We start from the raw sequence: 72,089 nt of genomic DNA, 5'->3' as shown, positions 1-72,089 counted from the left end.
CTTTTTCCAATACATTCCCATCACATATTGGTCTGCATCTGTGGGACTTGGATGCTCAATATTAAGAATTAATTTCATTGGTGTACCTCCCCCAGGCTTTCTCAAAGTCATTCTTTGGAGAAGGGATCTACCCAGATCATCTACTTTAGATAAGGCACTTTTTGGCTTGTAACCCCAGGCAGGCCCGGCATTCCATCCCGCCGCCCCCCAATGAAACATAGAAACATAGAAACATAGAAACATAGAATGTGACGGCAGATAAGAACCATTTGGCCCATCTAGTCTGCCCAGTTTTCTAAATACTTTCATTAGTCCCTGGCCTTATCTTATAGTTAGGATAGCCTTATGCCTATCCCACGCATGCTTAAACTCCTTTACTGTGTTAACCTCTACCACTTCAGCTGGAAGGCTATTCCATGCATCCACTACCCTCTCAGTAAAGTAATACTTCCTGGTATTATTTTTAAACCTTTGTCCCTCTAATTTAAGACTATGTCCTCTTGTTGTGGTAGTTTTTCTTCTTTTAAATATAGTCTCCTCCTTTACTGTGTTGATTCCCTTTATGTATTTAAATGTTTCTATCATATCCCCCCTGTCTCGTCTTTCCTCCAAGCTATACATGTTAAGATCCTTCAACCTTTCCTGGTAAGTTTTATCCTGCAATCCATGAACCAGTTTAGTAGCCCTTCTTTGAACTCTCTCTAAGGTATCAATATCCTTCTGAAGATAGGGTCTCCAGTACTGTGTACAGTACTCCAAGTGAGGTCTCACCAGTGTTCTGTACAATGGCATGAGCAGTTCCCTCTTTCTACTGCTAATACCTCTCCCTATACAACCAAGCATTCTGCTAGCATTTCCTGCTGCTCTATTACATTGTCTGCAATTGGTCACAATTGTGCCCCCATTGTTTGTCCACTACACAAACATATGGGTCTTTTGAATGGGGAATATCTCTATAGATGTTCTGAATTTGTGATGTAGGGAACGGGCATTCTACAATATCACAATAATCAAAGGTATAGGTAGCCACATGGGTACATGATGAATTATACCAAAAGGTGTACCCACTAATATCCTTAGTAATGGCTACCTGCTGGGCCTTAATTGAACTAATTAAGGAGATTATGTACCAGAGGTACATGCTTGTGCGGTATCTGCTTCCTCTGGGGCAGGAGACTTCTTGCAATGGGAAGCGTGGATCCAATTTGGCCTGCCGGCCACTTTGACGGAGGTTGCGGTGATCAGGAGAACTTGGAATGGACCGTCAAATCTTGGTTCCAGGGTATTTTTCCGCACAAATTTCTTGACCAGAACCCAATCTCCGGGAAGCAGGCTGTGGGTACCTGTATCCAAATCGGGATCTGGAATTGAAGAGAAAACTTGGGCATGGATTTTGTTTAAGGCACTTGCAAGTTCAGTTACATAGTCTACTAAAACATCTGATTGGAGCTGTAACTGTTGCGGATAATAACAACCTAGTCTGGGTGCTGTTCCAAATAGAATCTCATATGGGGATAATGAGTGCTTCCCTCTAGGTGTGTGCCTAACGCTGAATAAAGCTATTGACAGGCTTTCTGGCCAGGGCATCTTTGTTTCTTGTGACATTTTTAACATTCTGGCTTTTAGAGTGCCGTTCATGCGCTCTACTTTACCACTACTTTGCGGGTGGTAAGGGGTGTGAAAGGCTAGGGTCACCCCCAGAGCAGTCCAAATTTCTTTAGTCACTGTTGCTGTAAAAGCTGGGCCCTGATCACTTTCAATGACTTCTGGAAGTCCAAATCTACATACAATGTCTGTAAGTAGACGTTTTGCTGTTGTTTTTGCAGTGATATTGGCCACGGGGTAGGCTTCTGGCCAGCCTGAAAACATATCCACTATTACTAGTGCATATTCATGAGGCCCACTCTTGGGCATTTGTATATGGTCAATTTGAATTCTCTGGAATGGGTACATGGGTTTTGCCAGGTGTTTTGGGGGCACCTTGATGGGTTTCCCTGGATTGCATTTTGCACAAATGACACAGGCCCTACAGAAGCTGTTGATCAATGTTGTGATTCCAGGTGCTTCATAATACTTCTGTATGAGGGCGGCCATTAAGTCTTTTGACAAATGTGCAGGTCCATGTGCCCATTGGACAACTGCTGGATATAAATTCTTTGGAAGGCAAAATTTGAAGTTGTTGTAATATACCCCATCCTTTAGGACAGCTCCTTTCTTCTTCCATTTCTGGATTTCTTCAGGGGTAATTGCAGCTTGCTGTTCTCGCAGAATTCTTAAATCAGTAGGAAGAGTTTGCAGAGCAAAAATAGGAACTTCTTCTTCTTGTCCGGACACTTCTTCATCCACTTCCTGCAAATCTCTGGCTGCTTGCTTAGCAGCCTGATCAGCCAAATGGTTGCCCTTTGCTTCATCTGTATCCAACTTCCCATGTGCCTTTACTTTCAGAACGGCCACCTCTTCGGGGAGTAGGAGGGCATCCATTATATCCTTGATTGCAGAGCTGTGTTTGACTGGTGTACCGGCAGTGGTAAGAAATCCTCTTGTCTTCCAGATGAGGCCGAAGTCATGTGCCACACCCAGAGCATATCTTGAATCTGTATAGATGTTGGCACGTTTTCCTTCGGCAATTTTGCATGCTGAAGTTAGGGCTTGTAATTCAGCTTCTTGCGCAGACATCGCTGGTGGCAAAGGTGATGATTTGATAACTTCATCTGTTGTGGTTACGGCATATCCTGTATGGTATCTTCCTTCTTCATCAGCATACCTTGATCCGTCCACAAACAGAGTAAAATCTGGATCTGGCAATGGATTCTCGTGCACAGTTGGTAAGTGCACTGTCTCCATCTTCATTTGTTCAAAACAGTCATGGGGTGTTTCTGGATCATAATCATTCACTATGACCAGGTCTTGAAATTCTTCTTCCAGGAAATGGCGTGGCCATGCTTCCAGAAGGTCAGTTGTTGGGTATTTGACAATACCATTTTCCTGTAGCTGTGATTCATCCATGGTGGCCCATAACTTTGCCATGGGCCCAAGATCATTCCATGACCTTGTCTTCAACTTGGTAACAGGAATATGTGGGATAGCAGTATCCCAATGGCGGTAGAGGTAGTTAAGTTCTTGAGGTAGTTGGATCAGAACCATGCTATTGCCTTCAGAGTCACAATAGAAATCTTGAGCGGTGAGCTCCACCTTTGTCCAGTGGTATAGCTCATCTTCATAGCAAGGTTCAGGAGTAATATTTGGTTTGTACCACGTGGTACAGAAGGCGTACTCCGGGCCTTCACACAAAGGTGTATTTTCTTCATGAAATGTTAGGTTTGGATGCATTCTCTTGATGCACCCACAGAGACGGTAGATGTAGGTTTCATCCATGATAAACCCATAGTAGATACCCCCCTCAGGGAGTGGAAGAAGAGTGGATGGATTAAGAATTTGACATCTTTGAATGGAAATGTTGTCAGGCAGAAGAAGATGACATTGGAGGCGTAGGTGTCTGGCAGGAGACACGTGCTTGAGCTGGACTTGGTTGATAATGGCAGAGATGTCATGAGAGGCCAAAACAATCAGAGGGTGGCCAAGGACCAGGTCTGAGGTTCTTTCAATGAGTTCTCTTGCAGCAAAAACAGCCCTAAGGCATGAAGGGGTCCCCCTGGCCACAATGTCCAGTTGACATGAGAAATATCCAATAGGCCTCTGGCGGCCTCTTAAATCATTAGTTTGGGTGAGCACTCCTGTAGCATGGCCTTGTCTTTCCGAGACAAATAATTTGAAAGGTTTGGAATAGTCTGGTAGGCCCAGTGCAGGAGCAGATGCAATAGCACGTTTTAGGGTGCGGAAATTGTCCAGAGCTTCATTGGTCAGGCCAAATGGATCTGATTTGAGTGCATCATAGAGGGGTTGCATAAGCAGAGAGGCTTCTGGAATCCATGCTCTGCAATAGGAGATGAGGCCTAAGAAGGCATGAAGAGATTTAGCAGTCCTTGGAGGTGGAATATCCAGTACTGCTCTCACCCGGTCCCGAGTGAGATGTCTGGTACCTTGAGATAGGCAATGACCAAGGAAAATTACTGAAGGTTGACAGAACTGCAGCTTGAGGAGTGAAGCTTTGCATCCTTGTTCTGCCAAATAGCAAAGGAGACTAAGTGAACACTTTTCAGTAGTGGGAATATCATCTCCACAGAGCAGTAAATCATCCACATACTGGAGTAAAACAACTTCTGGGTGTTCTGCTTGCCATGGGTCAAGGATGGTACACATAGCTTTTGCAAATTGGCTTGGAGAATTTTGGGCCCCTTGGGGCATGACAGTCCAGGTATACTGTTGCATTTCATGGGTGAAAGCAAACAGGTAGTGACAGGATGGGTCCAGTGGAACACTGAAAAAGGCATTGGCCAGATCAATGACTGTGAAATGCTTTGCAGATGGTGGGACTCCAGAGAGCAGAGTATGCGGGTTTGGTACAAGAGGGGTGTCCAGGACAGTTGCTTCATTGACTGCACGGAGATCCTGGACCATCCTGTACTTCTCTGGCTCACCTTTTGGAGTTTTCTTCTTTACAGGAAATAATGGAGTATTACACTCTGATTTACATTTCACTAAAGCACCCTTCTCCAAGAGTGCCTTGATGTGGATGGAAATGGCTTCAGACTGAGCTGGTTTTAAAGGATATTGTGGTTTTCTTGGTAATTAGGTCCTGGAATAAGCCTTACCACCACAGGTGGGACATTTAGGTGACCTATGTCCTCTGGGCCTGAGGACCATAAGTAAGCAGGCACTTGGGTCATTAATATTTCTGGGAAATTGGACCTCTGTTCTGCTGCTTGCCCAGGTTCTGCTAACTGCAGCATCAGAGGTATGGAGCATAAAGCTGAGGTATCTGAATCAGATAGAGGTGTAGACATTTCTACTTGTCCATCTGGAGTGAAGGTGATAGATGCCTGCAGGCGTGAGAGAACATCAGCGCCTAACAGGTTAATTGGGCAAGTGGAGGATACCACAAAACGAGCAAGCAGGCTAGAGCCAACTCGTAGTGGAGTTGTTAAAGGGCTGTGTCTTGGCTGGCCATCCACTCCAACACAAGAGACATCAATATTGGACAGAAAAGATGGGTCTGGCAGGTCTTGTTCTCGCAGAACACTACGGGCTGCACCTGTGTCAACTAGAAATGTGGTTGGTTGGCCCTCAATGGGTAAAGTCACTGTAGCAAGTGGCCCCCCTCTGTCCCCTGTAGTTACTGCCATGACAGGGGTTAATGACACAGGCTTGCCAATTTCCTAATCATCAGGTTCCTCAAGCAGAGGAACCGTGGTCTCGGCCTTAGGGGCCGGTGCTGGCCTGGAAGGCTTTCTTGGCTCTCTTTTTTTTTTTTTTTTTTTTTTTTAAATTCTTTATTTTATTTGTGCATCAGATAACAGTAGTCATGCAGAGCCACGACAGCATCTGCAGGCATTTGCATAGTTTGACATATACGTGGCAGCGTAAACGGCACATTTTTTTTTTGAATGACATACAAGAAACAAATTCGTGTAACTAGAGTGTATAAGCTTACAGTGCTCGATAGGTACATAGACTTAAAACAGTGTCAAAAGTAAAGATCGCGCTCAGACGCTTTATATGCTTAAAGTTGCTTAAAGAATATGCTTAAGATACGCTTTGAAATTTGCCTGGCATATAGTAATATAGTGAAGATCGCGCTTCAGCGCTTGTTATGCTTAAAGTCGCTTAAAATATGCTTAGAATACGCCTTGAAGTTTGCCTGGCATATAGTGATTTAGTAAAGATCGCGTTTGACATAAAAGTGTAGGATTAACTCCAAACCAAGAAAAACAGTAAACGCTTCATACGTTAAGAGGCTTCAATGCGAGAAAATAGACTGCACTTCTATGTTGTTGGTTTACGCCTTTCTGCGTCTAGGTGAAGTGTATGCGAAATATAACTGCTTATTTATAAGTAGAAGCTTATGGAAAAACAACATATAAAATGATTTCGCTTTAAATGACAGGCACAGGGTTAACTACGTGGCTAAACAGGAGAAACTGTGGTATTAGTCAAAGGCTAGTAGAACAAGTATGCCAGATTGTGTAACCACCTCAATCTACCCCAGTGTTGGCGTTGCATAGCCTTAATTATAAAAGTAGAGGTGCATAGTAAAATTAACATCAAAGTGAACAGTAGCGGTAGCACTATACGTTACAGGACTGTTACAGGTGCCCCAGGAGTTGCATGCCAGGGTCGTTAGAGTCCTCAGCATAGCTGTGTGTTCAGCCGATTCCCCGTTGGGGCAGAGTCACGTTTTGCCGCAGGAGTCCCGCAACATTTATCTTGCTTGTGGGCATCGCTTGGATATCACTGCTTTGACTCAAAATCCGGGCCATGCTGGTGCTCATATGGGTACGCGCTGGGTTCCTCTCAGAGTGTTCTCCGCGCTGTAGCAGTATTCCTTCTCTCGGCTGGTTAGGACCAGGGTGCTGTAGTGTGCGCCGGGGTTTCTGTCTTGGACTCCGCGTTGCTGCACGGGGATTCCCCCTGTGTTGCTGCCTGTTACCGATTTGCCTGCGCCTTGTGCGAGGGTGACCCGGCGGCAGTCGAGGCTTCTGCTCCTTCCGTGGTGTCGATCGGGTGTCCTGGTATTTGGCTGCTGGCCGGCTATTTGGTCGTGGGTCCTGCCTGGTAAGGATTTCACCGTGAGGTGGGGCAGGCTGAAGTAGTCTGCACTCTAGCCGCTGCCAAAACTCTTCAAAGTGTCTGGCAATCCTCGCCAAGACATCATGTGAAGCGTCGGAGGGGCTCTCAGCAGCCATGATTTCCGCCATCTTAAGTGAAGCTCTGTGCTCGCGTTTTGCCCACGGGCTGGCCTGTGTTGCTTCTGCCGGCCTCGGGTCGTCTCCGCTTGGTGGACCGGGATCACCCCCACCGGTCCAGGGGGGGGGGCAGGCTGAAGTCAAGTCTCTGGAGGGCCTCAGTGCCGAGGAGAGCGGCCGCCTCTCCCCTGCCTCAGTAGGCCGCGCCCGGATCTCTGTGCTCCCTGCCCTGACGGGCCTCGGGGTAGTGTCTTTCGCTTCAGCGGGGCACCCCCGACATAGGTGGTGCACCCTTGATGAACTTTGGGCCATATTGCCCCTGCTTTATGCCCCGTTTTTGCCCGCTCGGTTGGAGCCCGTGTTAGACACGTCTGCTCGGTATGGTGTCCAGGCTCCGCCCCTTCTTGGCTCTCTTTTAGGTTCTGAGCAATCACTTTTAAAATGTCCTTTAGCTCTGCAATTGAAACAATAACCATCTTCTGGTTTGGTGCCTTTGGGAATAGGGGTGGTGCGGGACACCATGAGGGGAGCAGAACTAGGTCTTCTGGGGGTTTGGGCAGATTCTAACCCTCTAGCAACCAGGAGTAAAGTGTCCAGAGGAACAACCTTATATTCAGGGCGTGCAGCAATGATTCCTTTACGTATGAAATCTTTAACACCTTGGACAAAAGCACCGGACAGCATTTGTGAATGGATCTTATCAGTAAGATCAAAACCTAAATCGGTAAACATTTGATACAGTCTTGCATGAAACCTTTCCACTGATTCTCCTTTATCTTGTATGACATCAGTAAGGCCAGCAGCTTGATCAGCAAGTTTGTCCTTAGCCCATTCTCTTAATTGGTTGCAAAAAGTTACTCCGGAGGGGTAATCAACATCACTGGAGAGCAGATCTGTACTGAGGTGACGGGCCATGCTGGGCCAATATGCATCCCCTGCTTTAATAGCACAAATACTCAGTAAATCACGCCATGCGGCGGAATAAGTCTTTTGAATCTGAACTATCCCTCGGTAAAAAGGCATAGGCTGTTTTTCTGGGTCAGGGAGTGATTTCATTAAAGCACTAGCTTGGGTAGGATTAAAGGCAACATATTTAGGAGGGGCCCATTCTCCCCGACCCTTGTGGCCAAAGTGATCATCGATAGAACGATGAGCTGAGGCTCCCACAGCCTCTAATGAATCCTGGGATACCCTGTCATCCTCTTCCTCTATTTCTACGATCTGGGCCCTTCTACGTGAGGGGCCCGCTTGAGGTGTCAGAACCGGGGCATGGGAGGGAGTCCCAGATGCAGGGGTGGCTTGTGGGTCGTAGTCGTGGGATAAATAGTCACCGGGAAGTACTGGCATCAGGGCTGAATGACTGGGGGCCGCCATATTGGGGGCGTGAAAGGAAGCTGCGTTGGGGTTAAGGGAAGAAGCGGCGGCCATGTTGGATGTGGGCACATCCGGGGCAGACTGTGCCGTACTGGGCATGACCGGAACCTGGGGAGTGGCTTGGGGAGTGGCTTGGGGAAGGGGGTATGGATAGTTTGGATAGGGCAGGGCCATGGGATACGGGAAGGGGTATGGCCAGGCTGGGGAGGGCAGGAGAGTTGGGTGGGGATTTGGGAAGGAGGTGGGATATTGGACCGGGGCGGAAGCGGGCACGGGAGAGGACGAGGAGGGATTGGTAGGGGTGGGTGTAGAAGGAGGAGCCGGAGCAAGGGAGGAGGAGGTAGTTAGTTGGGCGGATGCAGAAGGGAGGGTAGAGTTGTTAACGGAAAGGGAGTGTAGAGAAGAAATGGCAGATGAAATGTTAGGATTAGGTGCAGAAGGTAGTGCAGGGATGGATGAGGATGATGGGAGTGTTAGAGGTGGGAAAGGGGAAAAGAAAGATCCATCAGAATTCAGGACCGGGCAGACAGGGGAGGTGATGGGATGGGCATCGGGAGGATTGGGAGTGGGGAACATAGTCAGCTGGCTATCACCTATAGCTGACTGAACCTTGGGGATAGACATCCCCTGGGCGCCATTTTGGGGCGCTGGCTGAGGGAATACCCCAGCAACACAATTATTATGATACACAAACAATTTCACACCTTTGTGATTTATTTCTTCCTCAACCCAACCTTCTTGCTGAATAGCCTTCGCTACTCTGTACCACGCTTCAGCAGTCTTTAATAAATCGTTATCTGTAAGCTTGCCTTTCTTCTCTGTCAGTAATCTACGCCAGCTTTCTGGTTGTAATCTACCACATGAAGGCACAGCAATTTTACACACTTTAGCAATTCTTTCAACACCTTTAACCATTTCTTCTCCCTCTCTGTCTTCAACTAAATCACATGCGAGCCAGCCCCTACCGGGCTTGCCCAATTCCTGCCCCATATTCCCCCTCCCCCCTATACCAGCGTCCTAGATATAGGGATAGACAAGGGAAAAGGAACAAGAGCGTCTACAATGCTCGACTGCCACTCGGGGAAAGGGGTGGGTCCCCCCTCAAGTGCGTCTTCCCAAAACGTAGACTAGTCACTGAATCCGCCTACCCGAGATGGTAGACACGGATTGGAGCGAGGTGAGAAGTGTGTGACCAATCACTTCTCTGTCAAGAGGAATAGGAGTGGATAGAATAATAATAATAAAGTGAAGTGTAGGAAAGGGAAAAGGCAAGGAAAAATCCTTAGAGACAGACACAGGAGTTTAAATGACTCCTAATTAAACAAACAAAACAATAATACAATTGAAATACAGTGCATGCATCACAGTTCAAATAAAATCAACAGTAAACCTTTCCTTTACTCGTGTGCTTACTCCAAAGTCACCTCCCTCAACCCCGTAGTGTCTCCACACGGAGAACGACTTCCTTAAGTCTCACTACCAAAGGCCACGGAAAACAACTGACACCGGTCCGAGATCCGTTAGCCTCCCTCGTTACAGCAGCCCACTGAAAGTGGCCACTTCTATCCTCACTCTCGTAGTGCCCCTATGAAACCCACTCATAAGTACCACTACCCCGTGGTGATGAAGACAGCAATGCCTGCCCGAATCCACACACCACAAATAAAAAATTGGAATGGCTCCAGCCTAGCGCTCAAAGCTGGAGGGTACCACCTCTCTGCAAGCAGAGTTACGTGCACAATGAAGCTAGCTAGGCTATCAAGGTGACACAAAGAAGGATCCCCAGGAAACTATGAATCTACACAATCTCCACAGACCCAACTAGCCTCTTTTTCCATACAGCCACAGCCACGAGGCTCCTAAAAGAGGTAAACAGGCAAAGAAGACCCCCAGGCAAATCTCCACAGGTCAACCCCCCTTTTTCCTTACAGCCACAGACCCGTGGCCCCTAAAAGGAGTAAAACAGGCAAACAGGACTCCAGGCAAATCCCCCGGGTCCACCCCCCTTTAACCCAAAAGGGGTAAGCAAGCAAACAGTCAAAACAGAGAACCCCAGGCAAGACCCCCGCAGGCTCACCCCCTTTTATCCCAAAAAGAGGAAAACAGGCAAAACAGAGAACCCCAGGCAAGACCCCCGCAGGCTCACCCCCCTTTATCTCAAAAAGAGGAAAACAGGCAAAACAGAGAACCCCAGGCAAGACCCCCGCAGGCTCACCCCCCTTTATCTCAAAAAGAGGAAAACAGGCAAATAGTTCAAACACACCCAGGCAACAGATAGACTAAATGCAGGTAAATAAGTGAGTAACGAGACACCGGGCAAGATTTTACCTGTCTTTGATGTCCTCCCGGGAAGCAGTCACAGACACGTGGACGGGTCAATCAAAGGGGCCGGAACATACCGGTGGCTCTGCAGAAGTCTCTACCGTGTACCTGGAGGTGATCAGTCTCCTTTCCTTCCCCCTGGATTCCTCCGTCCAACAGCGTCTTCCTTAGGACGGCTCACCGGCCAGACATAGCCCGGTGCCCCACGTTGGGCGCCAAGTTTGTTATGGTACTTTTTGCAGTAAACCAAAATGTTTAAATGTCTATCTGTTCCTGTCCAAATTAAGAAAATTGAATTGCGTATATACGCTGAAGTAATTAAGTCTGACACACAGAGTTCAGGTTAAAATAACTTCGAGAAAATTTATTGGCAAGTGAAGCAAAGCGGGCGCGCAGGCCCTTTTAAGAGACATTTTACGTCATCATTGATTATCAATATATTAGTGAATAAACATCATTAATTGGGTTAATTGTTAAGTGTCTGAATTAGTGTCCACCTATCTGTATAATTAATTGGCTCAAAAACTAAGTGGTTAGTCCCGTGCCCACCCACCAAGAGGTGGTATTATTTTGGACACGGGTGGGGACAAGGGGGTCTGGAGCGTCATTTTACACGGTCAATGATCTCAGATCTCGTGGCCAGGTGCAAGGTCTCTTATGAATAGAACATTTCATTACTACTGTGTTCTCATGGCCTTCAAATTATACTATGTTGCAAGTTAGGGGAAAGTCAGCAGTTCCTGAGTTAGTCATGTCTTAATAGAAAATACAGTCTTTGTCCATTGTTAGATGTGCTGGGAAATTCTGTCATGTAATGTAGTTTTAAAATGAAGAAGTTAGGTTATGAGGACAAAATGGAGGAATGAAGAAGTCAGGTTAGGAGGACAAAATGGAGGATTTGTCACGGTATGAGGTTAAAATGGAGTTAGTACAATAATTCAATACAAGTGCAATAAAGATTTTTAATAATTCTACATCACCACTGTCACAGCGAAAGGTTTTTATTATTTATTTATAAAATATTTTACCAGGAAGGATACATTGAGATTAATCTTGTTTTATGACTTCTGCAATCTGCTTCTCAGTGGCCTTACGCGTTTCCAACTTGCCCTGTTAGAGTCTATAATGGATTCTGCGGAAAAGCTCATCTTCATGTCCACCCGCACCTACTACCTCTCTCATACCTCTGGCAGTCACCAAAAAAAAGTCTTCCTGTAAGATATAGAGCTGAGTTTAAAATTCTGGTACTTGCTTATAAATCTTTGCATATCTCTGCTCCTACCTATCCTCTCTAATATACAAGTATATCCCATCAAAGTCCCTGCGCTCTGTCGAAGACCTTCGTCTGTTCTCTACCTCTGATGCTCTCCTTAAAGACTTCACCAGGGTTTCACCATTCATGTGGAATACCCTTCCCTGTTCCGTTGTACTCTCACCCAGTCTCTAATATCATTGAAAATTCCCTTCTTCAGGAAAGAACATCAATTAAACTGTTAAGAGCATTCCATCCCCATTCCTTGGTAACCCATCTTCCTTCCTTTCTTGCAGCTGTCATCCTGGGAGGGTAGCGCAGTGCAGTATATCATGGCGCCTCGGTTTTTCATGACCCTGCATTCCTGACTTGATACAATTCTTCTTGGGGCCCGCGCGCCCCTTTTGCTTTTGTTTAATGCAGACCTGCGCATCTCAATCTACTGTTTCCATGTCTTACGTTTTTGGAGACCTTCGTGTCCCATCTCCTTTATGCTTATTTATTTTATCTTTAGGAAAACTAGTCAATAAAATAAATACACACAAAAAAAAAACCCTGACCCTTACCTCTTGCAGGTATAGTGTGGCTTGTTCTGCATTAAAACCTACATTTTTTTTTATTTTTTTTTACTAGGCTAGCAGAGAGTACAGTATTGCTATGTATGTGTTAGTCAGGGGCAGCTTCAGAAGGCTTGTTATCCCAAACATCTGTTAATCCAATAAAAAGTATTTAAGATTCTGCAACATTCCATCATCTTGTCTGTGTCTGCCTATTACAACTATACAAAAACACACAGAGGCCTGCTGTGGAATCTTGTCGATCACTGTAGGTTCACTGGCTTTATATATAGTTCTGCTATCAGTATACCGATAGATGACTAAGAGCTGTAACAATGCATTCAACAGGAGGTTGTCACATTCCACATTCGATTGCCAACATTCTATGCCTGACGGGAGGTGTAGTTTACTTGTCTTCGCAGAACATGTCGGGAGTTGTAGTTTCTCTTGGTTACTAGTTGCTTTGGATGCCAACGATCTGAAAGAACCTTGTAAAATACAACTCCCAGAATGACTTGCGCTTGCCCCACCTGTATGAGGCCAGGGATACCTGCCTGTGTCTTGGAATTTGGGGCGTGGAGAGAGGGGTGAGGGAAAGTGAGGGGAACATTGCTGGGAGAGAAGAGAAAGTGCCAGGGCAAGTGAGGGAGAGGAAAATAAAGAAAGAAGAGCTGGGTAAGAGGGAGAGATGGGGGTAGTTTGAGGAAAGAGGAGAATCACTTGCAGAAATAGACTTATTTTAGGGGAGTTAAGAGGGAAAGTTGGTAAAAGAAAGAAGACAGTTATAAAAAAAGAAAAACAACCCACCCAAAAGTCAGGAGGAGTGAACAAAGAGAGGGGAATAGGAGAAGAGGTTGGGATTAACTTTCTGTGTTTATAGAATAATAGCGTGAAAATAAAGTAAGAAGAAAGAAAGAAAGAAAGAAAGAGTGTGAAAGAATCCAGGAAGGAGAGAGAGAGGAGGAACGCCCAGTGAATGGAGGCACACTGCCATACTCTGCACTGATTCAACAAGGTAAGGCTGGATTCTCAGACACCTGGCATGAGAAGGGTTAAATTATCATACACTGCTTAGCATGTTAATTGGCAAGACATGGGTTAAGGGAATGATGCTCTGCAGGGTGAGAGGGGTTATAGGGAATGATGCTCTGCAGGGTGAGAGGGGTTATAGGGAATGATGCTCTGCAGGGTGAGAGGGGTTATAGGGAATGATGCTCTGCAGGGTGAGAGGGGTTATAGGGAATGATGCTCTGCAGGGTGAGAGGGGCTACAGGGAATTATGCTATGCAGGGTGAGAGGGGCTACAGGGAATTATGCTATGCAGGGTGAGAGGGGCTTCAGGGAATGATGCTCAGCAGGGTGAGAGGGGTTATAGGGAATGATGCTCAGCAGGGTGAGAGGGGCTAGAGGGAATGATGCTCTGCAGGGTGAGAGGGGCTAGAGGGAATGATGCTCTGCAGGGTGAGAGGGGCTAGAGGGAATGATGCTCTGCAGGGTGAGAGGGGTTATAGGGAATGATGCTCTGCAGGGTGAGAGGGGCTAGAGGGAATGATGCTCTGCAGGGTGAGAGGGGCTAGAGGGAATGATGCTCTGCAGGGTGAGAGGGGCTAGAGGGAATGATGCTCTGCAGGGTGAGAGGGGCTAGAGGGAATGATGCTCTGCAGGGTGAGAGGGGCTAGAGGGAATGATGCTCTGCAGGGTGAGAGGGGTTAGAGGGAAGGATGCTCTGCAGGGTGAGAGGGGCTAGAGGGAATGATGCTCTGCAGGGTGAGAGGGGTTAGAGGGAAGGATGCTCTGCAGGGTGAGAGGGGTTAGAGGGAAGGATGCTCTGCAGGGTGAGAGGGGCTACAGGGAAGGATGCTCTGCAGGGTGAGAGGGGCTACAGGGAAGGATGCTCTGCAGGGTGAGAGGGGCTACAGGGAAGGATGCTCTGCAGGGTGAGAGGGGCTAGAGGGAAGGATGCTCTGCAGGGTGAGAGGGGCTAGAGGGAAGGATGCTCTGCAGGGTGAGAGGGGCTAGAGGGAAGGATGCTCTGCAGGGTGAGAGGGGCTAGAGGGAAGGATGCTCTGCAGGGTGAGAGGGGCTAGAGGGAAGGATGCTCTGCAGGGTGAGAGGGGCTAGAGGGAAGGATGCTCTGCAGGGTGAGAGGGGCTAGAGGGAAGGATGCTCTGCAGGGTGAGAGGGGCTAGAGGGAAGGATGCTCTTCATGGTGAGAGGGGCTAGAGGGAATGATGCTCTGCAGGGTGAGAGGGGCTACAGGGAATGATGTTCTGCAGGGTGAGAGGGGCTACATGGAATGATGTTCTGCAGGGTGAGAGGGGCTACAGGGAATGATGTTCTGCAGGGTGAGAGGGGCTACAGGGAATGATGTTCTGCAGGGTGAGAGGGGCTACAGGGAATGATGTTCTGCAGGGTGAGAGGGGCTACAGGGAATGATGTTCTGCAGGGTGAGAGGGGCTACAGGGAATGATGTTCTGCAGGGTGAGAGGGGCTACAGGGAATGATGTTCTGCAGGGTGAGAGGGGCTACAGGGAATGATGCTCTGCAGGGTGAGAGGGGCTACAGGGAATGATGCTCTGCAGGGTGAGAGGGGCTACAGGGAATGATGCTCTGCAGGGTGAGAGGGGCTACAGGGAATGATGCTCTGCAGGGTGAGAGGGGCTACAGGGAATGATGCTCTGCAGGTTGAGAGGGGTTAGAGGGAATGATGCTCTGCAGGGTGAGAGGGGTTAGAGGGAATGATGCTCTGCAGGGTGAGAGGGGTTAGAGGGAATGATGCTCTGCAGGGTGAGAGGGGTTAGAGGGAATGATGCTCTGCAGGGTGAGAGGGGTTAGAGGGAATGATGCTCTGCAGGGTGAGAGGGGTTAGAGGGAATGATGCTCTGCAGGGTGAGAGGGGTTAGAGGGAATGATGCTCTGCAGGGTGAGAGGGGTTAGAGGGAATGATGCTCTGCAGGGTGAGAGGGGTTAGAGGGAATGATGCTCTGCAGGGTGAGAGGGGTTAGAGGGAATGATGCTCTGCAGGGTGAGAGGGGTTAGAGGGAATGATGCTAGGCAGGGTGAGAGGGGTTAAAAGGAATGATGCTAGGCAGGGTGAGAGGGGTTAAAAGGAATGATGCTAGGCAGCGTGAGAGGGGTTAGAGGGAATGATGCTCTGCAGGGTGAGAGGGGCTACAGGTAATGATGCTGCTGTGCCGGGTGAGAGGGGTTATAGGGAATGATGCCTTCTATGGAGAATGCTGCTCCGTAATACAGGGGTCTGCACAGAATAAAGACCGACTCTCTCTGTGACAGAGGGTTTATGGTGAATATTTTAGAGTCCAGCAGCAAAGGGGTTAAGGTGTAATAAAGAGATTAACTACAGGAAATCATGTTCTCAAGAAAGCCTTATCAACCCTATAAATGCCAGTTTAGTATATTTTTCTTTGCAGTGGGTGGCACACCTTGCTGGGATACAGTTAATATTTTACTAAACAGAGCTTTTCACAACTTTTGTAAAGAAGCCGTAATGCTCTCCATGTGAATAGACAGTCAATAAATATGATGTATGAAATTGTCTAGACAGGAAATATATAATTATATTGGCCATGTTACTAAATGGATGAAGATACTCTGCTCTAAGTAAACTATTGTTTCCTGGCAGGAGACAAGACTGGCATGTGTGTCACAGCACTGGTTACATTGGCCAATCATGACACATTGGGAATAAAAGGGATTAAAAGCGGAATACTTTCTTCAGATCTATGGATCAGGAAATGATGCTTTGTTTATAGTTGGCAAAAAAGTTAAGGCTGACGGATATTATGATCCAAAAGAAGAATACCTACATTTTGTGCCTGGAGACTTTGATTGTAGATTTGCAGCTGGGGATCTGCATTATGGATGATAGTGATACTAGCAGATGTGGTGACATTCTGTCATCAAACTAATATGGTGACCAGGGGTCATGTGACCAAGCTCATGTATGCCTTTCTCACAGTGGGATAAGCTTTACCTTTGATATGGTAATTTAGTAATTCAATACCTTTACAGGTCAGGAAAGAGATAACCACTTCCCCGTATCCCCGTTCCTTCTTGGCTGTGCTACTAAGCAGACCCTTAAGCAGACATGGGCTAATTTTTATCATGGTGAACTGTGAGTGGGATCTGGTGATTTTATAAGATTTAGTTGTTATTGTTAGTTAGTTTGTTGTTGTTGTTGTTGTTTTAGTTAGTTAGATTGTATGTAATTCTTTGTATGTTGTTGTTGTTTTGTCTCTGAATAAATATTTGTTAAAGTAGACGGACCAGAGTTTATATGTGTATGTGTACATAATAATTTATAGAGTTTGGTAATACACCACAGCGGAGATTTAAAAATAATATAATATAATTTCTAAATGATCTACTTGGCTCTTAATGTTGAGTAAAGATGATTTAATGTGAAATTACTGGATTTCCAATCCAAGTTGTCTTTAACTGTTTGTATGCCACAATTGTTGAATTTCGTGACGTTTGAAATATGGTATTATCAAATCAAAGTTACTTTTCTCTCCCCAACCCAACCAGTGCTTCTTGGTAAACATGTTCGGAATCCTTTGTTCTCTCCGATTCCATGTGACCTGTACCTATCTGTACTAAGGCACTGTGCTAAGGCACTTCATAGCTGTCAAGGTTATTCACTAACCTGAATTGTTGAGAATGGCATGTCATAGACCAAGATAGCTGGCTTGGAAAAATTCTCAAGGGCAGCGCTTGAGGCCTGAAATTTGAAATTTTGCATTATGGCTTTCAATACAACAGAATTCACTGTTTAGTGGACGAACCCCTCAATTTTGCAATATTTCTTGGCAGATGTCATTGAACTTTAATTTCAGAGTTTGGACATACTCCTCACTGCAGCCTGAAACCCCTCTTGTCCGTGTCCAATAAGATGCTTTTTATATTAAAAAAAATATATTGCTAACACACAGTACATGCGTGACTGTCACAGCAATCGGCCAAGCCAATGTTTTTCATTTAGAAGCACTGAATACATACAGCACTCAACAGCCACATAAACTTTCAGAAGCTGTACAATTTTTATATGCAAGGCTGCGGGAGCTGTGCCTCTACCCCAAAATCATTTAATTAAGATTAAAGGAACAATTGTGTATTCCTTTCACTATTGTGTTAAAAATGCAGTTTAGGCCACCAGCCCCTCTTGTAATAAAGGTAATTAAATTACCTTTATTCCAGCACCATGCATGTTTGCAGTGGTGTTCTCTGCCTCCTTGGTTGAGATCATCACAATTGACATTCTCAGCCAATCTAATGCTTTCCCATAGGAAATCCTTGGGGGGCTATTTCGCAAGCGCAGCAAAACGCAGCACTGCATCAATCAGCATCTCCTCATAGAGATGCATTTGCATTGAATCAATGCATCTCTATGAGAAATGTTCAGTGCCTCCATGAAAAGCATGGAGACGCTGAATATCAGTGCTGCTCATTGTGCAGCACTGATACAGGAAGCGTCTCTAGTTGCCGTCTGACTGACTGCCCCTAGAGGTATTCCTAGGCAGTAATGTAAACGCTGCTTTTTCTCTGAAAATGCAGTGTTTTCATTAAAAAGCCCGCAATGACATGCTTATACATTCGAACAACTACATTAAGCTGTAGTTGTTCTGGTGACTATAGAGTCCCTTTAAGTGATCTTGGTGCTTAGACTGTCTCTTTAAATGTCACTGCCCATTAGATTTGTGCAAAAATATGTTCATACATCTTTCTTTGTCTTAAGTAAATATCCCTCGGTCCATACCTGGATGAATCGTTTTATCCAGGATTTACCTGTGGGGTCTTCTTCACCGAATAAGAATTCACAGGCAGGTCTCAAAAGGTGGACCTACAAGTTTTCTCATTTACTCTAGCTGTTACGGGTGACAGCTGTGAGGAAAAAGGCATTGTCTATTTAATCTCTTGCGGGATCCCCCCCATAGACATTCTTGTTCTATCCCGAGGCATGTGCATGGGTACAGCATTGATGGTAGATAGCTCCTGGCAGATGCAGTGCTAGGAGCTAAGGAGGACCTACCGGATGGTGGCATGGTGTTGGCCGTGACAGACTGTTTCAGGTAAGTAAAACTTACCTCCCACCAGCTGTCCACTGCAAGCCGCTAAGTCGCCATCAAAGGTCTTTGTAAAATATGCTAAGACACCAGATGGTGACAGACAGTCTGTTTTATGGTTTAATACATAAACCATATAGCGTACTTTAATTTTGTTTTATACAAGTTTAGAATTTGAGTTATCCATTAAAGTGAATTGCCTGGAATTCAAAGCGCGTTATAAGTTTTAGTCTAAAATAGGCCAAGCTGAATAAATAAAAAAAATGTGAGTAGTTATCCAGTTTGACGGTTAAGGTCTCAAAATTGAATTTAAATAAGTTTCAAGTGTAAACATTTTTTTTTAAATGGATATAGCCTTTATGTTATAATATAATATGCACATGACATTTTCTTCCACAGCCATCTTTGTGCATCTGTGATCGGATTGTCATTAATATGACCCACTATACCTGTATATCATAATGCCCTTAAAAACGAAAAATAATATAAAAAAATATATGCAAATAAGTACAGGCAGAAACAACTGTCTCTCATTTCCAGGCCATGATTCTGTTTGCAGTTTGCAGTTATATGTTGTCTTTTTAGCACATTTATGTTTATGCTGATGAATGGGTTTTGTTTGAATTACCTCCCCTCGGCTTGGCGCCAGCTTTTAGTTCAGTGTCTGAAATCTCAACAAAACATTAAAAACTGTCAAAAAACCTGATTTAAGTAAATTCTCAAATCTACGGCTTTACAGCAACCGCATACCATACGACAAATTCAAGATGAGCTTTAATAATTTATCTAACCTGTTGGACAGGTTTATAATTGCTAAAAATATGTAGCTTGTGAAATATTAGGTAACATTTGATATTTGTGTGATAGATATGTTATGCAGATACTCTGAGCACTCCAAGGGTTAAACAAAGCTGTTGGATCGATGTCCTACGCAGACGAGAAGTACAGATGTACGCTTACACACACAGTCGGGTGAAAGGGTCACACTTGGCACCATCACACCTTTCAATAATTCCATGCCTCTCAAGTGTCCCAAGTTAGAAGGGAGAGTCCCTATATCGTGCTCAAATCACTCTTTCCCACTTTCTAGGAGCTCCATATTGTTGGTGTGTCCGAGTGTGTAATACTCCCTGTGATGTGTCTTTAAACTACAATAAATGTGTTTAGAAATCAGTCTGTGTAAATAAGATACATTGTTATTGTTATAAATTACATTTTTACTTGCATACATTGTTATTAAGTCACCTAAAATGTCTCAGAACAGCACCCACACCCCACTCACACCCCTAATATTAAAGTGTCCCTCTTTGTCCATTTGAAATGTTGGGAGCTATGTAATAGCAAAGGCGATGGTGCTCTTCTGACTGCCTAATATCTATTCCAATCAGGTTTGTGCATGTTATACGTGACATATGAACAACGTGCTGAGCTCTCATCGTTCTATGGCTCCAGCGACCAATGCACATAGCCAGGATACTAACCTAGGCCACGTGCAAACTTGGAGGAGCTGTAGTTTATGCCCCCCATGTTATTTCTTCTCTTTCACTTTTTTGCCCCTCTTCTTCAAAAGGAGCACAGCTGGAATACAAGAGAGCCTTGCCTTTCTTTACATTACAACGATCACCATGTGTATTACAACACGCCCTGTTGTGTTAAATTTCATGTCCATATAAGAATCCTCGTGGGCTAAATATCTCTTCGATTTACTTTGCAATCTTAATCTAACATACACGTGTTTGGATGGGAGTGGCTGCCAGCCTGGAATGAATGTATGCCAAGATGGCGTACAGCCTCTGTATTTGGCTCCTTACAGACTGCCTGTGCGTAGAGCTCTGCTAAAGCTATTTTCCAATTAACTGAATGCATCTAATGATGCACTCACACTTTGTGGGGGACATTATCCAGCTTGCACCAGATGCGGGAACCTAGCCTGAATTTGGGACTGTCCCTCCAAATCTGTGACTATTGGACGATTTTCATTGTTGCTGAGCTGCCATCTTGTGAAATGTCCTGTTGTTTTTTTTTTTTCTTCTTCTTATAAAACGTAGCACTATTAACAGTTCAAGTGCCACCACCCAGTGGCCAAAACTGTTACTGCACTTGAGAAATTTCTAAATTTGAGGACTGCGATAATTTACTCTAAACAGGAGACAGACACCTGCATAGATATATTGTTCGAACCTGAGAAAAGTTAACCTGATCCTGTTGAACAGTATGTAAAGTGAGGAAATGATCTTTGGAACAGTACCTAAATTAAACAAATTACACAATTCCCACCTATCCATCAAAACAATTTCAAATGGCACACTGACCGCAGTCCACTCTTTCAAATACTTGGGTATGATGTTAGACCCCAATCTATCTTTTGGCCTGCACATAGAAAAGCTTGCGTCTAAACTTTATCCAAAACTAGGTGCCCTGTACAGAAACAAATCCTGCCTAAGCCCTACAGTAAAGGAAAAGATTGTACAGCAAATGCTGATGCCAATCATTGATTATGGGGATGTAGTATATGCATCTGCATCGCAATCCCACATTAATAAACTCAATACATTGTATAACTCGTTCTGCCGATTTGTGCTACAATGTAATTACAGGACCCACCATTGTGACATGCTAAAAGAACTAAACTGGCTGTTGCTGGAATCCAGATGCACCCTTCATCTTTCCAGCCTTGTGTTTAAGAGCTTTTCTGGGAAACTTCCACCCTACCTGAACGCAATGCTTTCCCCGGCTGTTCCCACTTCCTATAACCTCCGATCCAGTACCAACACTTTACTTAGTCTACCTCAATACAAAAAGAAAGCAGCCCGATCCTCCTTCTCCTACAGAGCTCCGCAATTGTGGAACGACCTCCCGCACAAATTAAAATCTTCCCTAAGCTTAAAGTCCTTTAAGAGATCCCTCTCTACATACCTCAAAACAGAATGCACCTGTCATGGTTGATTATATATTTCCTACCTGTTCTATGTTAAATTTTGTATATATTGTATATTAATATTGTTTTTGTATTTTATTGTACACTAACTGTAACAATGCAATGATTTGTGGACCCAGGACATACTTGAAAACGAGAGAAATCTCAATGTATCCTTCCTGTTAAAATATTTTATAAATAAATAAATTATAAATAAATGGCTATTTTGAAGAGAGATTAAGATTCAGACATGAATTAGCAGAGTCGGTGGACATTATTCCATGTATGTCTATGAAATCAAGTGAATGCTGAAACCGGTCAGTGATTAAAGGACTTAGAACGTGTCGGTATTTTCTGTAACTTGGTACAGTGTGAATTCACTAAGTTGTGTTGTTTTATCTAGTGGGTGATACTGGGCGTCTCTGAGCTCTGCCAGTTGAACGCACTTGGCACCGTTGCATCCTCCTATGTTTGGCAATCGGTTTATTCAGGTGTGTCCTGTGCTTTCTTTCTCTATAAGAACTAACCCCATTAAACAAAGTATCAGGGCAGTTGCTTTGTCAGGAAGCGCATGTGGATTGGCTGGGATTAAAGGAGCGAAGTTCTCTTCCTTTACAGTCACAATGAAATACCCAACCCTAAATATCTAGGTTAAAAGGACACGCCAGGCTGGGACTTGACTTCCTTTATTTGAATGCGTTTTATAAATATTTGATTTAAATATAGAAAATAAACAGATCACAACCTTTGAAGTTACTGCGGGTGCTGTAAATCCTCAGCATTGCTGCAGTGCGCTCCCACCATACCAGAAAGGGGTTGGAAATCCATGCTCCAGTCTTAGTGCCCCATTACTTGTTTTATAGGAACATGGTATATATCCCATACCCACTGTCAAAAGCAGCTTTCTAGTAAAAGTTGTTCAGTCTGCATCTAAACTTTGCATTGTGTCTAACTTTTATGGGTGTTCCAAGTCTTACATTTGATAGTAATTGGGGAAAAGATGAGCCATACCTATATATAGGCACTAGCCATTGAGCACAACCAAGGTATAGGCACTAGCCATTGAGCACAACCAAGGTATAGGCACTAGCCATTGAGCACAACCAAGGTATAGGCACTAGCCGTTGAGCACAACCAAGGTATAGGCACTAGCCATTGAGCACAACCAAGGTATAGGCACTAGCCATTGAGCACAACCAAGGTATAGGCACTAGCCGTTGAGCACAACCAAGGTATAGGCACTAGCCGTTGAGCACAACCAAGGTATAGGCACTAGCCATTGAGCACAACCAAGGTATAGGCACTAGCCATTGAGCCATACCTAGATGTAGGCACTAGCCATTGAGCCATACCTAGATGTAGGCACTAGCCATTGAGCTCTACCTAGATATAGTCACTAGCCTTTGAGCTCTACCTAGATATAGTCACTAGCCTTTGAGCTCTACCTAGATATAGTCACTAGCCACTGAGCTATACCTAGGTATAGGCACCAGCCATTGAGCTATACCTAGATATAGGCACCAGCCATTGAGCTATACCTAAATATATGCACTAGCCACCGGGCTATACCCATATATAGGCACTAGCCATTGAGCTCCACCTAGATATAGGCATGAGCCATTGAGCACAACCAAGGTATAGGCACTAGCTTTTGAGCTTTAACTAGATACAGGCACTAGCTATTGAGCTATACCTAGATACAGGCACTAGCCATTGAGCTATACCTAGATACAGGCACTAGCCATTGAGCTATAACTAGATAGGCACTAGCCATTGAGCTATAACTAGATAGGCACTAGCCATTGAGCTATAACTAGATAGGCACTAGCCATTGAGCTATAACTAGATAGGCACTAGCCATTGAGCTATAACGAGGTATAGGCACTAGCCATTGAGCTATAACGAGGTATAGGCACTAGCCATTGAGCTATAACGAGGTATAGGCACTAGCCATTGAGCTATAACGAGGTATAGGCACTAGCCATTGAGCTATAACGAGGTATAGGCACTCCTACTGTAGTACTCCTACAGGTACTCCTACTATCAGAAGAAAATAAAACTCCTGTGAAGTCCACTGCCCTAGCCCTGGAGCAGGGCCGGATTAACATAGGGGCTGATGGAGCTGCAGCTGCCTAGGCCAATGGAATAGGCCCATTTAAAAAAAAAAAAAAAAGTTTTTTTTTTTTTACTTTTTTTTTTTTACACACACTACTCTTAGGTTTGCCACCTGACTGGTATTTTAAGGCACAGCCGGTATTTGAGGCTGCCTGGCCATGATATGTATTGTAGTAATACTGGCAATACAAATGCAAATATTTTCCTCAGTATAAACGGAGATTACTCTGCAATACCAGCGCCGGCCAGTAGGAGTCACTGTGTGTGGAGAGAGGCAGGGATAGGAAGTTACAGCATCTCCCTGCCTCTCTCTACTCACTGACCCGCGGGGGAGCAGCTATACAGCACAGAGAGTCCAGACAGCAGCTCCAAGCCTGCAGAGACAGACTACAGCTCAGGTAAGTGAAGGATGGGGGGAAAGGCAGCAGGGAGACATGGGGACACTGAAACACTAGGGGACACTGGGAGACGTGGGGACACTGGGAGACGTGGGAATGCTGAGACACATGGGGACGCTGTGAGTCATAGGGAGACACATTGGGACACTAGGTACACAGTGTCTCCATGTCTGCCAGTGTCCCTAGTGTCTCAGTGTCCCCTAGTCTCCCAGTGTCTATGACCCCATGTCTCTTAGTGTCTCCATGTCTCCCAGTCAGTGTCTCAGTGTCCCTATGTCTCCCAGCCAGTGTCCCTAGTGTCTGTGTCCCCGTCCCCATGTCTCCTAGTGTCTGTGTCCCCGTCCCCATGTCTCCCAGTGTCTGTGTCCCCATGTCTCCCAGTGTCCCCAAATGTCTATGTCCACAAGTGCCCCCATGTCTCTGTGTCCCCATGCCTCCCAGCCAGTGTCCCTAGTGTCTAAGTGTCCCAATGTCTTTCCCTATGACATTGTCCCCTAGTCTCCCAGTGTCTGTGTTCCCATGTCTCTCCGTGTCCCTAGTGTCTTAGTTTCCCCAAATGTCTGTGTCCCCATGTCTGTGTCCCTAGTGTCTGTGACCCCATTTCTCCCAGTGTCCCCAAATGTCTGTGTCCCCATGTCTCCATGTCTCCCAATATTCCCATGTCTGTATCCACAAGTGCCCCTATGTCTCCCAGTGTCCCCATGTCTCACTGTGTCCCCATGGCCATGTCTCTGTGTCCCCTAGTACACACTGAGACATGGGGACACTGGGAGAAATAGGGACACAGACACTAGGGGACTGGGCGACATGGGGATACTGACACTGTGATACATAGGGACACTGATGCCAGGCTGGCCTTCCAATTCTTTGGACATGCCCCCTTTTTGGGCATGTGCGCCCCTTTTGGCAGTTCTGGTCACGTGATTTACGTCAGTGACCCACCCTTTTACCCCGCCGATTGACTTCCTGCTTCACTGGACACTGCTGTTAGGGGGTATGGATTTACTTGAAAGATGAAAGCATAAATTAGATAAAGAAATTAGCATAGAGTATGTGTTTTCTTATAGCTACATGCTTTGAGTTTCCCTCCAACACCATCTCCATCAGATACATGACGCTTGAGAGGTATGACTGTTTTAGTGATTTTGGTCGATAAGATTCTGTAATTAGGCCCCTCATAATTGTCAGCACCAGGCCCAGTGTGCTCTTAATCTGGCCCTGGGCTGGAGTCCCCATATCGGCATGTAAAACTGTGTGTGTGTGTGTGTGTGTGTGTGTGAGATGGGTGATCTATAGATGACGATCTAAGGCAAAGTATCTTTTTATTTGTGCATTTTCTAGTACAATGTCAAGATCACACATTGTGCTATTTAAGCCACACCCAACAATTTTTTTGGATGACAAATATGTTTTAAAGCCAATTATAATAATTACTAAGAGAGTGAAGAATATTCACATTTATTTTATTAACACTTCACACTGAATGCTACTGTTTAATTTGTTCCAGAATGTTTTGGATTATTACCCAATGCCTCCCCCCAAACTGTAATTAACCCTGCCGTTACCCGTGTTCCACTGTAATTAACCCTGCCGTTACCCGTGTTTCACTGTAATTAACCCTGCCATTACCTGTGTTTCACTGTAATTAACCCTGCCATTACCCGTGTTCCACTGTAATTAACCCTGCCATTACCCGTGTTCCACTGTAATTAACCCTGCCATTACCCGTGTTTCACTGTAATTAACCCTGCCATTACCCGTGTTCCACTGTAATTAACCCTGTCGTTACCCGTGTTCCACTGTAATTAACCCTGCCGTTACCCGTGTTCCACTGTAATTAACCCTGCCGTTACCCGTGTTTCACTGTAATTAACCCTGCCGTTACCCGTGTTTCACTGTAATTAACCCTGCCGTTACCCGTGTTCCACTGTAATTAACCCTTCCGTTACCCGTGTTCCACTGTAATTAACCCTGCCGTTACCCGTGTTCCACTGTAATTAACCCTGCCGTTACCCCTGTTCCACTGTAATTAACCCTGCCGTTACCCCTGTTCCACTGTAATTAACCCTGCCGTTACCCCTGTTTCACTGTAATTAACCTTGCCGTTACCCCTGTTTCACTGTAATTAACCCTGCCGTTACCCGTGTTTCACTGTAATTAACCTTGCCGTTACCCGTGTTCCACTGTAATTAACCCTGGCGTTACCCGTGTTCCACTGTAATTAACCCTGGCGTTACCCGTGTTCCACTGTAATTAACCCTGCCGTTACCCCTGTTCCACTGTAATTAACCATGCCGTTACCCCTGTTTCACTGTAATTAACCTTGCCGTTACCCGTGTTTCACTGTAATTAACCCTGCCGTTACCCGTGTTTCACTGTAATTAACCCTGCCGTTACCCCGTTACACTGTAATTAACCCCTGCCGTTACCCGTGTTCCACTGTAATTAACCCCTGCCGTTACCCGTGTTCCACTGTAATTAACCCTGCCGTTACCCGTGTTCCACTTTAATTAACCCTGCCGTTACCCGTGTTCCACTGTAATTAACCCCGCCGTTACCCGTGTTCCACTGTAATTAACCCTGCCGTTACCCGTGTTCCACTGTAATTAACCCTGCCGTTACCCGTGTTCCACTGTAATTAACCCTGCCGTTACCCGTGTTCCACTGTAATTAACCCTGCCGTTACCCGTGTTCCACTGTAATTAACCCTGCCGTTACCCGTGTTCCACTGTAATTAACCCTGCCGTTACCCGTGTTCCACTGTAATTAACCCTGCCGTTACCCGTGTTCCACTGTAATTAACCCTGCCGTTACCCTTGTTCCACTGTAATTAACCCTGCCGTTACCCGTGTTCCACTGTAATTAACCCTGCCATTACCCCGTTCCACTGTAATTAACCCTGCCGTTACCCCTGTTCCACTGTAATTAACCCTGCCGTTACCACTGTTTCACTGTAATTAACCCTGCCGTTACCCCTGTTCCACTGTAATTAACCCTGCCGTTACCCCTGTTTCACTGTAATTAACCCTGCCGTTACCCGTGTTTCACTGTAATTAACCCTGCCGTTACCCCTGTTCCACTGTAATTAACCCTGCCGTTACCCCTGTTCCACTGTAATTAACCCTGCCGTTACCCCTGTTCCACTGTAATTAACCCTGCCGTTACCACTGTTCCACTGTAATTTTGCAAAACTCAGATTTTATCCTTGTTGAAATTTATTTGTTCTGCACTTATGACAGTGCTCACACTCTACTCTCGTGTCAAACGTTCCAGAATCTGAATCTTTTGCACTATATCACAGTCTCCTTAGTCTGATCACACCCAGCACATGTGTCACAACTGCTCCCCCTGCCTCACTTGTAGAATACACGATACTGGATTCCAATGACAGAATCCGCCTGTGATGGGTTGTTACTCTTTATGGCACGGCTGTAGTTATTTGGATGTCTGAATACAAATTGCTATTGTTAGATTCTCACTAATCCATGATTAACATTTCAGTGGAGATCTATTAAATTGTCCTGGTATGTCTGTCATGGGACAAACTCATTAACTCCTATTAAAGCCATAAGGGCCTCATTATACATATACTTTTTTTTTTAATTACATAAGGCAATTAATCCTAACTGGCAATTAATCAGGCATTTCATTTTCCCAGTTACTGCAGACTACAGTACCCGTTCTGCTTGGTCAGGTGGTTTGCAACATGACAAGAGGTGCGTTTACGAGCGTTCTTAAAGCTGGTAGGGACTCTGCACAGGCAAACTCACTCCTGAACTGCCATAGTTTTATAGTTACAAATGAATCATGGGAAAAGGGATTTGAATAATCAGGATAGTGACACTCATGACCTCAATATCTCTCTGTATCAAAAGAAAGCTTGATGCATCTTTTTTGGTATATTTAGCAGAAATATGACAAAATACTCAAAATAGGCCCTGTCCCCCAGCATGCATAGCGTTAAAAAATAAATTAAAAAATATATAAATTCCCTGGCACACAGGGTTAAAGCAAAAGTTAAAACAAAACAAAAGTTTCGTTGTAGAAACTCCATGAATCAGGACTGTGACGTGTAACAGTTAAGGGATTATCGTCTTAGCCAGTTTTAAAACTTCTGTTTGGTTTTCCAAGAAAGCAGTGATGTAATAAATTAAATGAATTCTGCGATGGCATTCCTTTTACTGCTAGTTTATTGACAAATTTCAGGGTGCTGAACCCTAAAACTCTGCTGTTGTCTGTAAACCCCTAGTTTCAGTCTTTAGTATTACCTGCTTTTCAAGTAGGTTTTCCAGTTGTTAAAGGGACGCTGACTTCAGGCATATCAAGCACTCCCGCTTGCAATGTCTTGAGTCGGCCATTTTCTAGACCGATTTTTAAATTTCAATCAAATGCATTTTTTATAATTCGGACAGAAACACCTCCCTGACTGTCACTCAGACAGCTAGGAAGGCTTATTAAGCGTTGTTTGGCTCCATAGAGTGTGCTGTGTTGGTGCACTCCAGCCTTCCCCTATATCTCTTATACTACAGCTCATTGAGCAGAATAGGCAAGAAGCTAACATGGGCATTCACTGCTTCAGCACAGAGGCATCACATTGAGATGGGTGTATTTCCTGGCACAGACTCTAAGTGTGTGGTGGGGAAAGAGGGATTTTCTTCATATACCCCCAAAGAAAACATGTAAAAAAAAAATAGAAAATACATGCATGTTTTCTTTGGGGATTTTCTTTGGGGATTATCTACTAAATTGTTAAACAGAAAATGTGAATTGTTCATTTACATCTTAATGTACTTTGGGCGCAGCATTGTTAAAACTCAGCTTTTTTGTGAGGCTTAATGAAGTTGTTCTAGTGTATATAGCATGTCCCTGCAGACTTTAAACATGTAAACACTGCCTTTTCAGAGAAAGGGCAGCGTTCATGTTACTGACTAGTCACTCAGACGGCCACTAGAGGTGCTTCTTGTGCAACACCTACGTTCAGCATCTCCACGCACTGCATGGAGACTCTGAAAGCTCATAGAGATGCATTGATTCAGTGCATCTGTATGAGGAGATGCTGATTGGCCAGTGTGGCATTTTGCACAATGCAAGTGCAGGACTGCTAATGTTCACATTTGCTGTTTAACCCCTTAACGACGCAGGACGGTTCAGGACCGTCATCGGCATTTTTCCCTTGCCGACCGACGACGGTCCTGAACCGTCCTAAATTTAAGAGGTACTTACCCGATCGCCGTCGTTCCCCCGGCGGCGATCGGCGGTGCTCCCGGTGTGGGGAGACTGCCTGCAGCCCAGACAGTCTCCCCATGGCGGATTAGGACCCCTGTGGCCATGTGATCGCCCAACAGGGCGACCACATGGTCACAATAGGTGTCCATGTGATCGCCCAACAGGGCGACCACATGGTCACAATAGGTGTCCATGTGTCTGCCTGCAGGGGGACTGTCTGTGCTGACAGGCAGTCTCCCTGCAAGTGTAAAATCAAAAAAAAAAATTAAAGTTATAGTTAATAAAAAAAATGATTATTATATATGTGTATATATATATATATATGATATATAGACATATATTATACCTATATAATATATGTCTATATATCATATATAATGTCATACTAAGTGTATTTTTATATTAATATGTACATATATTAATATAAAAATACACTTATAATTAAATTACACACGTGTATATATATATAATATATATAATAACTATATATATATTATTATAAAATACAAATAAAAAGTAATTTAAATTAAATTAAACATGTAAAAATAATAATAAAAATTGAAAAAAAAATTATATATCTATACGAAATTTTATTCTAACTGTATTTTGATATTAATATATATATATTTATATCAAAATACACTTAGAATGAAATTGTATATATATCTATGTATATATATATAAATAAATAAAAAGAATACGAACTATTCATATGTCCATATACAAAATTACATAAATAATTCTATAAATATACACGTAGACTTCAAATATATAAATATGCATATATATTTAAATTCTACGTGCGTATTTATGTAATATTTTTACATAATTAAGTTATTTTATTGATTGCAATTTAACCCCTTAAGGACACATGACGTGTGTGACACGTCATGATTCCCTTTTATTCCAGAAGTTTGGTCCTTAAGGGGTTAAGGGACCTACCTGCCAACCCAAGCCGAAAGTCCAGAGAATTTAATTTGCTGTCACTGTATTTTACCCTGTAACGTTCTACGACACCCTAAAACCTGTACATGGGGGGTACTGTTTTACTCGGGAGACTTTGCTGAACACAAATATTAGTGATTCAAAACAGTAAAACATATCACAGCGATGATATTGTCAGTGAAAGTGACTTTTTTTTGCATTTTTCACACACAAACAGCACTTTTACTGATGATATAATTGTTGTGATACATTTTCCAGTTTTGAAACACTAATATTTGTGTTCAGCAAAGTCTCCTGAGTATAAAAGTACCCCCCATGTACAGGTTTTATAGCGTTTTTGAAAGTTACAGGGTCAAATATATGGGTCAAATATTTTTACATTGAAAATGGCCAGGTTGGTTACGTTGCCTTTGAGAGCGTATGGTAGCCCAGTAATGAGAATTACCCCCATGATGGCATACCATTTGCAAAAGAAGACAACCCAAGGTATTGCAAATGGGGTATGTCCAGTCTTTTTTAGTAACCACTTAGTCACAAACACTGGCCAAAATTAGCGTTCAATTTAGTTTTTTACTTTTTTCACACACAAACAAATATGAACGCTAACTTTGGCCAGTGTTTGCGACTAAGTGGCTACTAAAAAAGTCTGGACATACCCCATATTGAATACCCTGGGTTGTCTACTTTAAAAAAAATATGTACATGTGGGGTGTTATTTAGCAATTTATAACAGATAATAGTGTTACAATGTCACTATTGATACATTTTAAAAATATATGTTTTGAAACCGCAATATCCTACTTGTACTTATAGCCCTATAACATGCAAAAAAGTAGCAAAAAGCATGTAAACACTGGGTATTTTTAAACTCAGGACAAAATTTTGAATCTATTTAGCAGTTTTTTTCATTCGCTTTTGTAGATGAGTAAAATATTTTTCACATAAAAGTAAAAAAACATGTATTTTTTTAAATTTTTCATCATATTTTTTCATTTTTTTTAAATTAAATTACATGAGATCATATAAATAATGGTATGTAAAGAAAGCCCCTTTTGTCCTGAAAAAAAACAATATATAATTTGTATGGGAACAGTAAATGAGAGAGCGGAAAATTACAGCTAAACACAAACACCACAAAAGTGTAAAAAGATGCCTGGTCGCAAATGTACAACATCGCAAAAACAGTCCGGTCCTTAAGGGGTTAAGTGCTTTATTTTTCTGTAAAATTGCACATATTGATGCTAGATTCATTTGTTTTTAAATTGACTGCATGTCACCTGACTTTCTTGAGACACAAATCATTTAAAGGAATTCCTAACGGCTGTTGATTTAGATTCTGGGCACTCCTTGACACAAATACAAAAAAAAAAACAAAAAAAGCACTGCAAAAAAAAAAAGGCCATCGTTAACATAGCATCTGGAGAGTGGTACAAACAAAATGAATAATAATAATAATAATTAAAATTAAAATAGTGAAATACTTTAATATGTCCAGTTATAAATATCCAAATATATCATGGCTGTAATAAGCCACAACTAGATAAAATATAGTGCTTGTAAATATAGTCTTGTATCAGCCACTACACAGAAACTCTGTCACAAGATGGACTGCAGTCACTTCCAATAAGACTTTAGCTTCATCCAGTACTCCTAATGGAAATTAACATAGATTATTCAGTACATACAACCACATGCGTACCAATACAGGTAAGGGACCGTATAGAAAGATTTCTTACTTGGTGACCCGAACTGCCCATCTATAAAAGAAGATAAAGCAGAAGAACCATAGTGTGCACTGGAATTGCCAGTGGCCAGTCCATGAAATTATCTAATAAGTCCTCCTGATAGACCTTCAATAAAAAATGTTCATTTCCTCTATTTGCCTTAAAAAAAACAAAAACATGCATTTCTGAACAATTCCTTCTTACCCCCCTGAGTTGGCTAAATGGGATGTTGTTTAGTCATGCTCTTTCATGCTGGCTACTAGCGGGGATAAAGCTATTGCAATCCCTGGGTTTCCTGAAGGTCTTAGTATATTATTGTCTATCCTTGATATAGATTTCTAAATCTAAAAACTCAATTTGTTTTTGAGTGGTTAAAAGTAAAGTTCAGTTTGTATGGATTTTGATAAAAAATATAGTAGACTCTTACTTGTATTCAAGTCTGGAGCTGCTGGCTTTGTCCCTGTTTCCTTTAGACCTGCCCACTGCCTGCTGACATCATCAGAAGTGGTAGCCTGGTCCAATCACAATGCTTCCCCATAGGATTGGCAGAGACTGACAAAGAGGCAGATCAAGGGGAGAGCCAGCACAATTCAAACACAGCCCTGGCCAATCAGCATCTCCTCATAGAGATGAATTGAATCAATGAATCTCTATGAAGAAAGCTCAGTGTCTGCATGCAGAGGGAGGAGACACTGAATGTTTGGATGCATTTTAGGCAGCCATGACCCAGGAAGGATCTCTAGCAGCCATCTGAGGAGTGGCCAGTGAAGTTATCACTAGGCTGTAATGTAAACACTGCATTTTCTCTGAAAAGACAGTGTTTACAGCAAAAAGCCTGAAGGTAATGATTCTACTCACCAGAACAAATTCAATAAGCTCTAGTTGTTCTGGAGACTATAGTGTTCCTTTAACATAGGTGCTGCACAGTGTGAAGCGCTGACCCAGGAAGCACCTCAAGTGGTCGTCTGAGTGACTGTCGCTAGAGGTGTCACCAGGCAGCAATGTAAACACTGCCTTTTGTCTGAAAAGTCAATGTTTACATTGAAAAGCTTTCAGGGACAGGATATAGACTTCAGAACTACTACATTAAGTTGTAGTGGTTCTGGTGACTATAGTGTCCCTTTAAAATTTTTATTTTTGGCGTTGATGTCTCTGGCTCCTAGATTCCAAGCAAATTTGTCAAGCCCTGATTTTGACGCACATGGATGTATATATTGTTTGATGTATGTTCATTTTAACATTGTGAGTACTAATTTAAGCTACAGTCTAATTTGGAATGACTCCAATCCAACTTGTGACAGGGGTTTTCATATAGTGGCTGATAGAAGACTGACATTTTACCACTGTACTTTGTGTAGTTGTGGCTTATTGCAGCCCATGGTGATTTTTGGATTCCCCTAAGTTGCCTCGAGCGGTGATGTCCACTACCCCACAGGGCGGAATCTGGCTTCTAAATTTTCAACCTTTTCCAAGCAAGTTTTGTGAAAATGGGGTTAATGATTGGCTGAGTGCATCAACTAAACGCTCTTGGCCAATCAGCGGCTCCCCGGCCTGTTGGCACACCGAGCTTCCTGCAGGTAAGAGTGTATTTTACCCCTTATCCTTAGAGGGTTTTACTTACCCTCATGAAGAGCATTTGACATCAAACATCACGTCATCACATCATGTTTGACATCAAACATCACAGGACCGAATCCAACACATTGGGTGCTTCACTCCCTCTAGTGGCTATCAGGCAGATTCATCAGCTACCAAGCCTTTTAATCTTACTGCAATGTAATACCTAATAAAATCCCTGGCATTTCTCAAGGTTGGCCATGTGATTAATCATGTTCTATAGATTTTTCAGCAAGTACATTGAGAACTTCTTTTTTTATTTTTAGTGTCCGTGAAAGATGTCCACAACACTTGCAAAAAACATGTCCCAGTTTCTGGACGTGTCGTTTTAACATCTTGTCTGTTTTGTAAACACTAGCTTAATTTTATTTGTTTTTTTGTTTGTGTGCGTGGTGCCTGTATTATTAAATGTACTTGGAAAGGGAGGAGCTGCACTGTATGATCAGGGACATTTTACAGGATTATACAATCTATGCAATTTAATACACAGTACTTAAAAATGGCCTGTTCAATTTGTTGGCATTTTTATTATATAAACTGAAAGAAAATGTTATTTTTGCAGTGAATAACTATTTCTATTTTTTCCCCCGCATAGTCGAACGGTGGGAGCTACTCAGAAAATTACAGGTTTGGATTGGCTGCTGACATAACTGCTCACTGCAGCCTTTTTTTAAAAAACATTTTTTTTTAATCCGTAAAAGGTCATAAAACGTGTTTTCTTTTGTTGTTGTTTTTTTTGTAATTTGTTACACAAATGCAAGATGGCTGCCTCTGTGCTGAAACACTGACAGATCTAATTCCAGCTAAACATAATATAATTTGCATGAAAATAACTTTAACGTAACGCCCAACATTTAACGGTATGGAACGGGTAAGTGTGGGCAGCCCTTCAAGGGGGCATCACTGGTAACCCCAATAAAGGGCAGGTCCGCCCGGGTAATGGCATATTTGGTAACACATGGAAAGCAGAAATACAGGTCTAAATAAGGAAATTACTTTTCAAAGATTGGCGACCGGTACCCTCTCTTAATGGCAACTATATTGACTTACTCCATAAACTAGTAATTGTAGATAATTATCAAAGGAATCTGAAATTTCAAAACAGAAATCTAGCATTACTTTAGCATGTTTCGAAATTGTCACCGTTGTCCTAGAATCTACAGCAATTTCCTTGTCAATGTTCCAAAATACCTGGTTTAGTAAATACACATCTATAGATTGCGAGTTTATCTTTTATCCCCAGCATCCTATGTGTTCCTCTATAAATTCCATCAGGCAATGTGATTGTCGAGCCATGGTGACAGACTCCTGCATCAGTTGTTCCCATTGTCTCATGGTGATGGTTATGCAATAGTTTCTCTGCTCATAAAAACCTTAATTGTGAGTTATGTCAGAGCGCGCCTTCCTCTGGTATTCCTTAACAGCAGGGAGAGGCAAAGCATGGCATTCAGCTTATTGTTGATTTGCAACTTCGATCACTCCCAGCTAGCACCTACCTATCTTTTCAGCAGGAGTCTAGAGGGGGCACTGATGCTGTAAATTGATTTTTTTTTTTTTAGAAACGGGATCATGGAAGCGGTCTTCTACCATGTGTGCACTACTGCCCCCTACAGGTGGGGGTTTGTTATGCCTGTAGCTGCTCATTTTAGTGAGAAACTTAAAGGGTTACTGAAAGCATCAGAACCACTACAGCTCACTGTAATTTAAGTAATACACTGGCACCGTATCCATTTATCTACGGTTTGCCTTTGTACCTGAATCCCTGTCAGGCTCGGAGCCTCCTGTAATGTTGGTGAAGTGCGTTCGGCTTGTGCAGCGCTGCAGAAGCCAGATGCCAATCCCGAGGGCCATTCGTTAAACAAGCGTGTCAGCAGAACACTCTCGCCAATAAATGACCAATATGCACAGATATAACAGAGCTGACATGAGCCAGCCCGGAATTCTCTGAATAACGTTTGACTGAAATAGAATCAGGCCCCAGGGAGAGTGCGCAGCTTAGCGGACAGGGGCACATGTATGAGTGTAGGATGGATGATGCATGATTGGCTATGTGCTACATGTGGGAGTGTGAGATGTGAGGAAGTGGGTGGTGACAGATCAGACTGACCTCAGTGCCACTTAGGAGCCGGGCCAGCAACAAGTTTCCCGCCCACCCTCCCTTTGATGCTTTGGGCCCGGGGGGTTGTCACAGCGAGGCGGGGGTGTGTCCTTGTCAAATAAGGGATGGTTTGGTACATTAGATGAAAAATGGGGATTATGGCCGGGTCTCATCCTCCCCCTGTCTCTTATGGTGAACCTGGAAGAGGTACCAGGTTGGACGTGTCCCCACTGGGTTGTAAGTCGACCAGTGGGGAGCATTATGGTTGGGCCCCACCGAGTTGGTGGGGAGCCCTGAAAAGGAAGATGTTTTTATTATGTCGAGGGGGGAGGTGAGAGCCTTGGGGAAGTTAGATTGGCAAGGACGGTTTCTTTGGTTACTGTATGACTATATGCAAATTGTTTATGTTAATTTATGATATTTATTATTTCATTATATGTTAAAGGAGTTATACAGTATTTGGTTGTGTTAATAAATGCTGTGGCCTGTTTTTCTCCAAGAAGTTGTCTGTCGTTAATTGAAGGGGTAAGTTATGGTTTTATGCGGGATGAAGGGAACGCTATCCAATGCCCACTACGTACATACATGCTAAATTGAGGCTATAGGCCAACCTATGTCTGAAAATGTAGCAGACTCTCCTGTTTTGACTTTCAGTTAATCACAATTCATTGTTTAGTAGATAAACCCCTTTCTCCTTCTCCAAACTGCATTCCATCTCACTCCCCATGAACTCCTTCTTCATTGTTTTGGGTCCTTCCCACAGCACGGTCTTTATAGATGCGTCAGATCTATCATACTACAAAACTAGTCTTTAATTATGGTCCCACCCCATCCCAGCGCCTTGTATTAATCCCCTCTCCTGCCCTTTACATCATCACACAATACATCATCCTGCGTCGTCCTCATTACACCTTAGTCATGGTTCAGACACAGCCACGGAGCAAACTCCACCGCTTTGGGAGCGTTTTATCCATATCTGGGGGGAAAAAACTGCGTAGTCGAATATGGTATGTCTGTGTATTGGTGCAACTCCGTACAGTGCTGTATTTTATGATATAACTGGCAGGGGGTCCTACGTGTATACAATGCTGAATATCTGTGTATAAAGTGAGACGCTGTCTGTGTGACACTGACCTTTTGTGTATAAAGGGGCCGGTGTCGACAAAATTGTATTTCTGTGTATATTTTTCACCATCTGCTGTCCAGAGTTAAAATTTTCAGAAATGTCTGGATGCTTTTTTTTTTTTTTGTTTTAAAGAAAAAAGAAAAAAATGAATATTGTTGTTGTTATGAATGTTATTGTTTTATCATTAATTTGTAGGGCAGCCGCTTATTGCGTCAAGTAGATATATGATTGCCATTTCGGATTCTAAAAAGATTTCAACCCTGTGAACGCATAGCCTGTCTGAATCTACACCTATTAAAAAATATATATATATATATTTGTGCCGATACTATATGCCATAAATGTGTAAACCCATGTTCTTACTATGCTTGCATAAGCCGTTGTGGCTCTGTTTGCTATTTCGTGCTCAACGAAAAAAAATAAAACATTTCAACCCATCCCACCCCACATATTTTGAAGCAGAAGAATTGGTTGGAAAAGCTGAACTAAAGTGCGGTCATTGTGTACTATGCTGTATTCTGTATGAAACAAGAATACTGTAAAGTTGTTAAATAAAATAAGTACAGAGCTGAATCTTTTATGTATAAAGAGGCAGGCAGTGTGTACAAAGCTCTATACAGTGGAACCTCGGTTAACGAATGCCTCGGTAAACGAAAAATTCGGTTTACGTATAAAAATTCATTTAAAAAAATGCCTCGGTTTACGTATTTTTTTCACAATACGAAACAAGTGTCCCAGTTTATAGCTCCGCCCCCTGCATACTGAAGTGTGGGTAGCACATGAGTGTGTAGTGTGGAGGTTTTGGAGCCATTTGCAGCAAGTTGTGTAGCCTTGTGGAGCCATGTTCAGCAAGTTGTGGAGGCTTTTGAAGCCACTTGCAGCAAGTTGTGGAGCCATTTGCAGCAAGTTGTGGAGCCTTTTGGAGCCATTTGCAGCAAGTTGTGGAGCCTTTTGGAGCCATTTGCAGCAAGTTGTGGAGCCTTTTGGAGCCATTTGCAGCAAGTTGTGGAGCCTTTTGGAGCCATTTGCAGCAAGTTGTGGAGCCTTTTGGAGCCATTTGCAGCAAATTGTGGAGCCTTTTTGAGCACTTTGCAGCAAGTTTTGGAGCCTTTTGGAGCCATTTGCAGCAGGTTTTGGAGCCTTTTTGGTGCATCTCAAGAAGTGGAAAGGTAGGGAGCTGAGCTTAGTTGTTTGCATGCCTTTTACTGTGTGTTGATGTGTGATGTTTTAAAACATAAAGTTGGATGTTTGAAATGTTATTGTTTGATTAATCATGTCCCTGTACAGTATTTATGCCTTTAACCCCTTAAGGACCAAACTTCTGGAATAAAAGGGAATCTTGACATGTCACACATGTCATGTGTCCTTAAGGGGTTAAAGTGCACTTTATAAAGAGTTTTGAACAGATGAAATACTTTATTTGACTTTTTTCTCACCTCCGGAACGAATTAATTGGTTTTCAATGCATTCCTATGGGAAACAGTGTTTCGGTTTACGAATTTTTCGCAATACGAAACATCCCGGAGAACGCATTAAATTCGTAAACCGAGGTCCCACTGTATTTGTATATAAAGTGATGGTGTGTGTATACGTCGGAGAGCAGTGTACAGTGATACATATTTGCTTATGAAGTGTGTACAGTGCTGTAGGTTTGTGTACACAGTTCTGTGTGATTGTATATAACTTGGAGACAGTAAGCCGTGTGTGAAGTGCTGTAAATAGGAGTATACAGTAATTCTGGGGCAATGTTCTAAATGTGGAACAATAAACAGGAATTTTCCATGGCTTTCTAAGTTAGAACTTTTCCCCAGATTTGCCTGTTCTATCAGCCTCGATGGGATCTCCAGTAAGTTGGACCGTGTTCTGCTAAAAACCAGACTCTTGTGGTCCAATGTCTAGCTCTGCAGAGGTGTTGCCAAATTCCTTTATTATGCATACCAGGATGATGGACAGCCCTGCAGATGTTCAGAGCTCAGGTGTAAATTTTTCTTATGGACGTAATTGCCCTGGATGTAGTCGCAAGGCATATTACAGGTACCTTTCTCTGGTAAAAGTGGCGCAGAGGCCCAACATTGGGAATTTCCTGTAGGAATATGGGCAGCTAGCACATATACTATTATGTCTCTATCATAATCTACCTTTTGGGTTTTATTCATATTTTAATATGGCCCAGTTATTGCCACTGTAACTAAGAAACACTTACATAATCATATAAAAGCCTGAAACATCATCAGTCAGAATTTTAAAGGGACAGTTTAGTCCCTTTGAGGCACCATAACAACTTCATCTAAATGAAGTAGTTTTGGTGCCAGGAGGCCTCAGGAGAGACTGTTACCTTCAGAGATTAACCCCAAAGTAGCCTCCAGCATCAATCACAGATCACCCCTCCCCCCAACGCGACTTCCAACTTCTGAATTTTCAGGCGGGAACTGATTGGTTGAGAGCGGTCAGCTGACGCTCAAGCCAATCGGTGACTCCCCATTCACAAAACTGGCTTGCAAAAGGTACTTTTCTTTGCCAGCGAGTTTTGTGAATGGGGAGTCACCGACTGCAAAATCAAAACATAGTAACGATAAATGGTCCATTCAAGTACACATATATAACTTACAGTTCATTGTAAAGAACCCTCTTCAACGCAGGCTTCTCATCAATCCGTTGTTTATGTATAATTTTGTAATTGTCTCCTATATTGTTAAATTTCCCCCTTTTTATAATATTGTAAAGCACTGTGGAATACGTTGGCACTATATAAATACCAATAATAATAATTCCAATGATCTCTGTAAGGACCTTTTTGGTGCTGTTCTAAAGCCCACCTTCTTTCTCTCCTCTGATATGTTACCTACACAGTGTTTAAAGAAAGGCACCCCTGGGTCTCATAAGAAAGTCTTTTATCCACATCTGAAGGTCCACATTTCAAACACTGGCAGAGTTATTTACTTAAAGTTAAAAAGGTTAAAATACCCAAAATGCTAACATTCTATAGGTCCTGCTACATTTTCAATTTAGCTACTGTGACCGTAATTTTTTTTTTTTTTTTTTTTTTTTTTTAATTTTTTTTTTTTTTTTTTTAAATTCTTTATTTTATTCGTGCATAGGCTAAGAATACAAGATTGCACTGCCACAACAGCTGGTGCGTGAATAACTTCAAATAGAATATAACAATTGTGTGACATGAGGAACCGTGCACATTTTATAATGTGAAGGGAAAGGCATGGTTACAAGAAGGTCCTATATATCTCAGCAGTTAGTAGCATTAGAATTGGCTTGTCTTATAACCCTTAAGGTTAGCATGCTTAGGTAATATAGGTAGGTGGAGTTTATTATGTAGAGTCTCATCGCATTAATATCTAGGCTTATAATAAGATAACTGCACGCTTCCCAGGTATAGCCAGCTCCTGGTCAATTGTAGGTTAACATTGAAACATTCAGGCAATTTTGATATATATATCGCTTTTCAGATGGGAAGCATGTTAGGTCGTTAGGTAAGGTTACTCCTTGTATAGGTAACTAGAGCAGAAAACCATATCGTGTTATGCCACTGGGTAGTAACCAATTACACAAAATATAAAAATACACAAAATATAAAAAACAAATGCCACTGAGTAGGACTGAGTGTAAAAAGAAAGAAAATAATGACTGTTTGTGCCACCGGAGTTGTAACATTTAAGTATTAAACTTCTAGTTCAGCTCGTAGAACACTGCTGGAGCCTAACTATGGGAGAATCCGCTACACTGGTAACTTCAAAACCGCTGCACTCTGCAAAAATATATATGGCTAATAACAGTGAGGCCACTAAACACCTCCAACAAGGTTTGTGTGTAAGTCAGTAAGTTCCCCATGAGGGTGACAAGGCTAGGGCAAGCGGATGTTTATTTACTGCAGTTTTATGCCGTTTGCTTCTACACTTCCCCTCTCTCCTTAAGGTGTTGCCTATAGCTAAATCTGCAAGTGTGTATATCACCTTAATGAAATATTTTCAATATTGTACAGGTAGGAAAACTTTAGCATTTTTTACCACGCTAAAACTAATGGTATCATAAGAAAAAAAACAAAAAAAAAAAACAGTAAAGGAACGTAGCCCAAAAGTCAATTCACTTTGGTCGCATAGTGACCCCTGTCTTGTAATGGACGTTCAGCTATAGTGCCCTCTTTAAGTGTGGGGGTAGCCGTTCAGGGGTTACAAGTCCCAAAGAGTCCCGCCGTGTTTACCCTTCAGCCTATGCCCTGTATGTTCATCTCTTCGGTCCGTGGCGTGCTGGCTTGGTTCGGTCTCTCCAGTGTGTGGAGGCCTGGCGTCCCTGTGTCTTTCGGGTGTGTGCTGGTCGGTAAGACGATCTTCCGGTGTGCAGCTGTGCTGTGAAGTGGAAGAAGTGAGCCTGGCTGGACTTCGGCTCTTGGAGCTTGTATATAGCTTGCGTGGGAGGCCAGTTTAGCCGCCTTGTTCTTTCGGGAGTGAGGGTCAGTATGGTCACTCATGCTGTAAGGCGCCGCTTCGCAGGTTGCAGATGCCTCTGGGCGAGAAGAGGGTCCGGCAAGAGGGGTGGTCCCCCTCTGTTGTACAGTTGAGCGGGAGCTGGAGCCCGGGAGAGGTAGTGATTGCTTCTGCTGTTTGGGCGTTTGGTGTAGCCACCGTCGGGTGGCCGCCCTGGGAGCCGCTGGCGGTTGCCTGCTTAAGTGGTGGCGGGTCGTGGGGCGTATCCACGCCGCTGCGTGTTTCAGTGCCTGCTTAAAGGTCTGGCCTTTGGTGTGGAGCACTGACCAGAGGCTTGCTCTAAGCCGGTCAAAAAACTCCATAGTGTGAGTAGGTGGCTTGATGCGGGTTCTCCCCTCCGTGGGCCGCGGCCGAGCCGCCATCTTGGTTGGGCCCTTGCGGTGTTGCCTGTCTGCTGATAACCCCCGCCGGTCCATGGGGGGGGGTAGCAGGGCTGTGCGTGCGTCTCGCATGGGAGCAGGTCCCTTGCCGGGTGGTCGGCCGTTTCCCCCATGCTGCAGGCTCCACTCCGTTTTAGGCCTCATGGCCGGTTCAGGCTCCACCAGCGCGGATCGGTGCCGGTCTGGTATCGCTGTGATCACTGCGAGGTACTGCATCCTGATCCGAGCACCTTGAGTTGCTAGCACCTGTGGTTTGGACAGGATTGGCGAGTTTGTGGCTGTTGGTGCTGGAGGTTTCAGGATACACGTCCGGCCATCTTGGCTGTCAGGCCCCGCCCCCGTGACCGTAATTTTTTAATTCACTTTGAATTTCCACTTTAGTAAGTAGCCTAGCCCTCAGGATTATTTACTACAGTGAGAATTCAAATTGAATTTCAAGTTTTCCAGCAAAGCCGACTTAAAAAAATAATATATATATTTTTTTTTTAAAGTGGGATTTATTTTCTCATTTTATGTGGCAATACTTCTAACTAAATGTCCCTACAGGCTCAGCAATGCAAATTCTGCTGTTTCAAAGAAAAGGCAGTGTTTACATTGCTCCCTAGTAACACCTATAGTGGCTGTCACTCATACTGCAACTAGAGGTGCTTCCTGTGTCAGTGCTGCACAGTGTGCAACACCTACGTTCAGCGTCTCCACTCTCTGCAAAACTTTAAATGTAAAGCATATCTGCAATAGACCTGAATCTGCATTGGCACTGGAAAACTTATATTGGTCAATCCCTACACTATGATGTTAGGAATACGTGTTTGTCCTCCTTTTACGACTTACTACTTTATTCTGTGATTAAACATTTTGTCCCTTTTTTTAAAAAGGAGATACGCTGCGTTGCAAAGTAAGAAATGGGAATAAACCTGAGAATAGGGCTAGTTGGTTTAATATCACTGCTGTTATACATACTTTACCAATATATGTAAAATATGTGATTTTAACCTGTTCTAGTTTAATTTCCACGGTTATAAATGTGTCATATCCCCGAAAATCTTACATTGTCACATGTCAGTGGTGATGCATATTCTGACATGCACAGACTGTAATATACAATATGTTGGTACGACTGAACGCAAACTTAAAGAGAGTGTAGGAGAACACATTAATAACAATGAATTTAGTAATCACAAGACTACACGGGGTGCCTTTGAAATATGTAATGAGTAATTCTCTAAACAACAAAAGATGTAAAAAGGTGTTGCTCCTTTTAAATTGAGGCTCTAAAAAAACATATACAAAAATGTGACAAGCACAACTCAAGTGCGAACCGTGAAAACATAGAAAATATTTAGTATGATGAAAACGTCCCTTAGATTGAGAAGATAATGCTCAGAAGACGTCCTCTGATCTTCCAAAGCAGGTAAATACAAAAATAGGGGAAACAGACTGCAAAACAACATGAATAACTGTGTATAATAAATCATAAAAATATTGTTTTCCAATTGGCCACGGTGTTGTTTTTCCATCCTGTTTCCTTAGCAGAGTTTTCCCTATTTTTGTATACTGCACGTTCTAAGAAAAAAACCTTAGCTTAATGAAGCCGTTTTGGTGTATAGGCCATGCCCCTGCAGTCTCACTGATTAATTCTCTGCTGTTTAAGAGATATATCACTTTGCTTATGAACCCTAGCTACACTTGGGATGGATTGAATTATTGCAACTTTATGAGGGCGTGTTGCCGCACATGTGCAATAGCCTCCCAATACTTTCCAATGGGATAGCGTTAGATTAGCTGACGTCATCAATTCAGGTGATCTCAGCCGAAATGGGGGCGGAACCAGTGCCGGACGACCTATGTGGTCCTGGAAAAAAGGTATTATACTTATTTAACAATTTAAAAAAAAAAAATTTTTTAACACTATATAGGGTCAGGAATAGAGGTTTGCATTCCTGAAACCGATAGTGTTCCTTTAAACACTGTCTGCAGAAGACTCAATCAAACACCATAAAATGAAAAATCATTAATTTATTGCAAAATGCTTTATTCACAATATTAAATTTAAATCCCCTCTCATAATATTGTAAAGCGCTACGGAATCTGTTGGCGCTATATAAATGGCAATAATAATAATAATAAAAGAAGAAGTTATACACAGGAAACCATGAAAAAGTGAGGAAAACCAGGATGAAGCGTATTTACCTCTAACCTTTTATGTTCGTACTGAATCAGAAAACTGCTTCAATTATACTCCTACAACAGTGCCCCAAAAGTATTTTAGTTTGTCAGATGTTATAATGTGAAACCGAAATTGTATGATAGTCAGAAGAGGCCAAGGAATAAAAGACAAATGATAGAGGCTAAAATATTTCTTCAATCGGCTGCACAATTTTTTTATTGTATTCTGGAAAAGGGTTATTCTAGCGGTGGAATATGATTTTCCCGGAACCACTTTTTGCACACCGCAGCAACATGAGCAGTACTTTATCCTGGTGAAGATCATTAGAGTACAATCAATCTCACAGAATCTGCCCATACAACCCCAGATCATAACACTACCGGGATATGTTATGGTAACTGCAATGCATTCAGGCAGCAAATCTTCTCTAATTTATTTTTCCATCACTATCAGTTATTGATATTCTGGTTTCCTTACTTCTAACGACTCTGTCCCATTGTTCCAATCACCATGGTTTTAGCCCATTCTAATATCTTAATTTGGGAGATAGTAATTGCTTTTCCTTGGCATTGTAAAATTGAACGCTTCGAGTCTGTGTCTTACAAACCAATTAACAACGAAACACCAATGGCCAACGTGATGACTCTTTCACAACTGAGGCGAAGTCCTATTATTAGCTCTGATACCTTGAAATGGGAGCTGACTCATGCTAAAACAGTATTATTATTGTTCCATTCTAGGTCATAATAATCTAAAAGGCTCTCCGAACAATCCGTCTCACTGGTTTAATTTCAGTTAAGGAGTTCCACTTCATGTTACATAAGGCAGTGGTGTTTTCTTTCTCTGGTTATTTAACTATAACTGCTAGAATAAAGATAACTCAACACATTTGTTGCATCACATTCTGCATGGAATTACTTCTTGTGATATGTAATTTTATGGCATATTCTAAAAAGAAAAATGATGTGCCACCAAATGTTAGAAATACAAATTTTCCAAAAGGTTTTCACAATTTTGCCCACTAGCGTGTATATATAACATATAAAGAGTTGAAGATTTTGTGTACCAACTCCACAGTCCTGATATTTGTAGTATTTTAAAACAGGACTCTAAATTTCAACTTGCCCAGTAGCTATTGGTAAGTGAAAATTCCGCCCTGGTTAGTGTGCTGTGGACCCTTGAAGTGCCAAGTAACTTTTAGGTCTGACTAGTAGTTTAGGGCATGTAATTGAGCCCTGTATAAAAGATACACAACTGTTTGTTTGTATCAGGGGGTAATTAGTGTTACTATTGTGTTCTGTAGACTTGACCTTCATTCTCCTTTTGTATTACGAGCTCTCCAGAAGCCCAAGATGCCATTATTTTCCCATAATGCATGCATTTCTGTCTGCCTGCCCATCCACCCTTCTGTCTATGCATAAACAAACACATACAGAGTTTCTCTGATACCACGATGCAAGACTGATGTTCTTACATAACAAGGAATAGTATCGCTGTTTATCACCGTGACCTACATACTGTTATTACAGAATGCAGGAATAAAATCCCAGATTCCATTTTCTCTCGATTCAATTTTAACACCCTCCCTCCCTGTGTGTGTTCCTCACCACACCCAGTATAATAATACAATGTGGGCCTGATATCTCAGTTATACCTGCCAGTTCTTCTTGAACCGTGATTCGACTCCACGCAGATCTGTATTAATCCCATATCCAGATACTGGGTTCCCATCATGGTACAGACAAAGGCGCGTCACAAACTTCGCCGCTTTGCTAGTGAGCTAAGCTTGTCAGGAGGCCATAAACTGCGCAGCCGGATTTGGTAAATTTTTTTATTTTTTTTTCTGTTTTATTTATTTTTTGGTAAAAAAAAATAAAAAATTTCATGTAAAGTGCAGATATAGTACATAGTGTGTTTGTGTGTATTTACAATGGGTATAGTCAATAGTTTGTATATTTGTTGTGTATTTATAGCAATGTGCACATATTGGTGAACTCTGTATGTATATGAGAGAAATGGTACTCCCAATTCCCAATTTGTAAGATATTTTGCTGCTATAAGAACGTGTTTATTTACCGTCCTATTCACAAACAATTACTGATATTGGCTCGGTATTATAATAAATAACACACACTTACACTTTTTAAAGCATGTTCAGAAATGGTGTGTTTCTGTGACTGTAATGGAATGTTACACCATGTTTTTCCAAAAAAAACGTGTTTACAAGTTTATTATGAAAAACTGATTAAACCTTTATACTCTTTGGATATAGCGTGTGCATTAAAAAGGATATTGTGTATCGGATAAATGTATGCTATGTATTTGTAAACTGACATTTTCTGATGGGTCTATAGATGTAAACTGGATGTCCTTGCAAACTATTGTTAACAAATAAAAAAAATGAATTTTTTTTTTAAAGGTTTGTTTTCTGAAATTATAATCTCGATTTGGAAGAGTTGTTGTTGAATTATTGTCTGGTTCGTTTAATACCAGATTACAGCAAATGGTATTTGATTTATAATGTGCTTGGCCAGTCATTTTGGACCCGGTCTCCCATGTTTTTGTGAATAATAATTCCCATGACGCTTAGCCAGCAAACTTGATGCTATATCTGCGTATACACAGTGAGTGCAGCATATACAGAGCTGTATATATGCATATTTCTATTTTTCTACTCTTGTGTTGGCCACATTGGCTCTGTACCTGATATTATAATAATTCTATCCTGGAGTTCTGTACATGAAAAGAGCTGCTTTACAGTGTATCTAGTCCCACCATACTGGAGACCATATCTCCAGAAGGATATTGATACCTTAGAGAGAGTTCAGAGAAGGGCTACTAAACTGGTTCATGGATTGCAGGATAAAACTTACCAGGAAAGGTTAAAGGATCTTAACATGTATAGCTTGGAGGAAAGACGAGACAGGGGGGGATATGATAGAAACATTTAAATACATAAAGGGAATCAACACAGTAAAGGAGGAGACTATATTTAAAAGAAGAAAAACTACCACAACAAGAGGACATAGTCTAAAATTAGAGGGACAAAGGTTTAAAAATAATATCAGGAAGTATTACTTTACTGAGAGGGTAGTGGACGCATGGAATAGCCTTCCAGCTGAAGTGGTAGAGGTTAACACAGTGAAGGAGTTTAAGCATGCGTGGGATAGGCATAAGGCTATCCTAACTATAAGATAAGGCCAGGGACTAATGAAAGTATTTAGAAAATTGGGCAGACTAGATGGGCCGAATGGTTCTTATCTGCCGTCACATTCTATTTTTCTATGGAGGGAATTCACAGAGAGTGCTCCTTGTGGGCTTCATGTCATGCTTACAGATAAACTGTCATCATTCCCCCCCCCCCCTGAAAATGAGAGGTTAGATATAATGTTATTGTGTATTACTTAGTCATGGATACATATAGGTTTAATAACTTTTAGTGGCTTACCATCTTGATTACCTGCACAGTTTTCTTGTTGGATAAGTTGTAGATCTGACCAAAGAGGACTTAAACCTGGCCAACGTCATTCCTAAACAGTTCCTGTAAAGAGACATCTAATGTTTAAACTTCCTTTATTGCACAGTCTATTTAATTTATAATTTCTTATCTCTTCCTCTGTTAATAGCCTTCCAGACCCTGCAGGAGCCTCCTGTGTGTCATTCAATTCTGTTTAAAGAGGAGGCGAAAAAAAAATTGTAAAGCAAGTTAATATCTGATAAACCTTTTTTTTTTTTTTTCTCTATGCGGGCTGTGTCCGTCACAGCCATGGGGGTTGTGCCTGGGGTTGTATAAACAGAAACAAAGTGATTCTGCAGGGGCATGATCTATACACCAAAACTACTTAATTAAGCTAACTACCCAGTTCCAGTGTGTAGACTGATTCTGTCTGCATTTCCAACATGCTTTGGAGCTAACTGACTCGGCAGAGCCTTTGGGTCATCAGTGCCTTGTTGGCTAGTGGCAATTTACTAACAATTAACAAGATCTCCCGACGTAGTCAATTTTTACGATAGGGAAACTGGTGGTGGGAGCGGGGAGTGCTGGCGAGATTTTAGTTTTACTCACACTAAGAAAATTGTTCCAGCAGCAGTCATCCTGAGCTTGTCAAAACAGATTTCAGTTAAAAAAAAAAATCAGTTAAATGTCAGAGAAATTATGCATTATGTCTTCGTTTCTATAAGAATCACTTATCTGAAACAAAAGATTTGGGATTATGCCTTCGATTTCATGATTCATGGTATACCTGTTTAAAGGTACCCTCCCACACAGGGTTGTTTAAGTTATTATTGGGGCAGGAGTGTCTGGGAGCCTTATTGCCTTCAGGGTGAAACTATTTATTTGGTAATGGTCTATCCCTAAAGGTGGGGCTCTCAGGATATCATTAGGCGCCCACTGACTTGGTAAGTATGTACCGGACACTCCTATAATAACTTAAATGAGCTGAAAGGAACAGTATTGGTTACATGTGTACTATGACATTATAGTTCTAACAGAGCTATTTAGGTCCCCGGCCTTCCTGTCAGAAAAGTAAAAGGTGATTTTGTTCCCTTTTTTCCAGTGCTGCGGGGCTCTCCTTGCAGCTGGCCCACCTCCATGGCTGAGATCATCTAACTTAGTGATCTCAGCCAATCCAATGCTTTCCTGTAGGAAAGCAATGGGAGGCTGTTGCGCATGCATTGTAAAACACTGTGCTGCATCAATCAGCATCTCCTCACAGAGATACATTGAATGAATGCATCTCTATGAGGAACTTTCAGCGTCTCCATGCAGATAATGGAGACGCTTAATGTAGGTACTGCACATGGTGCAGCAATGTACTAGGAAGCATGTTTAGTGGCTGTCTGAGTGACTGCCACTAAAAGGTGGTACGAGCCAGCAAATTCTGAAGCCCTTTAAGGCTTTATGGGGATGGGATATTCCTTTAAATTTTAAAAAACAATCTTGATTTGTCTAGTACAGGAAGTGATTGATTTGCAGTGAAATTAATGCAAGTGTTAAATTATTGCCCATCTTCCCTGCTTTGGAGAGAGATTTGTATTTTGTATTTTTTTCACATTCTGATTATTTGACGAATACCACAAACTAGGATTACCCAGTGTTTTATATCTCCCCATCGGTGCACACTCATTGCCTCGTCTTAGTCTGCCTTATAACACACAGTGTGCCCCATAACCAATCCATTTCTCCTTTCTCGCATTTTATCTGATCTGTTAACTTCCCCATTATTCAAATTCATCTTCCCCTCTTTCCCATCATCCATTGTCTCATCTCACCGTCAGTCTCTCTCTGGCTCCCATTCCCAATGTCCACACTTTCACGTTTCCCCCTGTCTCCTTGTGCTTTTCTTTCTCCAAATCCCATTGTAAAAATTCCTTGTTCCATCACAGTTGCACTTTTTCACCCCCCACCTTATCTCTATTATTTTCCCACATAGTCTCATTGAGATGATAGACTTGTTTGAGCAGGGCCTTCACGTTATGTACGTGTAAGTCAAGCGTGTCCTTTACAATTATGTGTGCATCTCATCCACCCATTGCCATGTGCTGCAGAACATGTTTGTGCTTTAGAGACTAATAACTTTGATATCACTGCCCCCTATTATATCAGCACCCACTGTTACTGTCTACTGTGCCATCTCTCCTTCCACCGTCCCATGCCATTTCCCCCCTTTTACAACATATGCCCCACTTTAGTTACCCATCTCCCATTGCCCCCATAATCCGATTCATACCTCCCTCCTCCCCCCTCCCGCCTTGAACCAGTCTTTTTTTTTTCCTCCTTCCCTGTATTAGCAAGGGTAAAGCAGTGTTATATTGGCTAAGGTAAAGCAGTGTTATATTGTAAAAAAAAAAAATTTTAACAAATTTATATGATTTAAGCAAGAGTTTTATTTTTTTTTTCTTCCGTCACAAATGTTAACAAACCATAAACATTGCAACATTGCCTGTCTGATTTAAACATTAATCACCCATTTAAAAAAAATAATTTAATTATATATTTATACCTGCTACGCAGTACATACTTTAAATAGAAGGCCGTTTAGGTCGACATTATTGGTCTTCTTACTCCTTTTTGCATCATACTAACTGCAATAAAACTCCCAGCACTGGAAATTAGAATTGTGGGACAGGGGGTGGGGAGGGTCGCTTTATGATGGGTTCTGGGACGCATGCTGGAGGTATGGTGGCGGGGTTGTGACCAGCCTGTCCCTCTGTCGGTCATGTCCAGCCTTTGTATCCTATTGAAAAGATGTCCATGCAGTCATAAAGGTGTTGGTAGACACAGTCCAACAGTTTCAGCCTTTGCCTATTCTACATGACCATATGCACTGTGGCTCTACGACTGTATAAGAAATCTCTTACAAAAACCTCTATTAACTGCAGCAAAATATCTAACCCACCACTATGAGGAAGAACCGTCTGCATTCACTCTCCAGCAGTGGATGGTTAGGGTAGAAGAAATTCTGATTATGGTATCCCATAACGTGAGTCCTAAAAGGCACATTTAACAAATCTCGTGGTTCTGCAAATTCTGGCCAAGGTGATTTGTTCTATCCTTGCAAAATTGGGTGTATAGCAACCCTCAACTTCTCACAGGTACAACCCCTCCACCTGAACAGTTATTTACTTATTTCATATTGGTATGTTATAAGACGCGAACAGGTTGCTGAGATGTACTACAGGACACGAGAGAGAGAGGGGAATAGATGGGGATGGCAGTGAGAACCACTGTTTATTACATGATAATATGACCCCCACCCTTTTTTTTTCTACCCCCATTGGTCCTGTCCCTTCTACCACCCCCCATATTATTTTTGAAAAAATTGTGGTCGATCAGTATCCAAAAAACATGCACTGACTGTACTAAATGAAAAACTTTATTTAAAAAAAAATAAAATAAAAAACAGAATTATTTTTGATAGCTTTTGGTTTGGGTAGAAATGAGACAAGTGAGCGTCCCTTGTAAGAATCACTGCTGCTCCTGCTTCTTGCTATAAAATAATATCTACATATCCATAAATCTTGGCAACCAACTGTAGCCAATGCAAACTGTGGTTTAATGAAATTGTGTATAAACTGTATGGCCCTTTAAGATCTCAATTGGCGCATTGGCTAGGTGATGTATCATCTAGAATTCCATCTGTCTTCGTGATTTATTTATTTTTTGTGTACATGATGTGTCTCAAACCCAAAATCCAGTTTCGCCATAAATCGGGGTGTATGTCTATTTCAGTCTGACCTACATACTTTGCTATTATGAAAATCAAATATTTTATTTCCTCCTGTCCCCTTTCCGTCTATTAAGCAACTGCCACAGATTATGACATTGACCTGATAAAAGTATATCTGTCTAATCTAACACAGTATATCTGTCTAATCTAATCTAATTTATCACTGCGTGAGTCCGCTTTGTGCAGCACTGCCCCAGGAAGCACCTTTAGTGGCCGTCTGAGTGACTCTGAAAAGACAGAGTTTACATTAAAATGCCTGCAGGGGCAGACTATACACACCAGACCACTATATTAAGCTGTGGTTGTTATGGTGACTATATTGTGCCTTTAAAGAAAGCTTGGAATTGTTTTTTTTTTGTTTTGTTTTTTGTACATTGCCTAGGGAACGGAAAATTGTTGAATTTCAAACTAAATTGCTAGAATGTTTCCATTGCAGGTATATGGTCTTTGAATAGCTTTATGCATTTGTTTTTCAGTTAACAGCAATTCACATATAGACAGTTATTCATCGAACTCAGAATTGTTGCTAATTTTAATTAGAAATTTCAAAACCTGGGCAAATTTTCGAACTACATTGTAGTCCCTGCTTGGCTATTTTACTAAAGTCCGATTTCAAAGTGAATTTCAAATTTAAGATCAAAATAGCCGAACTGGGAAAATTCTCCAATTTAGCTATGCTTCCGGTTTGGCTACTCTGGCCTTAAATTTGAAATCCACTTTGAATTCGTTGGTAAATAACTCCATAAATATTAATATAATTCAAAGTTTAGTGAACTGCCCACATTCAGGTCATAGTTGGTGAACTACATCGCTGCTGACAGTAGAGGGCACTCATGCACAGAGTACTATGTGTGTGCTGGCTGTTAATACACACACACAGCAGACATAATTCTAGTTATTATAAATGAAATAACATTGTTTAAGGGAAAGCAAGAGTCTGCCAGGATTGAGGCAGTGAATATGAAGTCTCTCCCCCCCCCCCCCTATCACTTGCAACTTAAATAGCCCAGGGCTAGCGAAAAATAACTTTAGCTTTTGCAAAATATATTCATATGAATAGGAAAAGCCATTTTGTGTCTTTAAAAAAAATAAAATGCATTTTTTCCCCTTTGTTTTTTAAGTTTTGCTGATACACTGGCTTCGTTGCCAGCATGCCGATGTCTGAATGGCGTTACGTTGTGTCACTCTACTCCCATACTCCTTAGCCAGCGCTGCCTAGGGTGTTACCAAAGCAACCACAGTGCATGTGCTGTGGTTGCTATCGGTGGAGAGCAGAGGGACCTCCTGTGGGTGGCCTCTTCTGCTACCCCTGTCTCCCAATTCCTTGGCATTTTGTGTAGTAGAGTTTTTTTCAATTTTTTTTAATCGCCAAAAAGAAAATTCTGGTGGAGTAAAATCCACATTACAAAATATAGAATAATAAGATATTAGTAATAAATAAGATAAGATTTAAATAATACATCTCGACTATATTCATTGAGTTTGGACTGAAGTTTGCTATTCAGTTTTCAATTCCCTACAGGTTACAGTTTAATAAAAAGCTGAATTGTTTAGCGTTTCTGTGCTATTTGTGATTGGTTGTTATTGTGTGTTCTATAGAGATGTTTGATGGGGTGCGTGTTTTGTGAAGGGTTGTTGTGTGGTTTTGTTTGTGAAGACCGAATATGTGTGTTTATTGATCTGTGTGTTGAATGGGCACCTGTTTTGTGGTTCTGTGTGTGTTGTGTGGCGACCTGTTTTGTTTTTCTTTTTTTCTCTCTGTTACTGTATGTTGTACGGAGAGCTGTTTAGTGTTTGTGTGTAGTCTTGTGTGGAGACCAGTTATGTGGTTTCACAAGGTATCTTTGAGGAGCAGTCCAGTGTGTTGGTGTGTTGCGATGGAGGCCTGTTTAGTGTGTATATTGAGGGTGATACTCAGTTGCATAATTCTGGGTGGGACAGCAAGAGGACAGTGTGTCCCTGCATGATCTTCACACCCAAAATAGTACAGCATTCTCTATTGTAGTATGACACAACTCACACAGATACACATCTGTCAGTAGACACAATAAGAATTTGGTATATGTGAGCATAGATATACGCAAACTGACACCTATGACGAAGTCGTCTCAAATTTGTAAACTAAGTTGTTTCTCCGGTCTGTCTTAGTCCCCCCTTCAGGCATATGTCCTCCCTCCAAGGCCCACTACAATGTGTGGCTGTCATGTTCCTAATATATGTCTCACATTTCAGAGTGTCTTTGTCTGTCTGTCTCTCTGCCTCCCACTCACTCTGTAAGTAGTTTTCTTTTTCCCCCCTCTGTAATCTTTCGCTCTGCCTCAGATAGGTGCATTTCAATATCTCTTTTAATCTTTAGTCCTCCCTCTCTGAGTCATTGCTCACTGGTAGATCTCCCTCCTATAAGATTTCAGACACAGGCTCTACCTCCCAGAGCTGAACTGGTTTTCTTTCCTTCTCGTTTCCCAACCTCTCTATTTCATGTTAATTAATCTCTACGTATCGTTGGACTATTGGTGTGCTAATGGAAGTTCTTCTTCTCCCAAGGACCAAGTTGGTTGGCTGGAGAGACACCATTCGCAAGATGGCTGGGGACCCCATCAAATCCACAGAATCCTATATGGATCTCCATTTCCAATGTAAGTTTATTTTATTTTATTATTGGCAAATAATCTCTTAACTTACATTATAAATTTAAAAGGTGAAATAACGGTCTCTGTGGAAGAGCTCTTTAAATACGGCTGGAAGCACTCAATGAAGTGGATCAAAGAGATCATTGTGTGTGTGTGTATATATATTATATATTAGTATGGAAAGTGAAATCATTGTATATCCAGTTTGATGCTGCATTAACCCCTTAAGGACACACGACATGTGTGACATGTCATGATTCCCTTTTATTCCAGAAGTTTGGTCCTTAAGGGGTTAAAGCCGTGAAACATTATTGGGGAGATTTATCAAAGTGTTCCATTGTGAGAAGGTGCAGTTGCCACTGGAATGCTCCTGTTGTTTCCATGTTGATTGCTCACAATCACACTTTGGTACGTCTTCACTAAAATTCAGGAAATGGAGAACTTGGCCCCACTACCGTTTCAGTTTGCCCGGCCCGTCTTGTAATGGAAAGGCAAAAGGAGAGGGGATTATTTACCTGTTCGACCTTATATGATAATTTAAATATAATTGTTTGCAGTGACATCATTACAAAACAATGTACCTTAAAAAAAAAAAAAAAAAGAGCCTGTGCTTAATAATGAAATGTAGTGTAATTATCTCTTTTCATTTTGTAAATATTGATGTTTCGTGTAAGCGTATATTTCTATGATGAAATTTGAGGCACCCTATAAAAAGATTGGAAGTACTTAACGCAACATTTTTTTCTACCGAAGCAAAATAATGATCTCTGTGTATCCCTGATTGGGTTTAATTAAGAAGTGTCTAATTGCACCTAATCACCGCTAGTTATGATAATGGCTATCACCCTTTCTCTGACTAAGCACTGGTGACACGTGATAAGTCAGATGTCACCTTAAGATCCTGTCTATCCATTTGCACATATCTTTTATGTTCACTTATAGCTTATCAATAAATTTTTTTATTATTTGGTTTTAATACATTTCAATTATTTTCCTGCCTTATTGACGATGATATTTATAATGGCTGTGAGTGTCTCAGTCTCACAATCTGTATAATCGGGTGGTAGGGAGTTTAGGAAATTGATGCCTAGCTTTATATCTTTTTTCTTTTTAAACGGTATGATTTTGTAGCCTAACTGTCACGTCTGTTTTATTTGTTTGTTTTTTCACAACACGATAACTGTGGATTGTGCTGCTTTTTAAAAAACAAACAAATAACTTCTAATTTACTTTGTAAGCTTGGCTGTCCTGGACATGCAAATTAATTTAAAGGGTTACTCCACACACCATGACCACATCACTGATTTTTAAGTGGTCATGGTGCCGGGAGTCTATATGTTCTGCAAATACAAAGTATTTCTGTGCACAGAGGAGCATTCATGAGAGTGATTAGTTGATGCCATCAGGCAATGAATGATCAGTATCTGGTTTGCCCCTTACCGGGGAATGGTGCCAGGGTACTCCTAGCATCAGCAGGCTGTAGTGGTTATGGTGGTTGGAGTAACTCTTTAACGGCTATAGTGCTATGTGTACATGTGCCACTATGGAAGCAATGCCTAAGGACACGTGTTGGCATAGCATGGGCACACCTGTAACATCACAGGGCAGTGCTATTGCCCTGGGCACAGGCATATGGTGGAGGTTTGTTTATTTTTGAAAACCATGTGTTGCTCTACTCCCCTTATGAAATGCTTCAGTTCCAAAGAGGTGACTATTAGTTAGATTTCATACAAGTACAATCTGTTTTCTTGCGGACAACATGAATTGGCATAGGGTGTAGTATACAGAGCCTGGCTACAATCTAGACCTCTTAGGATGCTGCAGATCTCAAAATGGGACAAGAGAAGATCACAGACAAGTTAAATGGGGAAAAAAATAAAAATAGACAAATACAGTGAGACTAGGTACATACTCAATGTCTCCGCTATCTGGGAACAGAGACACCTCCAGGCAATGCAAACAGAGCAGACAGCAGATTAAAGAGTAAGCACATGTGTGGACAGAGCTCTAGACGGTATGTCAGGAAGCCAGGGGATTAAAGAGGCCTTTATGGCACAAGATGTCCATTGCACCGATCCTACTTTTTCGTGCTAAGAACAGAAAACAAATGGGCAAAACATATTTTATTTCCAGTATTTAGCCACAAAGCACTTTGGGACTGTCCAGTCTTTTTATTATAATTTTTTATAATGTACATTTAATAAAAACATCCTTTAAACTTCTATAACTCCTGTCTGTTCATTGCATATAAATGTACCCCTTCAAAGAAGCTGGGGAAGATCGGAAGCGGAAAACAGTTTGCATAGGTCTACGCACCAGGCTACAATATTCAAAGCATGGCACGGATTTAAAGTTGGCATCGACTTGGTACCAATGATTTTAATGAAAAAGGCTGTTTCTAGTAAAACGCACAGGCTGCTCTGAAATTATTATAGCGGCACTGTCACTGTATGGGGACTTGGCAGAATTCGACTGTCCACAGTGACATCGCCATCAGGGTTAGCAGGTAAAGGTGACTTAAATTTAGTTGAACATGTGCCTCGCGGGGCTGCCATCTTCCTCTAGTGGTCCACATCACACCAGGAGCTGACGTCACTGTTGTTTTCGCGCATATGCGACAGTACCGCATTGTGGTCTATGGAGGAGACAGCGGGATCTTCCATAGACAGAGCCAATTCTTGCAGTTCTTACTGGTGTCTAGAAGTATCAGGAGTAGGAAATATACAGAGACAAAGTAGTCCCTACTTTGTCTCTGTATATCTCTTTAATGGGTTGGAATTCCTGTGAAATTCTATCACAGGCAAAATCTTTATGAAATACACATTTTTCAGAGGGGAGGGGGTTGACAGTGCCACTTTAAATCTGTTACTTACCTGCAAGCAAGGCTGTTAATCCACCCTTATATACATTTGTTGTATAGTTGCTGTTGATTTTGTATATTCTTGTAAAATAAAGGATCAATCTTGGTCCACAAACCCAATTCTGCTTCTATTGTATTCGTCAGTGTTAATTTTTTAATAAGTGAAATAGATTAAGGCTTTTATTTATTTATTTAATTGTTTATTTTTTGCAGCTCTGGCCGCTAAGGAACTTAATAACAAGCAAATGGAATTGGACTCTGCTACAGCAAAACTGGATCAGCTGAAACGGGAGCTAGAAACGCGTCGGGAATCTGGACAGCCTCGAAAAGCAGAGGTAGAAAAGTGCATGTGAACACCCTCTGAATGTATTTACTAAAATAAGGAGGTCCATGGGAGATTGGGTCCATAGGGCTAAAATAGAATTCTGTAAGACTGCAAAGACCTATTAAATTCATTCACACTTATGAAAGCGCATGTACAACTGTTGAGTACGTCTTTTGAGGCCCTCGGTGCTAGTCGTGTTTTTGTCTTAAGATGTGCTATGTGTAAGTTGGTCTTGCAATTCATTAGATTTTGGTTTCAATGGTTCTAAGTGTTTTAACTTGCCATTTCCTGGATATATCCAGAATTATGTTTGATACACTAATTTAAAATGTAGCGCCGATCCACCAGTCTCTATCCCTTGACTTTACAAGTTGGAAATGAAACTTCAAGGTTAATTCAAGGTTAATTCAAGGTTAATTCAAGGTTAATTCAAGGTTAATTTAACTTTTAAATCTATGGTCAAAATAGCTGGTCTAAGCAGACCAACTCTGGACTTAAATTTTTAATTCACCTCAAATTCTCATATTAGTAAATAACCCTGTTAGTGTTAAAAAAAATAAAAAAATAAAAAGGCTCTTTTTGAGGGAAATATTCCTTAAAATAAACCAGTTTATTGACATGCAGATCCCAAGGCCGTCTAAAATATGTCATTAAAGTTTTGCCGTTGACATTAAAAACTGATAATCGCTGGGGAGTTGCTTCTTTTAGCTTTCGGCAATGGAAATCAGAGGAGCAAGTCAGATATATTTTTAGTAAAGTATGAAATGCAGCAGGAGTGGTAACATCCTAAATCCCCAGATGTTATAGAACTAAACCTCGCATGATGCTTTGCATTACTTACTTTAATGATATTAAGGATTTTTTTAAAACAATGTACCGGTATATTGATATAAAGTGAATTTTTCCCCCAAAAAATATTAATCATGAAAAAAAATAACTAATTTCATTAAACTTAAAAAAACATTAAATGAGCATTAATATATTTAACACATTGAGTTAAAATAACAGTTTGTGCGAGCAAACCAATCTGGTGTTGACGTTTATTATTCCACAATGGAATTCCTAAAGCATCAGTAAGTTCTTTAGACCAGAGTGTGAGGATGATAATTCTTTGGTCTTAAGAGTTTTAAATCGGATGGAATTTTATCATTTCTTTTTTCCAAAAACCTCCATGATTGTCCTGTCTCTTGATGCCAAACCAAGTCAGCTTGGTTCTCAGGTCTGTTAAAGATGATTTGCAGAGTTTGAGTGGATTTCCAAATGTTCTGTTTTTAAATGACAAACTGTACTCGTGTTATATGTTGTAATCTGCGATGGCAGTAAAATCCATGACTAACGTTTTTTTTTTTCCTTTTCTCCCCAGAACTTGGAAATTCCTCAGAATCCTAATCCCACAATCTCTCCCTCCTTGACACGGCGGTCTGTGCCTCCTCAACCCCCCCCTACATTTGGTCCAGCACCTACTCTGCTTACCCATAGGCCCCGTCCGCAAGAGTCTATGGGCCCCATAGTTGCACCACTTTCTGTCAGTAGTAAACATTCAGTTCCCTCCCCCCCCATTACTCGCCGGTCCCTCGCATCAGAGACTTTTGACTCCTATGTTCCTCCAACTACATTAGGCTCATCTTCTTCTTTGATTAGCCACCGGCCACGTCCACTGGAGTCCTCTCTTTCTGCTCCTATGCTTCCTCCTCTATCTATTAGCAGTAGTCATCCAGTTCCCTCTCCACCCCTCATCCGTCGTTCCGCGACTTCAGATAATTTTGACTCCTACCACACTTCATCCTCCTCCTCCTCCCGTGGCTCTCGGGGTCTCCCTTTATCTCCTCGTCTCCCGTACTATGAACGGGGACCCAGGAGTCTATCATCCAGTACCTTTGATTATGCCAGAACAGGGACACCTTCCCTGGATGGTTCCTCCGCTGGAATGTATACAGACAGGGTCCCCTCTCAGAGGCCGCCCCTATCCTTTGAAGGACCCCAAGGATTTGCTCCAGTCAGGTTCTCAGGTGAATGCAGTTAATTATATATATTGCGTCTAATCCCATATAATCAGTCTATTGAATACAACCTACAGAATTCTGGTTGAAATGTATATTTGTATATGTGACTTTTTATTTGCCTCCTTCCATCAGATGATGTTACATCTCTTCGCCGCCGTCCTGCGCAACGCAGCTGGAATGAATCAGATCTGGATATGTCCTATGACAAAAAGGCTCCTCCAGAGAGTAAGTTGCCACCCGGTAGAATGGAAGGATAATGGGGTAGGATCACACCACATGAACAATTCTGATACATTTTGCACCCTTGTTTTGTCTCACTTAGGGGTAGAACGTGCACCGATTAGTGCAGTGCCTCTGGTAAAAGCCTGGAGAGAAAGTAGCTTGGACCAAGCACCAGCTAAGGGAAAGGTAAGTCTTTAAAAGTTTTTTTGACTGTAAGAGCGAAGTGACAATATTTTTTTTTACTTTTAAAGGAACGGCTGCTTATTGAGTTTTTTTTTACTTTTGCAAAATGGCAATGTTTACATTACAGGGTTAAGTCCACCTTTAGGGGCTCTCATACTGAAAACCGCTAGAGGCGCTTCCGCATAAAACCGTCATGTAGCGCGGAAGCCCCCATAGTAAAGAATTGATTCAATGCTTTCCTATGGGGAAACTTGGATGCACTTGGAACTCATACGCATTAGGTCCCTAGTGCTCCACTATGATGAGCCTTGGATTAGACCACGCCAGAGGAGGCGATGTCACCCTGATGTACAGCCAAGTGAGCCTCGAAGTTGGAAAAAGGTAATTAATCTTTTCTGGCTTGGGGTGGTTCTTGGGACAACTTTTTACAGAATGATAACAAAGCCATGGTTAATTTTAATAAAGATAATAAAAAAAAAACAACAAACTAACAATAGGTTAGTACATCCTTACTTAATATTGCAAGGTAAAAGGACTGAATATACTCGGCAAAAATAACCTTTTCTGGGCGTTTAGCCAAACGAGGATATGGGAGGTACACGAGGCATCCATATCTAGGTTTTCTTAAGACCACACTTCGAGGACAAGATATATTGTTAGTAAAACAAGTCTTTAACACCGAGAAAAAAGAACTGTGACACAAATAATGAGAATAAAGGGAGTCAGCAAAAACAACTGTGTGTTGTAGCCTAAAAGATGCTTTAGTGTTCCAAGGACTTCTGAAAGACCTCTGGACAAATGGCAGCTGCGAACAAAGTAGTTATCAGTCATTAACTCATCACTCCATGATCCTCCATTTCCCCCACACCTGCAGTCCCAACTAGAGAACTTGCAAATTATTATATCCTACCATTCCCTCTATGAGCTTGCAAGCAATAATTAATTCTGCAGTCCACACTTAAAAGATGTCATGTAGGAGCCAGCAGTGCAACAGGACAGACGTGCTCCTGGGAGCTACGTACTTTACAGCCTGAAAAAGGTGGATTAACTGTGAAAAACGGGCAGCCAACTAGCTGAAAATTGGCTAAACAGCCTGGGAACAAGTAATGGGACGAAAAAACAAAAAAACGAGAGCGGACAAGAATCTGGTGAGCCACGGCATCGGACAAATGCTAAGGGGCAGCCAGAAATTGCCATGGGACAAAATGGCGGCGGGAGAGGATGAAAATCCTCCTGCTTGTCAGACGGAATGTCTTCCGACCTGGGTGAGGGAGCAACGGTCCAAATACCAAAGAGGCTTAACACCAAGACACCCCACACGGGTGAACCAGTCACGGCAGAACAACTAAAAGGCCTGCTGGCAGAGCTGCGGACGAATATTGCGGCTGACATGGCCTTCATCAAAGATGCCATTGAAGGCGCCACCTCACAAATAACGCAGCTGGAGGCCCTCTCGACCACCCAGGACTCCAGAATTACCTTACTGGAGAAGCAAATGGCTACAATTCAGGCACAACAAAAGGCCACCACAGACAGAATTGACACCACCGAAGATCAGCGACGGCGGTACAACTTGAAGATCCGTGGGGTACCAGACACGGTTAACCTACCCGACTTGCCACACTTTATTCGGCGCCTGCTCAACACGCTGTTACCACCAAATCAAGCAGAGGCGATAAGGTTGGACGGCATGTTCCGGTTACCGAAACCGAGCACAGCACCGCCGGCGGCCCACACCGACCTGATCATCCGCTTCCAATCCCTCCAGGACAGGGCCATCCTCCTCACAGCAATAAGGGGACAGACCCCACTCCTGTTTGAGGGCTCCACACTCTCGTTCTTCCCGGACCTAACCCGTAGCACCATCGCATGGCGCAGAGCCCTTCAGCCACTCCTGCAAATCTTGCGGCAAAAGAATGTCCAATACAAATGGGGGCTCCCAAGAATACTCACCTTCTCGCACCAAGGCACTTCGCACCGAGTGAAGACGCTGCAGGAGCTGGACTCCAAACTACAACAACTAGGCCTGACCACGCCACCGAGGACGGATGGCAGGGACTTGTCGCAGATGCATCCCTCCTCTGTGACGGAATTCATCCCCCACATGTTCCAGCGCCAACAAGCTGCAAGAGGGGTGACCTGAAGGGACGAGAACTGCAGTCATAACTCCCTTGGATATCCGCCAGGTTTACCACCCCCGACACCGAGATCCACAAATCTATTCTATACCTATCCCAGCCCTTAAATTAGCACATCGCACATGGCTATTATCTACCAGCCGAATTTAACCCTTCAGCACATAGTAACTTGAACCCAACACTTATCCGACCAGTTGGCCCGGACCGCCTTACCCAAAAGCTAGCCCTGCAACACCTACAGGCCCCACTTACATGTAGCCACAGGCTGACCAGAATTACCTCCAACACAGTATCATTCCACCCCTCCCCCCCCCCCTTCCTTACATAGGTGCCACACTCTGGAAGAGTTAATCGCTGATAGCACTGATCCGGACAGGGGGTCCCCCCATATGGCCATGGTACCCTCACAATTAGCACATTAGAATACCCCTCTCATGACCATACTGGGAACTAATCTCTTTAGGCACCGCATCTTTTTATTGAAATATATGGTTACACTTTTCAAGCATTCACCAAGCCACTGCCCTGTGGACAATATCCTGTTAGATGACATAACTGGAATGTATAATGTTATACTGCAAACTTGTGGAAATTACTTATGGTGAATGACAAAAAAAAGCAATGGAAGAGACAAACATATGCTAGTTTAACAAATAGCTTGTTCATGCTATAGTTTATGCCTGATTATTCAAACACGATGGTCATCATAACACAGCATCACAGGCTGTTGCAAATGTTTATACCATGTTGGTTCCTTTTTTTCTCTTTTTGTTTCATTTTTAATTTTTATTCTTATGTTCAAACTCTACATGTCAACGATATCAGGATGTCTCAAGCCAGATCGTTTACAAACAAATAGATGTCGTTTAGACATGTCTGCATAGCATATTACGTTTAAAAAAAACAAAAATGGTGCAAAATCTTCCAGGCCACTGTTTAATCTATGTTCAAATATGTACGTACGCTATTGTGGCGTGTAACTGCGCATTGTACTATCTTGCACAACAAAAATAAAGAATAATAAAAAAAAAAGATGTAATGTAGTCTTCTCTAAAGTCAAAAAGTGTTTTAAATTTTGACCTAGTCGCCAGTTAATTGTTCAAACCTATCCTGTGTAGGGAGTGCATGTGAGACATGCCCGGGACTTTAACCAGCCTCAAATTACTTTAACAAATATATTGATAAATATACACTGCTCGTTGGCTTCTGAAAAAAAAGAAAAGCAAATGATCACATTTTAATCTAGAAAGTTCTAGTGACAGAATTTAGTGTCTTATTAGTTTTACCACAGCTACCGATTTACCACAGTTTTACCATTCGTGTTACAGCAAGCTTGATACCGCTAGCTAAAATGGTTGCAAATAAATCTTTGCACTTATATACTTAACTAATGAGATAATTAAAATGATCTTGTTTACCAAATGATATGATATAGAGTTTAGTGCTTGGCTATTTCTATTGTTTTTATAATCAATTTGCTATTCTTTCTATAAGTCATTGTTACTCTGTGTTTTCTTTAAACTAGGGTGACGTCTCTGCCACACTGCCCCGTGGTTATAAGTTCTCTGCAGGAGCTGAACGTGGCCCCCAATTGCCAGACTCGGGATGGAGGTCTGCGTCTGGGTCCTTGCCTCGACCATTGCCACCTCAACAGCCAATCTCCCGCATTCCTGTTCCTCCTCCTGTCGGAAAAGTCCAACCACATAGACCTCTTCCTTTGTCTATGATCTTCCATTTACAGAATGCATTCTGGGAACACCAGGCCCCACCTCCTGCACAAACCATGCCATATTTTTATGCCACTCCAGCAATGACGACAAACCTTCCACCAGCTGTACCTGTTGTTCAAGATATGCCCATTCCTTCTACTAATGCAGTGGCTCCACCTTCTACTGAAGAGGTGCCTCGCCCTCTCAGTCCCACTAGACTTCAACCTAACCTCCCACCTTCACTGGCTGACGTTCAGAGAGTACTAGAGGACATACCCCGTCCTTTGAGGAGGCGTGGCTCCCAGGAACATACTGCTCAGGCCTCATCATTTCCTTCACACCGCCGCCAGTATCAACAAATCATGAGTCGACTATTTGGGAGAGCTACGCCTAAGACCAGTACTGTTTCTGAACAATTGAAAATGGAGGAAAAGCTGCAAGGTTCTTCAAGCAAGCAGGGCCCCGCCCCTGCAGAGCAGACATCAGAAGAAAGTCATCCAAGCCTTGTCTTCCAAATTAACCCCATCCCAGAGGATGTGAAGGCAGAAGAGAAATTAGAAGAAATAACAAACAAGCCTGCTTCCACCCCTGAGGACCCAGTGTGTGTTATTATGGAGGTAGAATCAAGGGTTGGAGCCACAGTCCCAGTGCCAACAGACTATGAATTTCGCATCCCTCTTGTGATCAGTGAATCCCCTACCACAGTAAGTTAATGGAAATATGAACAGGGTAGATTGGGGTAGAGAACGGGAGAAAGGGACAAGATGGACAAATAAGGTAATGATGGATTAGTAGATAATCACACATTTCATAATTTTTCTTTAGGGGCTTCGTTCAGCCTTAAAAGGTAGGGGTTCACCCCTGAAAAGTCGCCCCCGGCGTGCCAGATTGGACCCCCTCATTTTGCTTTTGGATGCTGCTCTCACTGGCGAACAGGATGTGGTTACTCAAGCTCTGAAAGAGGTAGATATGTTGAACATTGGTGCTTCTCAAAGCAATACTCTAGATCCATCAACGTTCCAGAGTTTACTGGTGTTACGAAATATAATTAACTTTCAAAGCACCCCTCCACAAAGCAGAGTAAAACCACTTTAGAGGAGGAATGGTGGGTTGCAGGTTTTTTGTGCCAGTTGCTATTCAACAAGCAAACTCTAACATCAAACAGGGGTAAGGACTTCTGTTATGTTTTAATGATTTTAAATGAGGACAAAATAAAATTTTACGGATTATTAGGATACCCGTTAGGGACAAACATGTTCAACTTGATTTTACTATTTTAAAAGCAATCAAACCTCCCCTCCAGCTGCTGGGAAATCGAGACAAATAACAGCTGTAAAGCTGAGCTAGGACAAGTCTGGTTCAGGCCGTTTAGGTTTGCCTCCGTTACTGCAGCCTTCACCCCCTAGCTAAAATAAATAGATATAAATAAAATACATGTCTATAATTGCATGCATACCTAAAGCGAGAATAAACACTAAATATGTTTTCATTAAATCAAAGAAAAAAACCTGCTATATATTGACTGTATATTTTAAAGTGAGGGCTGCTTGTTGGAGCCAAGACAGAGAAACTGGATTCCAATTATTTTTCCTAATGGGTCTGGTCTTTGTGAAGTTCAGTCTGTTCTGTTTCTTGTTTTACCTTTTTGCTACTTGCTGTAATAGTTTAACGGGTCAAGCCTTTCTGAGCTAATTCTCATAGAGTTTGATGAGGCTTTATTCATGTGATATATGGTGTCTCCATGTAGTTTTTGGTCAGCATGACCTTCAGCAAAGATCTACAGTTAGCAGAATATAATTTATGAAAGTGAAAACTGTAGAAGTTGTTTAATCTTTAAAGAGTCACTTTCCTTCATCCTTACCTCCCTGGAGTACTGTATCTGCACTGGTTTTGAACACTTTGTAACCATTGCCCTCTAATCCACTTGTATCAGGTTAGCGACCCAAGTCAGCCCAATGAGGAGGGGATCACGGCTCTTCACAATGCTATATGTGGCGCCAATTACAACATCGTTAGCCTGCTCATTAGCAGCGGAGCCAACGTCAATGCAGCGGATAGTCATGGATGGTAAGAGTGATTAACAAGGTTGGGAGCCTGACAGACAGAAGGGACATTGTGTAATAATGCTTTATTCTTCCCTAGGACACCATTGCATTGTGCAGCTTCCTGTAACGACCAAAAAATATGCAATATATTGGTACGTCACGGAGCGGCCATCTTCGCCACTACTCACAGTGATGGCAGTCTACCTGTGGACAAATGTGATCCCTACAGGGAAGGATACAAAGAGTGTCTTACCTACCTAACGGGTAATAATCTTTCTTCTCCCGTGTGTCTACTTACCCACCACTGCCTACACTGTTGGCAATTTCAGTCCCAAAGTCTCTCAGCATGTCACTTAGCCCCTGGGTCATTTTGCCTATTTGATCTGTCTGTTATGTGCTTTCCCATTAATTATCTCCCCTCTCCCCATTTTATTCTTGCAGAGGTGGAGCACTGTATGGGAGAGACCCAGAGTGGAGTAGTCTATGCGGTGTGGGATTACACAGCAGAGTTTGCTGATGAGCTATCCCTAAAGGAGGGGGACTCTGTCACTGTCCTGAGGAAAGATGGCGAGAATGGCACGTGGTGGTGGGCGTCATTGTGTGGCCGGGAAGGTTACGTCCCACGCAATTACTTTGGGGTAAGTTTCACTTTGTTAAAAATTCTCACCTCTATCTCATTTGATCCTCCTAATATCAAATATTTTTATATCATCGTGTACTGTGTGTGCATTATAACTCAGTCCTCGGAATGATCAAGTGATTTTGTGTTTTAACGACTGAGAATGAGATTGGATAAAGGCTCTTTTTAAATTTTAATAATATAAAACATTTTCTAAATGAACTGTGTATCATCCAAAGGATCTCACTTGAAAATCCTGAACGATATTGGATGTCGACAATTTGAGAAACCTCGTTGTGGGCTTCTGCTCTGACTTTTCCCTACCTTTAATTACAGATGTACCCAAGAGTTCAGCCCCAACGTTCATCTCCGTGAATGACACCCCTGGAAGTGGTGTCGTCAGCTCAGAGAGTTTGTTAACAAATGTGATGAACATCAACACGATGAGAACAAAGTGTCTGCTCTCCCGCCGGTCTCCGTAGTGTATGGTTTTTATATGCAGAAAGTGCTTCTGTATTTTGTGCATTACTGTGAGTGTTTGTATTGTTAATGGAACTGGCTTGCATGCCTCTGCTGTGTGATTGATAACCTGGCACACTGTGTGTGTCAGTTGTGTGAAGCCTCTTACTGGTTTCTTTAGTGTGAAAGTGCTGTGTGTCTGTTGTGTTGTTATAGAGGATTGGAGCGCGCAGTGAATATGTAGTAGCATAGCTGCAAACCTTTTTTTCTCTTTGTATAAAAAATATTTTGTAATAAAATCTAGCTGATAAAAAATTGTCTCATTTTATACAAACAAAACCTTCTGAAATGATGGTGTGTATGTAATGCTAAGCCAAATCGATTATTCTGAGAGTACACCTGTTATTATTATTAAAAAGGACTTCTATATCTATAGTCACCAGAGCAACTACAGCTTAATGTGGTGAGTATAGTCAGAATATGCAGTGTTTACATTACAGCCTAGGGACACCTTCACTGGCCACTCCTCAGATGGCTGCTAGAGGTGCTTCCTGGGGCAGTGCTGCACAGTGTGACTGACATTCAGAGTCTCCACCCTCTACATGCAGACGCTGAACTTTCTTCATAGAGATGCATTTATCCAATGCAACTCTATGAGAAGATGCTGATTGGCCTGGCTGGCGTATGGCCCCACCCGCATCCCACCTCCTTGACAATCTATGGAAAAGCATTGGATAGGCTACGATCATCAATTCTGATGATGTCAGCCAAAGAGGCAGACAGGTTAAGGACAGCGCTGGCGGACCCACGTGGCACTGGAAAAAAGGAAAGTTTTAACCCTTTCTAAGGGACTTGGAGGGGGCAAGCAACCTAAATGGTGCTTTTAGTAGTGCTGACTGTTGTCGGCAAGATGAGTGGGACTGGTCGGGGGGGGACAGGGATGGGAGGGGGAATTGACTCACCGGGGTCCCAGCATCTGTTTAAGAGCCTGGAGAGCGGCCACCTCTCCGTGACTCAGTCACATGTAGGCCGCAAGCCTCGGATTGTCGTTTCGACATCGCTGGAGCACGAGAGAGGTAGCATTGGATGCAGCAACCTCTCCCGGTTGTGATTTTCATGGGCTGCGGTCTGTGTGCGCCAATTTCCATTTTTTGTCCCTAGATGTAGGAGATAATGCTGAACACATCTGGGCTGCTTGGTTGCTCGGCTCCACCCCGACTACAGGGTATGTTTAATACTGAACAAAAAAATATATCAAATCATTAATAAATATCAGATTTACTTACAGAGAGAATATTGTTACTGTCCAGCTGCTATGATGTTTATGTCCGTATGTTCTCCACACTCACCAAGTAGTATGGAAGAATTGGTGGCGAAATGAATGCTACAAAAACTCAATTTATCTTAAGATTGAGACTTATCCCTTTAATAAAATGGTAATGGCGAAAGAACTGGTGGATGCTTGGGCTATTAAATCTGAGTCGTTGAGATTTTGCTGTTCCTCATGTAACTTTGTAAATAATTATAGGGTGTAACTCTTTTCGATCTAAAATTAGGTATTGAAAGCCCTGCAGGCCCTCACTGTTGAAACATGATCAGATGCAGGAGAGTTAAAGGGACATATATTAAAGATGTAACTATCCGGATTATATGTAGATGCAGGACTTTGTGGGGAAGTGTCTTGATCATCTGAACGCAAAAAGAATTAAAGAATAGGTAAATGGTGATACTATAGTTTATCAAGCGAAAAGTTAATGATTTGAATATCCACATTTGAACCGATAAAGGGGCCTGCTCAACATCGAAATCTGCAATGCTAACACACCATTTATAGACTATGGTACCCTAAAACTACTGGAGTGGGAGTATGTCTGTGCTACGGTGCTCTTGTGGGGGACTGGCAGTGCTCGGAAAGAAGGAAATCCTGTTGACAGATATTTTTGCACCATCAAGTTAGCCGGGAACACCGCAATAACTCTTTTGTGTGGTCAGGATTGTCCTACCTTGGCATCATGTATTGCAGATATGATAAAAAGTTAGTTTTTTGAGGGGCTTTTCTCTGGTGCCCAGCGGGGACCCAGGTAAGGGGTTAAAACACTGGAATACAGTTTGCCACACAAGTGGACCCAGGCCAGGGAACTCCTGACACCATAACCACTACAGCATGTATTACTTAAAGTAACCTGTTCATGAATAAACCTGTTTGGATTTTCAGGAATCGTTATTCGGTATTAGTCAGAGTCCGCATTCTGCGCTGACCAGTACGGGAGAGCATGTATGAAAGTCTCAATCCTCACTATGAATATCCTTTAACTATTATAGAAATCGTATTTACCCAACCAGCTCATGCTAGGGCTTCCCTTCCTGATTGTCTCGGATTTCTATGTAATGTGACGTTTATACTGTGAAATGCCAAATTAAGCCATTCTTCATTAATTGCAAGGTGATTTACATTTGTCCGGTACTAGATGTTCTTGTAGAACCGGCCCGACACCTCCTGTCATATACCAGGTATCAATGATTACGTCTACATTAATTAAGATAATTAGAATCCAGTAGGCTCACATGGAAGTACGTGATGAAAAGTTGTCTCTACTCCGATGTAGTTCCTTTATAAATTCGTAATAAACTAGCCCTGATTCTCTACGGTTACTGGAAATTATCATACGCTGTGGGGTTGGCACTGAGCTTAACTGCAAAACTTTAAGGTAAAATAGACAACCGGTGACTGTAGCAAAGTGAGAATTGTTGGGAATTCAAAGTAAACTTTACATTTATGGTAAAAAAAAAAAAAGACCTAAACCTGATGCATGGCTGATTTTGTAGAATGTTTCCAATTCAGCTATTTGACCATCAATTTGAAATTCACTCTTTCAATTCCTGACTGTGCTCACTTTAGTAAATAACCCTGACTGTGTTCAAAGTAACAAACATGGGTAAAGCGTATATGTTCTCCTCGAGGGCGGGCCTTGACGGCTGGACGCTCCTCACCGGTTTCCTCATATTTGGGGTTTATCGTCTCGGGGCAAGTCCCACTGCACCTTCGCTCCACTCTAGCCATGAAGCTACTGATGATGGAATTCTCTGCAGTTTCGGTGGTGCGGTCTGGGTGGCTCAAGGGACGGGAGAGGTGCTGATCTCTTTTGCCCGTGCACCTGCAGTGCTACACTAGTGCCCTGTTCCCCCCCCCCCCCCCACCCCCTTCCTTTGGACCGGGGGGGGTGATCCTGGTCCACTCCTGGGAGGCTACTCAACTGTGGCAGGCCTGGGAGAAAATGGTGGACACCATGTGTTACCCCACTAAAAGCAGTGGGATACCCTTCACATCATGTCAAGGCTGGACAACATTTTTGACAACTTCTAGAGAAAGCTGGAACATAGAAGGCGACAGTCTGCTCAATGGGAGCCTCCGCATCTTCTTCACAGTCTTGCAGATCTTGCAATGGAGAGGGCCCGATCATGGTGGCAGAGTGGATGGCACCCCCTGTTTATAAACCTGCCGGCACGGAAACCTGACCTCACACCACCTAAGCCTGAGTCTCCCTGTTGGGCTAAAGAGCTGCAAATCTGACGGGGCTCTGGATTCAGGGCAGCTTGCAAATGTCTGAACAGGGAGGCCTGCAGTACGTAATGAAGGGCAAAGGCTGATCTGGGTCATATGGTGGGACTCTTATGGGCTTCTGGCCACTTCTTTTTCTAACAAAGTTTCTGTAAGCAAGCAAGATTTGCTGGTTGTTTTGCACTTTAAGTTATTTTCCAAGTTCTCCTGCTGGTCTTCCTGCTACTTTCCTGTCCTTAATTCAGTACATCTCTCAATGACTCGTCGGGGTGGGAGGTCGCCGAGGGGTTCCATACAATTGGATAATTGATCTTGTCTAGTACTTTTTTTTTTTCATTTTTTTTTTCATTTGTCGTTTTTCTAGACAGGTGTTATGCCCTTATCAGATACTCTAGATTGATTCTGTAAGCATGTCTCAACTCATGATTGTATTTGTCATTGCACTACAAAAAAAATCTATGTCAACTTCAGTACTTGACAATTCACACAGTATCTCGTGAACAGAGCTCTGATATCAATTATGACTTTTTTTTTTTTATGATACCAACCTGTAAAATATACTTTCGGCTTCTGTAGAAATGAGTCATCTCTCCAAAGTACTTCAAATTGTAATTTAATATGATCTGTGTGATTACTTAACTTGCCCATAACCCACTGGCTTCAGTCTGAGAGTAGGCAGGAACTCTGGTTATAGACAATAGACAATGGGTGTTTCATCATTTTATGTTAGGATTACAAATATTTACTTTTCTTTCTTCTTTAAGCAGTAATAGTTATTGCTTACGTTCAGATTTATCCCCAGAGGCTAAAAGGAACAAGTAATCCCGCACCGCTCTCCGAGTTGGACCAAATCACTTACTAATTAATTTGTGTTTTATTTTAATTTTATATATGTATATATTACTATATGTATAGAGGACTTTTTAAAGGGATACATTAAGCACCATATCTTCTAGAGTTTATGGAAGTGTTTGTAGTGCAAGTATGGTGTGTGTGTAACTTTTATATTTAGTTACTATTATTTCAACCATTTTGACAAAAATCAAGGGATTGGCAAAATCTGTAAGACACTCTCTTTAATTCGCAATGCTGTCGTGGTGATGTCCGGTTTTCTCATTACCTGTCTGTATTTTGTATGATGCAAAGCGCTAGAACAATATGACCACTTCATGGTCTACTTCTAAAAGATAACAGTAATAGATGCATGCCAGCACATTCAGACAGAACTTTTGCTTAGAGCTGGTTAATGTTAGCACTGTACATATTGGCATCTGTGCCAGTCAATGGCGGCAGAGTTCCCTCATCCGTGCTGCGCAGTGAGGGGGAGTGACATCACCAGGGGGGGATCTGGCTGCAGGGAGAGCTTGTTGAAATACATTTCTGCAGGAAATGTGTAGAGAGAGTTGAACCGTTGTGCTATTAGCCTTGACTGCTGGCTACTCCAACTTTTACCTTGCGTGTATCCCACCCAAACCTTCCAATACACTGTAAGGGCAATGGCCAGAGCTTCATTCAAGTTTTGAGGAAGCGTTTAAATAAACATACTGTTAGCTGCTGGCTAGTTAACCAGCGGCCAAAAAACATACCACCACTTTCCCAGAGTCTCATCACCAGCCTTCTGTCCTCAGCCCAAAGCAGGTTTTGACTATCCAAGCATGCTAAGGACAATGCCTGCTAGGTCCCCGTTGGCGAGGGTCCACCGCAGCTGTTCCAAAATAAGAACCAAAACAAACAACACAACGGCACCGAACAAACAGAAAGGAGAGGAGGCTGGAATGTCTGCCAGGCACGCTCAGCGGTGTAACCCAGCCGGCTAGAAAATCCTAGTATATCGTGCTCCTGGCATGGGCGTAGGAACCGGGGGGGATGGGGAGGACGCATCCCCCCCAGCAAATCATGCGGGGGGACAGGTTATGGGGAAATCCCCCCCAGTTCCGCCGCCCCCCCTCATGCTGCAGCCGCCTGAGCGCTCTGTAGAAAGCCTCAGGCGGCTGCAGCTTTGCCCGGGCTGGTGCGTCCATGAGGGCACACTGCCCGGGCGCAGCATGAGGAGAGGGGCTGTCAGGAGGAAAGGGCTCAGCGCTCCCTCCTGTCACTCCCTCACTGTAGCATCTGTCTCCTGTACCCGGCCGGACTAACAGGAAGTGCACACTGAGTGTGCACTTCCTTTTAGTCCGGCCGGGTACAGGAAACAAAAGCTCCCTGTGCACACACACAATCACACAATCATGCAACCCTTACACACACACAGAAACACACAATGCATTCCTTACACACACTCAATGCACCCTGTACACACACTCAATGCACCCCTTACAGACGCACACACTGCATCCCGTACATACACAGAAACACACCTTGCAGCCCTTACACATACAAACACAGATTCACACAATGCATTCCTTACACACATATCAGGACATCCCTACACACTCCACCCCCTGTGAACAAACTCATTGGTGGAACATGAAGATGGACCCTGGGACCCAGACCTTGAGCTGTGTA

General features: G+C 42.6%; 1 protein-coding gene across 2 annotated transcripts; it reads left to right on the top strand.

Annotated features, from left to right (window-relative positions):
- Positions 1–12,901: 12,901 nt before the first annotated feature.
- Positions 12,902–66,340, top strand: PPP1R13L (protein phosphatase 1 regulatory subunit 13 like). 2 transcript variants are annotated; one of them, XM_063431755.1, is made up of 12 exons: positions 12,902–13,323; positions 53,377–53,468; positions 56,536–56,657; positions 58,011–58,656; positions 58,783–58,875; positions 58,973–59,058; positions 62,719–63,606; positions 63,728–63,865; positions 64,836–64,969; positions 65,045–65,211; positions 65,389–65,585; positions 65,903–66,340. In XM_063431755.1, the coding sequence occupies exons 2-12, from the start codon at positions 53,414–53,416 to the stop codon at positions 65,939–65,941; spliced, it is 2,565 nt and encodes an 854-aa protein (XP_063287825.1). In that variant the 5' UTR covers positions 12,902–13,323; positions 53,377–53,413; the 3' UTR covers positions 65,942–66,340. The 2 variants fall into 2 exon arrangements, with proteins under 2 accessions (XP_063287825.1, XP_063287824.1); XM_063431754.1 differs by lacking the exon at positions 12,902–13,323 and adding an exon at positions 45,318–45,421.
- Positions 66,341–72,089: the final 5,749 nt, after the last annotated feature.

The sequence above is a fragment of the Pelobates fuscus genome, chromosome 9 (genome assembly GCF_036172605.1).
Source record: "Pelobates fuscus isolate aPelFus1 chromosome 9, aPelFus1.pri, whole genome shotgun sequence".
In the NCBI taxonomy this organism is placed as follows: Eukaryota; Metazoa; Chordata; class Amphibia; order Anura; family Pelobatidae; genus Pelobates; species Pelobates fuscus.
The sequence above is the reverse complement of the archived record's forward strand: the minus strand, read 5'-3'. Positions and strand labels throughout refer to the sequence as shown.

Coding starts and splice junctions, on each gene's coding strand:
- PPP1R13L (XM_063431754.1), top strand. CDS start 45,333: ATGGTACAGACAAAGGCGCGTCACAAACTTCGCCGCTTTGCTAGTGAG. Junction 56,658..58,010: donor GACAGCCTCGAAAAGCAGAG/GTAGAAAAGTGC, acceptor TTTTCTCCCCAG/AACTTGGAAATTCCTCAGAA. Junction 65,212..65,388: donor GTGTCTTACCTACCTAACGG/GTAATAATCTTT, acceptor TTATTCTTGCAG/AGGTGGAGCACTGTATGGGA.